This window comes from Argentina anserina, chromosome 1 (assembly GCF_933775445.1).
Source record: "Argentina anserina chromosome 1, drPotAnse1.1, whole genome shotgun sequence".
In the NCBI taxonomy this organism is placed as follows: Eukaryota; Viridiplantae; Streptophyta; class Magnoliopsida; order Rosales; family Rosaceae; genus Argentina; species Argentina anserina.
In genome coordinates this window covers 9,905,217-9,977,305 of record NC_065872.1, presented here as the reverse complement: position 1 = coordinate 9,977,305, position 72,089 = coordinate 9,905,217, and the positions used below count along the sequence as shown (strand labels likewise).

At 36.7% G+C, this 72,089-nt stretch overlaps 5 protein-coding genes across 5 annotated transcripts; all 5 read left to right on the top strand.

Annotated features, from left to right (window-relative positions):
- Positions 1-19,674: 19,674 nt before the first annotated feature.
- Positions 19,675-23,804, top strand: LOC126801525 (uncharacterized; the record flags this gene model as incomplete). Its single annotated transcript, XM_050528906.1, is given in 9 exon segments — positions 19,675-19,959; positions 20,045-20,231; positions 20,350-20,483; positions 20,562-20,668; positions 21,030-21,182; positions 21,329-21,455; positions 22,097-22,176; positions 22,259-22,308; positions 23,773-23,804. Coding segments are annotated over 9 exon segments (1,140 nt in total), but the record flags the coding sequence as incomplete, so codon positions are not given.
- Positions 23,805-37,261: 13,457 nt separating this feature from the next.
- LOC126787259 (protein CROWDED NUCLEI 4) lies at positions 37,262-43,320 on the top strand. Its single transcript, XM_050513176.1, has 9 exons — positions 37,262-37,678; positions 38,349-38,558; positions 38,643-38,896; positions 39,244-39,514; positions 39,605-39,688; positions 39,834-41,695; positions 41,797-42,100; positions 42,727-42,838; positions 43,023-43,320. The coding sequence occupies exons 1-8, from the start codon at positions 37,484-37,486 to the stop codon at positions 42,769-42,771; spliced, it is 3,225 nt and encodes a 1,074-aa protein (XP_050369133.1). The 5' UTR covers positions 37,262-37,483; the 3' UTR covers positions 42,772-42,838; positions 43,023-43,320.
- Positions 43,321-44,364: 1,044 nt separating this feature from the next.
- Positions 44,365-49,413, top strand: LOC126805370 (branched-chain amino acid aminotransferase 2, chloroplastic-like). Its single transcript, XM_050532268.1, has 10 exons — positions 44,365-44,596; positions 44,708-44,793; positions 45,049-45,226; positions 45,858-46,034; positions 46,116-46,247; positions 46,882-46,980; positions 47,472-47,588; positions 48,403-48,498; positions 48,694-48,806; positions 48,978-49,413. The coding sequence occupies exons 1-10, from the start codon at positions 44,462-44,464 to the stop codon at positions 49,108-49,110; spliced, it is 1,266 nt and encodes a 421-aa protein (XP_050388225.1). The 5' UTR covers positions 44,365-44,461; the 3' UTR covers positions 49,111-49,413.
- Positions 49,414-58,487: 9,074 nt separating this feature from the next.
- LOC126801509 (uncharacterized) lies at positions 58,488-60,023 on the top strand. Its single transcript, XM_050528885.1, has one exon. It carries the CDS (start codon positions 58,488-58,490, stop codon positions 60,021-60,023), a length of 1,536 nt encoding a protein of 511 aa, XP_050384842.1.
- An 8,151-nt stretch (positions 60,024-68,174) lies between these two features.
- LOC126788185 (transcription factor RAX3-like) lies at positions 68,175-69,748 on the top strand. The gene is made up of 3 exons (XM_050514161.1): positions 68,175-68,328; positions 68,427-68,556; positions 68,744-69,748. Exons 1-3 carry the CDS (start codon positions 68,193-68,195, stop codon positions 69,570-69,572), a joined length of 1,095 nt encoding a protein of 364 aa, XP_050370118.1. The 5' UTR covers positions 68,175-68,192; the 3' UTR covers positions 69,573-69,748.
- The last annotated feature ends 2,341 nt before the right edge of the window (positions 69,749-72,089 follow it).

Below are 72,089 nucleotides of genomic sequence, written 5' to 3'. Positions count from 1 at the left end.
ACTTGAAACATGGTGAACCGCTCGACACAATTGGTCACTGACCTCCGGTGAGTATTTTGTTAGATTTGGTGCTTTTCCGACTGGTTCCAGCAGTGAGGCCGATGAAATTGTATTTCTAACACCCATTTTTACTTGCTCCTAAAATTTCGTAGCATTTGGGGTTCGAAAAGACAGTGAACCATTCAAGAAAGTGTAAAACAGAGGTTCAGTATTGGTTGTTGATGTGAGCATGGGTCGACCGTGATATATTTTGGTTGGTCCCAGGGTTTCGACGATAAACCAATGTTTTTGAACCATAGGCTATAGTTTTTAGCATGTCTTGTACCACCATCATTGACATTATGCTTGTAACGGTGTGCATGTTAGTGCTTCAAATCTAACGATATGTATGGTTGTTAATAGATTGTTAACATATTATGTTAATAGTTTATCGTCCACATATTTTATGTGTCAAATTGTGTCTCCACAAGCGCATAATGATAAGTTATTTGATATTGAATGTTGTCTTTGACTAAGCATGAGCTTCCACCTATATTCGCTTATATAACGACTTTAACAGGCTATCTCGTTTAGTCACTTTTGATGAGTCAGTTTTTCCGTCGTTAGATGGAGAGAAGAACAAGTTTGTTCAAGTTAAACGACTTGGTTTTGTCGTGGTTTGTCCCACTGTACCTCATCATGTTCCTAATAAGTCTTATAAATTGAAGTGACGAGATCAAATATACATGATGCATTGAGCAGAATATGCTCAAGTATCAACTATGCCTATAAAAATTGATCTCCGATAAACAGACCATTTGTTAGTGACATGATGACTCCATAAATGTGGTAGATGGTGTCACTAGGACGTGGTTCTCAAGAAAGTGTAAAGAGACCATTTAGTTCGATAATACTTGCTGAATGCAAGTTATGACACAATTTGATCAACGATACTAATTCGTCTGTTTACTTGGATGATGGTTATCATTGGAGGATGCCTCAGTGTCAATACCAATCCAACGAGAGATCTTAAAGAATGATGATGTTGAATGAGTTTGATGTTGAACCATACATACTCTGTTGAAGCAAAATTCTAATATTGTAGATTGGCCTGCATGGAAAGTGTTATTGCAGTAGGATTAGACGGAGATGTCAGGCCGATAAATGACCGAATCGCCACTGTTGCTGCCTGGAAAAGCCATAGGATCTTGTTTAAACAAAGAGATAGGTTCTTGGTTAGGTAATGCCAACACCGCAAGTATAAATCCTATCGGTTATACTTTTGTTAAGCGTAGTGAGAAAGAGTTTATACTCACCTTATAGCGCAATATCTCTCATGACACGCCCTGGAATCAAAATATGAGACAACTTGCTCTTATAATGGATGTCGTTACACTCCCATACCTTATCAGTTTGGTGGTATCCAAAACAACTGAACTTGCAACTTATGGTCATAAATTATCTCTATTGGGACTAAGTTAAGAAATGTAGATAAATATCTATAATGGATTGTGATAAAGCGTTAATTAAAACGTCTATAATAAACCCTGTAAAATGTCATCATTAGTATAGAATAAGCAGGGATCGTTCAGTCCGGGGAATTGAAGGGAACTCTAAACTTTTAGTGTTAACAAATAAAATGGGGGGGGGTGTTTGAGATTGATTATTAACTACTAAAATAAAACTTAAATTACTATTTACATGATCGAATTCTTTTTAACAAACTCAAACCAAATTTACCATTACACCACATAATTACAAATTCGAACCTATCATGCATTCTAATTCGACCAATTACATACTTTTTAGACACCAATACAATTAGAACCTTATGAGATCATCTAATCATGTAAGATTTCAATTAACATTTAGATTGACTTTGGGCCTAATCTAAATTTGCATGCAATCAAATTCAATAACACTTAAAGTATAAATCAAATAAGATTATATTTAAGCACCAAATTTTTGTTGGAGACATGTTTTATGTATGACATCACCCACTATGGTTTCACATGCAAATTTCCATAATTTTTACCACTTTAATCAACACAAACCGAACCTACTTAGGGCATGATTGGATTTATGTCAATATGGTTGATGAATCTAGCACTCAAACACAATCTTAGGGACTGCATCCAAGCACTAAATTCATATGCACATATCTGAAAATTATCTAAAAGTATGAGAAAAATGATTAGAACACAACAATAGAAATACAAACTCAATAATTATAGGAAACCATCAATTCGGCAAAGAACCAAATATCCATTAAAACAATCTAAACAATTTGATTCTTAATACAAAACAATAATCTCACACAAACATCATACTACAATCTTCATAGACAAAGTATTTTAGAAAATAAAAAACTAACAAAGCCATGAAGATGAGTTGTGAGAATCACACATTGTAGGAACTTTGGAAGTGTGTCTTCAATGATGATTTCGGTGGCGATGAAATTGGTATATGGGGGAGAACGGCTTGCTGTTTTTGTGAATGATGTTTGAGGTAGTATTTTGGCAAAGGTTTTGGCTCTTGAATGTAAAGGAGAAGTGATATTATTTGAGAGGTGAAGCCATGTATATATAGAGGAAATAGGGAGGATAGGCTTGCATGGTTTGAACTTTGATGTTGTCTATTTTTTCCTATTATAATGTCATGCTTTAATCTCTTAAATCATGTCATGCTTTATTTTCTAAATCATGTCATGTTTTATTCCTTAAATCATGCTATGTTTTATTCCCTAAATCATGTCATGTTTATTCCTTTAATGATCATCTTCTAGCTTTTAGGTTGTATATGCATGGTTCAATCTCTCTTCTTTTCATTTAATTAATCTTCACATTTATTTCTTCTTTCTTTTTTTTTTCTTCCAACAACAATGACTTCATCTCTTAATTCTCTCCACTTTTTTTATCTCTTCTATTTAATTGTTGTTGATAGGACTCCACGTGCATGGCTTCTCCTTGTTTTCCTCTAGTATTATCTCTTAAATCCAATCTAAAAATAAGAAAATAAAATCATAAGTAATAGATAATTAGTTTTGAAACCTAACAAGAATTCCTAGTGCAAGAAGGACTCTCAAAATATCGCCAATGCGACTAAAACGTAGAAAGATGAAGACTCCTAATCCAACTAGGTTTCATACTCAAACTAGGACTCTATACCAATTATGCGTTTTTAACTCATGTAAGCACAAAAATGCATCTAATACCGCCCAAGACTCTTACTACAACTCAATGACTAAATAGTATAACAATAAGGGCTAAGCAAAGTACAAATGGAGGTAAAAACATGTTAAGAACGTCGCACAAAGTACTCCTATCATATTGGTTTTCACCCAATTCAAGTGTCTACAGACCACGGAGTGCGTTAACTTGATAATGGTAGAGATATTTAGATAAAATGTGATGAACTCTTGATGAACTAGAGATGTCACTAATACAAACTTAAGAATGAAAGGATCTTGGAATTACTAGGTCTCGAAAGTGATGACCGTTATTGATGATATTATTCATCAGTTGGCTAAAAGCAAAAAAGACGTTAAACTAATGTCTACAATTATTATATGAATCAGTCGAAGTCATGAGAAGACAAGTTTCGTCCGTATGAGAGATGATAAGTCTTAGAAGATAAAACCCTCCATATTTAAGTACGATATGCATATCCATGTACTTGTTATATTATACTTGACTCGACATCTCATTTGGTTTAAACTCATAAAACCAAGATGATGGTGAGTGCGCCCACATAATATCAGTGCTTGATCACAACACGTTTATGACGTTAAATCATATATCCCAACACAAAAGACAGATTAATGAAGCAGTGATAGATTTTGGATTCAAGTATAGGGTGGGCTTGAAGTTGGCCAAAGGTCAAAAACAATTTTGCTGGTAACAAATATATAATCATGCAAATATGTCAATGAGTCTTTAAAAGTAAAAATAAGTGCAAATGAATGTAGAAGAATATTCTAAAAATCAATGATAAATTAAAATACTCCAACTAATATTTTTTATCAAATTCATTAGATGTTAACCTAATAACAGTTACGTACAATTTCAGATTCAACATATAAAGTAGCAAAAATATTAGAAACGTTATAGTTAAGGATTTTTGATAATTTAAGAAGAATATTGTCATGTAGAAGAAATGCATACTAAAATTCCAATTATATATATATATATATATATTTGTTGTTAAAATTACCTCGGTCAAGCCTTGGGCTGGATCCACCACTGTAATGAAGTAATGTCAGAATCTGCCCAGATTCGTAAGTTAACTTCCATATAATCTATAGGGCAGCTCACTCATTGGAAAATAGTGAATTTAGAATCATTGGAAAGCTTTATGTATCTACTTTCTATGGACTCTAACAATTTGACCATATCTATTATATTGAGTGAGTTATAGCTGTTTTAGTAAAATATAACAGATCTGTCCGGAACCTACAACTGAGTCAATTCGACTGAGTTTTGTGATCAGGTCAGAATGAACTAGGTTGTGAACCATATATTACTGGAAAGCCACGGGTGTCTACTTTCTATAAATATTTACGGTTCATCCATACCTATTGTATCAAAGAATTTATAACTGTTGAAGTGCGTGAATGTCATACCACATGTGAATATATTTTTCATTGCAAACTCTTGTTTTGAGTTGTTATGTAATTTTATTTGTTTTGATCCATGTACGGATAAGTGTACATATCTATTTAAGAATGTTTGGCAATATTTGATACTCAAATCATTGACTCATTGCTACTTTTGAAGAATGTATAGAGTATTTCTATTCACTATCTATCTAAACTCTGAGATTGAGTTACCGATCATAGGGAGTTGTTTTGCAGACTTCAGAGGAATCTATACTACATGTTATCTTCAACTGTAGTTGGTGTGTTGTGCTCTTTTCTCATTCGACCAAGACTTTTATTTTACCCAATAGGTTTTTGTTTTGCTTGGAAATGTTTTTACCGAAGCAACAATATTGCACCATGACACATTATGATCGCTATATAAAGGGAGTGTTGTAGAAAAATTACTCCATGTAATCTTCTGGTGTATCTTGTCCTAATTAGTATATGTTAGTCTATATACAGAAAGATACATAATCCCTGATTTTATGGAATACTTAATGTAATGCCTATATTAAGGATTCATTATCAATGAATAAAGATGATGTTTCTCCTTATTCTGATGTGTATTACATTATTCTGTAACAAATTATACCTCATTTTCAATCACATTTTTTCATTTCAACCGTTTAGATATTATGTATATATGAGTATAATAGATATATAAATTTTCAACTAATTCAGTGATCATTAATGTATTAAAGTATGTCAAATTAATGAATGAACCAAAACTGTCAAACATGAACCGTTTAAATTCATAATGAGTAAATCACATTTATGAATATCTTAACGATTGTCAATTTTAATGAAATTTTGCAGAGATGATCTACTCATATATATCTACAAAGTAAACGGTAGAGATCTAAATATGAGATCGAAAACATGCTGAATTAAAATGGTCATCAACTAGTCTTTAATAAGATGATTTTTATTAAAAGAGTCCCTAAATGCTACTATTTTTACATGCATGGTCTATGCAGAATAGTGCAGGACCGTTTGAACCTACTGCCGACAAGTATATATCAGTTAAATTAAATTGCTTCGCATAAAGAACATTCTTGTGCAAAATTATCGAATTCTGTTCGGCGGGATCGATGTGATAATGCCTCTGCCTGTGTTTGTTTTCTCCTATTGGTGAAAGGATCAAAGGATATGCCCAATTCTTGTCTTTTCCTTGTAGTTGCATTGTATAGCAGAAAGGAATAGATTCCTTTTTGTTGGGGCAGAGAGGTACTAGAGTTGACACCTTGTATATACGTTGAAGTTATAAAAAGAAAATGAGTAATGCTGATCACCGTTTCTTAAACCACCTGATGTGGTAATAGAATTTCTGGTTTCTTTTTTTTTTAATTGTGAAAAATCTTTTTTATTCCACATTTTTACTTTTTTTTTTATCCCTAAACGCTATTTTTTATGTACGTCATTCAAACCCTCTGTTTTCCGCTCAAGCGAGTATTCTGACTATCCTCCCACCTCCTTATCGATTTCCAGTAATCATTCTCAATTCAATTTCGGCTTTCTCGATCAAACGCGGTTAGTTATCTTTCTTATGTCAGGAATTTAGGTTTGGATGTAGGACCGGAAGTGAATTATGTTTTCTTATATCTTGCAAAGTTTCTCAATATAAATGTAAAGATCTTCAATTCTTCTCATCCTATTAGATATTTTTCTTTTCATAGCTGCGTTTTTTTGTCCATATCTGAATGATTAGGGTTTCCATGTTTCTTCTTATTTACATGAAACATAGATGTGTTTCTTTTCATAGTTGTGCTTTTTGCATAATTGAATAATTAGGGTTTGTTTCTTCTTATTTACATGAAATATAGCTGCATTTAATCCCACCCTAGCCTTCCTGACATGCGTTGTTCTATCATTAACGTAGACTTTTTACCAAACACCAAAGACTACATATTGGCATTCAATAGCAAGCTTCGATCTCCTTGAAAAGAAAAATAGAATATTTAAACCCCAACGATTAGAGTTTAGTAAATAAGTAGATCAACATACATACAAGATTAACGTGTATATTATTTGTTAAGTTATTTTTGTGCATATTATTTGTATATAATACTATGAAATTGATTTGATGTAGGTAAACCAGGTGATCTTGTTCGATTACAACAGTGACCAAGAGCAGAGCTTATATATTCCAATTTATCTTGTATGTCTCTTTTTTTTTTTTTTACATTTTCATATGTAACTTATATTCCAGTTGAAATTTTTTTGAACACATTACTCAAAAGTACCAGACAACAATTTAGTTTACAAATAACTCACTACTTAATTTAATAGAGCAAATAAGGACTAAAATTTACAAATAAAGACCAAATGATGGTAATTTGTCACATGTCATAAAATATTTTACTTTTTTACCCCTCTTTGATCCACATTGTTTGCTATCATAAATGAAGATGTTATCTGTCACTGTCAATTATAAAAACTAACTGCTACTGTCGATTATAAAACTAACTGTTATTGTCGACTATAAAAACTAACTGCTAATGTCGAGTTAAAAACCAGCTGCTACTGTTGACTTGGAAGACGCCTGTTACTGTCGACTATAAATCTAACTGCTACTGTCGACTTAGAAACTAGCTGCTACTGTGGTTTTTGGTGAGTAAAATTCAAAATTTCAAAATTTCTCAAAACATATGCAATATGGTACTTAAATGAAAGCCCTGAGATAATGAACAACTTTATAAATTAGCTCACCTCCAAATTGTCGGTGGTTTGGCCGGAAAACTTAAATTTGCCGGAAAAAACTAAAAAAATGAGGAGAGAGAAATTTGTTAGATGTATAAGTGACATTTGGTAATTTTCACGACAATAAGGGTATTTTAGATATTTTTGCATTAATTAATTAATTAGTTTTGTTTTACTTATTCTTTGGGATTGGACTTATGTCATAATTTGTATAAGAAATATGAAAAATGAGTTTTTAGTTAATTAAAATGTGGTCTAGTACCAATAAGTAATTTCCTCAAATTTTTTTGTCTCACATCGTAGTAGATAACAATATGGTCTTTTTTTTTCACATAACAACTTTTGTCATTAGAAACATAAGGATTCTGTTTATAACATGAAACACTGAGTATTGAGTACGTATATACATTTTTGCATTGAATAAAATAAGTTTGCAACTATGAGTATGATAGAAAAGAATTTTCGCAATAAGAAAATAAAGATAAAATGAAATCAAAAATTCCATTTTGCTGAAGTGGGTAGGGGTGGGCACGGGACAGAATGAGACGGGACGGGGCTCATCCCACGTCCCATCCCACTTTTTTGAATCGGGACGGGATCGGGATGGGACGGGAAAAATCCCACATTCATATGAAGTTAAATAAAAACCTATATTTTTACTTTTTCATTAACAAAGTAACATTCAATAATGAAATTTTAACAAAAAAATGCATATTATGTTTAAAATATTATAATTTACCATTATTATTTGAGTTGATATAATTTTGGAGTTATTAAGAACATAAATTAATTTCATTCTGATACAAATATATAATAATTTTTCAGTTTTCATTAAAGGTGGGATGGGACGGGACGGGACGAAACGGAATAAAAATTATTCGTCCCACGTCCCATCCCACTATTATGAAACGGGACGGGATCAAGACGGGACGAACGTTTTTAGATATCCGTCACGTCCCGTCCTTATGAATTTCGGGACGTGATCATAATTTCCGTTTTTTATGCCCACCCTTAGAAGTGGGTATGCCACATCAACTGTCATATATATCAAGTGGTCTTTACGTGGTTCAAGAAATAATGGTCCATTTAGTGTAATTCAATTTAATAATTTGAGAAGTGTATTATTCACCAGTTTAGAGTGTCGATGACCAGGTTTAGAGTACCAACATTATTACATTGCATTACACTCTCTGACTCTCAAATCTCAATGAGGGAGAACTGGAGAAGTCGAGTTTAGGGAAATAGAGATAATAGCAAAACTCCAAAGCAGGAAAATGGTTGTAAGACTTTCGTTAATGAATATTGATGATGCTGTGGAGAAAATGAAAGATACCTATCACATAATATGAATCAACGTTCATGAGAACATTTTCGTCATTTATTTTATATTATAATAAGAAACAACAATAATTAAGTACCTTAATTTGATAAATGATTTGTCATGCATATTTATGTTAGTATTGAACTATTGATTATTGATTATCCAAAATTCAAATGAAATCCAGTTTTTTTGAACAGTTACTCAATTTTCTTTTCATATAAAACAGAAGATTGAGCAAGAATATATAGATCGATCAGTCGTCTCAGATGCTCACTAGCCTATACATTCTAAAATACGGGGGATAATCATTGGAAGAGCTAGCTCCCCGGCCCGACTTGCAGCTAAGTTGATCGCCAATTTTATTATTACATGCAGTTTTCCCATGATCTATTCATTTTAATTAAATTGATATGGAAGGAGCTAGCTAGACTTCCTTGTAAAGGAAGCAATGACTAACCAGAAGGCTGAAATTGACAATGATGAAAAAGAAACGTCAAACTTCTTTATTCCAAATTTTGCTTCAAAGTGGTTTAGGCATCTAAGCATCTATCTTCCAAACGTTTTAAACTGGCCAAAATAAGTTGACCGAAAATAGATGTAATCACAACGGAGATATGTGAAAAGGACTCACACTTCGAAAACGAAAACAATTTTCTTCATGCACCGTGCACACTCATTGTCTCAAAGGCTCAATTCTGGAGATGTAAAATGATGTATGCACATCTTATTATATTACATCTACTAAATTAATCTGCCTAGTAGCTAGGCTAGGGAAAATGTTCCTATGGTCCTACCTTTGTGTCAACGTACAAATGAGGCATATTTTAGGGTCAGACACCACAATATATCATGCGCGGATTCCCTTGATTTTCCGATAGAGATCGATTTAGAAGGGAACAGATACTTGCAAAATGCAATGATACCAAGAAGAAAGATGAGAGTATATGTCTTTGAAAATGAGTTGATTTTCCATGCATATTCGCTAGATATATATATATATATATATGGTGAAAAATATACTTTAATATTGAATAATATATTTACATATTGAATTATTTATGGTGAAAAAATTTGACAAAAAAGTGTGTCAAAATTGAAATTTCACTTTGGATAAAAACTATATATATATATATATATATATATATATATATATATAGAAAGTTTGCATATGCATAGTTGTTTTCTGTTAATCACCAAAAGCTACCCAGAATCCCGAAGGATAAACCCTAGAAGAGCTATTTTTTTCCTTGACTTGGTCAATGTTCTAAGCTAATCCAGTAGTTAGACCTGGCTTTAGTAAGTCCCGAGAGAGCTCCGCGAAAACTAGTGAGCTCTCTGGTTTAGGAAAATTTTCATTTTTTGTCCGACGACATGTTCTTTGATGTTGCCTTCGATTGAGAGTTGTGGTGGGTCCGTTGGGGGGCCTAGCTTGGGGGCTGGTGGTGGTGGATCTCTAGAGGGTGGCGATTCTGTTGCGGTCGGAGATGCTAATCTAGTTTTGGGTTGTAGTGATTGTTCGATGGCGATGGTAGACTAGCCAAGTCATATTTACTTGCACCTTTGTTTTTTTTTTACTAGCCAAATTTCATGGTGTTTTTATAACCACGAACGACTTATGTCATAACCAACACTACTAGAGATAACCCATTCAGTGACAAAATCATTTTGTCTCTAGAAGCTTAGCTTACGTCTCCCAAGAAAAGTTGAGACAAAATGGCTTTGTTGCTAAAGTTGTCTCCTAAAGCTCGTCCCACATTGTTTCAGGTGACTACCGGTTAATTTTGCTTCTTAATGTGTTTGGGGAAGAAATAAAGACCATCCCCGATTTAATGAACATACATCCTCCATACTTTTTGAATATTGAGAAAATATGGGAGAATTGAATCAAATTGGCGCCAGTTTGAGGAATGAGGGACGAAACTTAATTCGTCTACTTTTTTAAAAAAATTTGAATTCTTCTTTCAATTTTCAAATTTCAAAATTTTTTATTCAAAATTTAATGGCGCTAAACAGAAAAATTAGAGGCGAAACCATTATGTCTCATATGATAATATTCTTTGAAACCAAAAAATTCCAATGGTACTAATCATATAAATGGGGGATGAAAGTCATTTCGTCTCCTTTTGTTTGTGTGTATTAAATTTAATTTTTTTTAATTTATGGAATATATTATATTTGGTTACAAATTTAATGGTTGTCGCAAACTATACAAATAAATATTTTTTACCAAAGATCCATAATTATTATAGATTATATGTAGCAATACACAAAGCCCAAACATCACAATATGCCTAAGAAGTCTTTCAACTAGATAGAATGTTTGTAATAGAAAATGGACAACAAGATCGATGTTCTAAACTACATCACCATACGATTAAATATACATGACATTCTGTCCAAATAAATTTGTAGTTAGGTTAACTGATACAAGTTATACTATATTTGGACATTTTCACATGGAAGAAATACATATTAGGACCATGCTATAATATCCACCTCATGCACCTGAATGACCTATTACATATGTGCTCCTGTAATAACACAAGCAAATGACTCAATTAAAATGTATTCAACTGTCATTAATTACTAATTTGTTGTTAATCGAGGGGAAATATAAGACATTGTACGAACTCTTACATGCTCTTGAACATTAAAAATAACTCATAAAAGATGCTCTAAGCACTTGCAGTTTGGCATTAACATATTTATTTGATTCCTTAATCTCAACCAAGTGTATAAATTCATAAAATCATTAGAATATGTAAGCTTTTAAGATATTAATATATAGCACTTTTATGTATTGTTAACTCAATTACCGAATATCCTTATACCTGAGACTGTCAAATCTTCTAATCAAATAAAGTGTAGGTGTCAGCAAACTCACTAGTCGCGCTCCCACTCGTAAGATGACAAAACAAAGTCTCTCTGCATAAATAGCCAACATCACAATTAAATAATATTAAAAATGAAAACTAATAGACCAAATATATAGTCAATGTCCTTATCACTTTCTTTGGTGTTTCCTTCATCTCCTTATGGTATTTCATCATTTATAGGATCATCACCTCAGTAAAATTATTTTCGCTTATAAATCATTTTTTCCTATTCATTTTGAATCCCTGACACTTAGAAACAATGAATAGCTACCCTATAAATTCAAACACCAACACCATAGGTATAATAAATGATAGGAACAAGATACCAACATAATCCAATACAAAACTTGAAAACACTAATTAAATAAGCAATAAAATTTGACTTGTTGTATAGCTTCTGACCCGAACACAACAAAATCGAATACAAAACTTCAAACAACAAGTTAAATAAGCAGTAAATTTTGACTTACTTGTTGTATTGCTTCTGACAAAACACAATATCTGCTTTAGATCGCCAATAGGTGCGACTAGTTCTTAAAAAATGAACACAATTTTGGTCAAAAATATGAACCCCAGCTACATAGAAAAAATTACAATCGAAAAACAACTACATAGACTGAATTACTAAAACCCAACAATTTAATCGATAGTATAATCAATGGAAAGAGAAGCGGAAAGAGAGATGATGAGAACGAACCTAAAGGTGGAAACAGAAAAACGAAATGTAGGATTTTATGTGAAAAATAAAAACTGAATCTTAAGCAGAGATTAAGTTAACCAAATATTATTTGTGATCGGAGATTAATAGGTCTTCTTCAATGTGAGAGGGATAGAGATTGGTTTCTATTGGGAGATGAGAAAACCTAAGTAGATACGAAGGTCAATATTGCATCCTATTGAGAGTCTTGTAGATTAATATTCCCTTGGTACAAACCTGTAAAATAAAAAAAGATCGTCAGTTTCAAACTTTCAATCAAGATCGAGAAACCCAAAACAAAATATTGGTAAAAAACTTGGGTTCAACTACTTAGACTCAATTAATCAAGAAACTCAAAATTTAATTGAGGATATAATCAATGTCATGGATTCAATGGAAAGCGAAGCGGAGAAAGAGGCCGGGAAAGAACCTGAAGATGGAAACACCCACTCTGCTATTTGTCGTTTGCCCCACAGTTTCCCTGTAGAAGATACTTTTTCAAAATGATATATATGGTAGCAATTAACCCTACAAAAAATTCAGCCCTAATGCATTCCTCATAATGAATTATTGTAGTTATCCTTTGTGTATATGTTGTGCTTAATTCGGCTCCCTTACCTTCCATAATTAATCAAAGAGAGTCCACCGTCTGTCTTATTCTTCATCAATAAGAATAATTGTTATCAATTAAGAATCCTACATGCAAAAGGTAATAACTTAATCTCTAGTTGCAATCCCTTTTACTCAATCTTCGCCTTCAATAGTTTTGTATTCTATGGAACTTTAATTAAGGTAACTAAATCTCAATTTCTTTATTTTGGATTTAATGTTAATATCCCACTAAATATAAAATCTTACCATACTTATCTTTTTGTCAGGCGAATAAATTTGTTACGTAATAGAGGTGAATCATTTTGACCATGTTTCTTATCTTCTATATTTGCATAATCCTCCGCATAAATTTTGAGATAGAACAATAAATTTAAGAGACAAAAATAATATCATCCCCAATTAAATTTTGGGAAAAATATTGTTTGTCCCAATCGAAAGTGTTTCTGTCTCTAACATCAATAAGCATATACGTTTTTAACAATAAAACTTTAAGAGTCAAAATCAAAATTTTTGTCTCTAATAAAGGTGACGAAAATTTGTTCCGTCCCCCAAAAATCGTCTTTAAATGGGTTATCTCTAGTAGTCACTCATAACTAGACAGTTTAATAGATGTATCGTAGACCTCATAGTCATAATATTAAAATGAATGGTTCCAAATTGCTATAAGTAACGAGATTGTAGGTTCATCGCGACTCACCCTTGGTTCCCCAAGCTATCTTTTTTGAATCTCATCACTGCATAAAGGATCCTGCATTCATTCTAGTTCTACAGATTCAATGAGTAATCTGAACGTAGAAGACCTCCCCGACTCAAGTCAAGTAGAATTTATTTCTCCCGAGTGGAGGTGAGGATCCAGATATTTGCTCCTCATAATGATGTACCTCAACAAACTCTCTAGTCTCTAGTTTGAGTAATTTCTACTCCTCAAGATCAAACAAACTATTTGCAGGCTTTAAATAACAATTATATACCGCGGCCTCTCCCCTATTTATTCTGTCATCCTCTAGTGTTTTTCTAGGGTTTGTGAGTTTACTTAGGATTTCTAGACTGTGCGGCGAGATAATATGGCTATCCCCATAGCTTCTGCTGCATCAATGACTGCTCGATTGACTTCCAAATTGTCTCTGAACAAGGAAGATGAACCTGTGGATCTAGGGAACCTTCTTTGTCCGACAAAGGGTTTTATCGCACCTCGCTTTTACCTGGTGGGGAAATTAAACACGACGAAAGCGGCAGTGTTTGAATTGTTCCGAGCGGCCATCCGGAACATGTGGCGCACTACCGAACCAGTGGAGGTGGCTGCATGCAGTGATCGTTTCTTGTTCACGTTCACAAATGAACGAGATCTTGAAAGGGCGAAGAAGGGCGGCTCTTGGGGGCTTCAATGTGCTAAGATCTTGATCAATGACTACGATGGATTCTTCAACAGCATGCAAGTACCACTCGACTTTGTTTGGATTGAGTTGAGATATAAGGTCTCCCGGCTGCTCTCTTAACCCCTGCAACGACACAACTTGTCGGCGAAACAATTGGCAGAGTGCTTCAAGTAGATGAGGCCGCACTGAACCGAGGCATTGTTAGGGTTCGACTCACTTTGCCTCTCAATGATATAGTTAAATTGTAACGGTGGCTTAGGGTTTCACCCAATGATGTGATTTCAGTCCAATACAAGTATGCGAGGCTTTTAACGATGATACCTCCCTGGCGTCCAACTCCGAGGCCCGCCAGTTCCCTTAGCTCTTGTGTTTCGAGGCAACTCAGCTCCAGGTCTTATTGCTCCTACCTTGCCTTCTTTCACTATATTGTGTCCCGAACCCAAATTTCGAATAATAAAATTCAAAATTCAAAATTCACCATGGGTTGATGCACCGGGTTGTAAACAAAAAAACTCGGTAAGCTCTAAAAGTTCGTATGAGTAAACCAAAAACTGATACAACACTAAACATGCACAATAAGTTAAAAATGTCACCACTAAAATCAACTTAAACAATGAGTACGTAGAGTTCACAACAATGTAATGGAGAGCGTCAATGCTCTCCTCTTCATCTCCGTATCCATGGGTTCATCAACACTTAGTCTTCCCCCATGCAATACCACACCCCTAACACACTTGCATGTGTTCGCCAACATTAAGTCATCTTCTATACAATTCCACGCCTAACGCACTTGTATGAGTTCGTCAACATTAAGTCATCTCTCATACTAAGCCCAATTCGACATGTAAGCATAAGTTCGCCAACACCAAGTCATCCCTCATGACGCACCCGACACAATAAAGATCTACTAACCTTTCCTGTCAGCCCGATCAAACCTAATGACCATCTCAACACCACTAAGGCAAGGATCTACAACCCGACTCACACTTTACACAATACCATTTTTGCTCTCTTAAGATGAACATATCAATCCACAAATACTTAATCAATGATATTCAACTATTTCGATAACCATCTCCAAATTTCACATCAAGTTACGTAGACATAACACAAAATAGTATAGCAATGTATATATGTATATTGTTATTACCATTAAATACACACATATAAATAAGTTATATTATATCAATATCCCAAATGACCAACAAATAAATTCAATATCAATGACGCATGACATACTATAATATAATATAACAACTTATATACACATATTGTTATTACTGTTAATACACATATATAAGTAAACTATGTTATATCAATCATTTCAATAATTAACTTAAAATTTCCACAACAATGACATATGATCATTTCACAATATAAAAATATAGCCGTGCATATTTGTATATTTATCCTTACCATTAAATATACCTATGCAAATCAACCATACTATATCAATAACAACATGCATATTTCAATTTCATAGTTCATTATTAACCATATATATAGTCCCTAATCACCAAACCATTTTAAAAATCCTTTATTTTAAAATATCATTTTATTTACCCATGAACCATAAGCGATCAAATTCATGTAATTTAAAACAAAACATAATTGAATGAACAATTTTAAAAGTTAGGGAATTATGGCCTACAACAATAGCTCAAAATAAATTACAACAAGAGAAGTTTACTCACCTCTTACTTCCGCTACGCCAACAATATCACCAAGGCAAGTACAAAGTTTCCAATTCACACATCTAAGTAAAATAATTTTAACTTGATAAATAACTAAACAATTTGTCACTACTTACTGTGACACTCAACCCTTAAATTGCCAAGAGGCAATCTCTCTCCACGACCTTCTAAGGTCATCGACGAACCTTACTAACCTCTTTCGACCACTACACCAAGACATCAATCCAAAACTCCATAAGTTGACTCAATATAGTCATTCTTACAACAACATCAACCAACCCAATCAAAATTAATTCAAATATATGCAAATTATATATGTACATGCTCGTATCGACGAGCACATCGCTATAGAGTAAAACATTACCCTAAACAACGTGGGCCCCACCCGCCACTACCCAAAACTTCATCAAATCTTCATGATCTCAACATTAAACATGTAGATCATAGTGAAATAAACACTTTTCATACCTAGTGTGAGACCCAACTCGACCGGCAAGTGGCTGAAAATTGGTCGGAAAGTTCTACACAACTTCACTTTGACAAAATCGCTCAACTTTCCAATCCGAGCTTTAAGGCCGCCAAATCGTGCACAGAGAAGACCGATAGACTATAAAGAAGAAGACTTGAGCTTTAAAGCCACCGGTCTAAGCCATAGTGTCGTTGTCGACGGTGGCCGAGCCTTGCAGGCGTGCTCCCACGTTGTTCGGCGCAGCTTGGATCGTGGTTCAAAAGAGAGAGGATGGAGAGAGGAAGAGATTGAGACCGGTGGGCGTGTTTTGGTGGCCGGAAGAATGAGTTCCGCAGATGAGGCCGCACGGCTTCACGACGTCGCAACAACGGCTAGGCGGCAAGGGGTGTTGGCCGGATTGGTGGTCGGACGACGAAGGGAGAAGCCGGAGAATATTGACGTAGTCGAGAGAGAAATGGAGGAGAGAGAAAGGGAGGCGCGGCCTTTGTTTCAAAAATATGATTTTTAGCTTTAGGGTTCCATATTTTCTACTCCTTTCAAAAATACCCTTCATCGTTTTTGGTTCGTAACTTTTTCGCACGACGTCATTTTTACGCGTACCGCGTGTCTACGAACTCGTATCGACGAGCTTTACAACTTTCGTGAAGAAAGTTTTCAGAGAGAAGCGATGAGTCAAAAGTCAACTCTTGAGCCCTTGATGACTTGATCTTTCTTCAAGCTTTTGATTCTCAAAATTGATTTGACTTCAAACAACAACTAAATCGAAGGTGTAGAATGTGATTTTACTCACATCACTATTTTGTAATTTCAAGAAAATTACAAGAAATGCGAATTGAAAATTCGGGTTATTACACTCTGTTTCAAAAAAGAAAGATGCTTGGTAAAAATTCGGGAGATCTCTGAGTTCCCCTCACTAGCCAAGGTGATTGGTAATCGTCGAATTAGAGATGAGTCCACACCAAGTTTGGAAAGAGAATCAAACATGGTTTGGAGATCGTTCCATTAGCACTAGGGCCGAAAGATCTAATGTTTGTGGTTGGTTCTGATGACCAAAGAAGCATGGGCGTCCTCGTGGTAGCACCAACAAAGCAAAGAAGCAGTTGAAGGCGAAAAATGTCTGAACTTTGATTACATGGCTTCTACTTCATGCATGGATGGGCTGGAGGAAGTCACCAAACTAGAGGCAAATGTAGCAAATGGGGTAGAGGTCATTATTCCAACCCTTGAAGATGATGATGTTCCAAGACCTACTTAATTCGATGCTTATCGGAGCTCCAGATCCCTACATTTGCAAGTTAGGGTACAACTTGTTTCTTGGTCTGTAAGGTACATATTGAGTCGCATACCTGATGATCATAGTCTTGCTAATGTTGGTAATTACTTTTGTTTTTAGTTCGGACTTTCAATTTGTTGGTTTTTTTTGTAGTTATAACAATAAAGATTTTTTTTCTAGTATATTGTATTAGAGCTTGCTCCTACGTGACATATCAATACTTGGTCGTTATTGACTAAAGGCCTAATGAAGTTATTCTTTTTTTTTAAAAAAAGTTTGGCTTTAATTGATTTCAATTTTTGGCCCAAAAAGCCTAAAATTGATGATCGTCGTCCAACTCTCAGCTGACATGTCAACTGCAACGACTCCCAGAGCCAGTTTCACTTCCTCAAACTCAAACATGGCAAAACCCACTCTCTTTTGTCCATCTCATCCATCATCTTCATCATCACCACTTCATCTCTACTATCATTCTGATATGAGTACTTTGTGCGACGTTCTTAACATGTTTTTATCTCAATTTGTACTTTTCTTAGCCCTTATTGTTGTACTATTGAGTCGTAGTGAGAGTCTTGAGCGGTATTTGATGCATTTTTGTGCTTACATGAGTTAAAAACACATAATTGGTTTAGAGTCATAATTTGACTATGAATCCTTGTTAGGTTTTGAAACTAATTATCTCTTACTTATGATTTTATTTTCTTATTTTCATATTGGATTGAAGAGATAATTAAAGAAAAAAAAGATGGAGCCAAGTCATACAACAATTAAATAGAATATGATCATTAAGGGCATAAAACATGGCATGTTTTAGGAATTAAAGTATGACATGTTTTAGGGATTAAATTATGGCATGTTTTAGGGAATAAAACATGGCATGATTTAAGGGATTAAAGCATGACATTATAATATGAGAAAAGATGCAACTACCCTCATTCTTTCCTCTATATATACATGGCTTCATCTCTCAAATAAGATACTTCTCATTAGCATTCAAGAGCCAAAACTCTACTAAAACACCACCATAAACTTCCCCACAAATTAGCCAAGCCGTCCACTCTAAAACCATCATCATCTCCACCGAGTTTCACCATTGAAGACACACCTTCAAGGTTTCTACAACGTGTAATTCTCGCAACTCATCTCCATGGTTTCATCTATTTGTGTTAATCTACAATTCTTTGTCTATGAAGATTGTAAGTTGTTGTTTATGTGGAAATATTGGTTTTGTATTTATTTTAGAATTTTCATATTGTATTTGATATTTTTTTGAGACTATGCCGAATCTATGTTTTTATAATTAATGAGTTTGTATTTCTATTGTTGTGTTCTAATCATCTTTCTCATACTTTTAGATAATTTTCAGATATGTGCATATGAATTTAGTGTTTGGATGCAGTCCCTAAGATTGTGTTTGAGTTCTAGATTCATCAACCATATTGACACAAATCGAATCATGCCCTAAGTAGGTTCGGTTTGTGTTGATTAAAGTTGTAAAAATTCTGGAAATTTGCATGTGAAACCATGGTGGGTGACGTCACACATGAAACATGTCTCCAACAAAGATTTGGTGCTTAAATGTAATCTTGTTTGATTTCTACTCTAAGTGTTATTGAATTCGATTGCATGCAAATTTAGATTAGGCCCTAAGTCAATCTAAATGTTAAATGAAATCTTGCATGATTAGATGATCCCCTAAGGCTCTAATTGTATCAGTGTCTAGAAAAGTATGTAATTGGTCAAATTAGAATGCATGATAGATTCGAACTTGTAATTATATGGTGTAATAGTAAATTTAGTTTAAGTTTGTTAAAGAGAAGTCGATCATGTAAATAGTAATTTAGGTTTTATTTTAGTAGTTAATAATCAATTTCAAACCACCTATTATTTGTTAACACTAAAATTTTATACTTCTCTTCAATTCCCCAGAAAGAACGATCCCTGGTTATTCTATACTAACGATGATATTTTACTAAGTTTATTATAGATGTTTTAATCAACAATCTATTACACTCCAATCCAAACACCCCGACGCTTCCTAGGAAAATTCCCGCGTTCTTCACCGCACAATTCTCCGTTATCTGCAGAACGACGTCAGCATCAGCACAAAACACTCATCCAATACGAAACCCGATACTTCTCCGACACCCCGAATTTCCAGCAACGCTACCTCGTCAACTCCGAGCACTGGGCCGGCCCACAACGCCAGGGTCCCATCTTTCTCTACTGCGGCAATGAAGGCGACATCGTATGGTTCGCCGAGAACACCAGCTTCGTCTGGGAACTCGCGCCTCGTTTTGGCGCCATGGTTCTGTTCCCCGAAGTAAGTTTCTGTTTCTTTTTTTTTTTCAGTGGAGAAAATTAAGAAAAAAGAAAAAGAGTGAAACTTTGGGCTTTGTAAATGGCAGCATCGTTACTATGGAGAGTCAATGCCGTATGGGAGTGTAGAAGAGGCTTAGAGGAATGCTAGTACGTTGTCATTTCTTACGGCGGAGCAAGCGCTGGCCGACTTTGCTGTGTTGGTCACGGAGCTTAAACAGAATTGGTCAGCGGAAGGCTGCCCTGTGGTGCTGTTTGGTGGTTCTTACGGCGGAAGTATGTACATTTTTGATGCTCTAGTTTGTTGAAATTGCTATTTGTGTTTGATTGTTGTATTGCATTTGAGCGACTAATGGTTGATCACATGTTTTTGTAATTTCGATTTTGTAAACAGTGTTGGCAGCATGGATGAGGCTCAAGTATCCCCACATTGCGATCGGTGCGCTTGCCTCTTCGGCGCCGATTCTTCAGTTCGAAGATATTGTGCCGACAGAGACGTTTTATGACATTGTCTCTAATGATTTCAGGGTATGTTAACTGTGTTTTCCGTGCCTTGTGGGTTGGGAATTACGAGATGATATTGTCACCTGCATTTGGTATCTGCAGCGTGAGAGTAGCAGCTGCTTTAACACTATCAAAGAGTCTTGGGGTGTGTTAATGAGCATCGGTCAGAAACAAAATGACCTGCTCGAGTTGACAAAAACCTTCCATCTGTTAGGTAAGAAAGATATACCAGATGATGCATAAGCTTTTGATTTTCAATGTGGACATGGTCTTGTTTGTATTTCAATTATTCTTCATTAGCCACTGGCTGTCAGCTGATTAAAGTCATTTAACAGCGAATTGAAGAGGACAGAAGATCTTGCAGATTGGTTGGAGTCTGCCTATAGTTATTTGGGTTTAGCATGTGTTAACACATGCTAGACCAACAAACCTCTCGTATTGGTTGGAGTCTGCCTATAGTTATTTTGTCTTCTTTTCTGCGGTTGTGTTACGTTTTAGTCTAGTAGGAATTGCTGCTACAGTTTTGTACTTCTGTTGCAAATAAAAGTAATTACTTGGCTTGTTTTGTAGGTTTGCAGAAAGATTGATGGTTGCCCTGATGGGACTAGCACTTTGGAGCGCATATTTGAAGGCATTACTGTATACTACAATTATAGTCGTAAAGCGGACTGCTTTGAGCTGGAAGATACTTCCGATATTGGCACAGATGGTTGGAATTGGCAGGTCTATTTGCATTACTATAGTTATACCATCACAGAACAATTGAATGACTATCCTGATAACTGAATTTATCATCTGTAGAGGATCTTGATTCTCGAGACCAATGTAATGCATTTGCTTCTATCATTCAATTTTTTTTCTTTCTACAGGCTTGCACAGAAATGGTTATGCCAATGTCCAGTAGCCGGGACAGAAGCATGTTTCAAACATATGATTATAATTTCTCCTCATTTCAAGATTGGTGCTGGAAGGAACTCAATGCAAGAAAACGATGCAGTAATTGTTCCATCTTTTCTACTAAATAGGCATATTTCTTGTTGAGATTTCAATTATGAATACTCAGCATCTTTGCCATACCAGGATCAGTGCATGATGATCTTGTTTTTCTCTTCCTGAGTGCTTGTTACATGTCTTACATGCATTTCTCCTCATCCAGTTATCTTGGAACCTCATTTATTGAACTTGGATGTCCATGGTAAACATGGAGCCATAATGGCCGGCCAATTTCTATCCAAAATTATTTCGAGTGTTTCTTCTATGTCAGTGTCTTTCAAAATATTATAATCTTTAACAATATCATATGGAAACATTAAGAGGGGAAACGTTGATTTACAACCTGCTATTGTTTTAAACTAGTTTGTTTCCCATTAATAACAGTTCAAAATTAGTAACTATAGAAAGTCACAGTTAACTTACACTTGATAGTTGCTTCAAGTTCCTGGAATTTTACCTTCAAAGGTAGTTTTTAATCTTTTTAATCTTTTGCATAAGTTCTTATCTGCTGTCTGAAGAGTGTGGATAGTTTTTGTACGTGTGGCTATTTCCCCTGTTCTCTTGTGCTCAGATAATCATGGCATAGTTTTTCTTTCCCTTTTGGTTTGCTTATATGCTGATGTTTTTGGCTGTTAAACTTACAGGATATGAAGGCCACTTTGAAAAACTTTGGAAGTAACATCATCTTCTCGAATGGCTTATTGGATCCATGGAGTGGTGGCAGGTAACTGTTATAGCTATCAGGTTCAATCTGTAGTCAGTGTTCAGTATCTGGCTCCTAATGGCTTTGAATATATCAATTGCAGTGTTATCCAGAATATATCTGAATCTATCGTTGCTCTCGTCATTGAAGAAGGTATCTTCTACTATTGACAGTTCTCTTTACAAGTCCATGTCGAAAGAACTATATTTCTGTTAAACAGCGACAAACGTGGCCCGTGGACCAATTGTACTGATATTGTTCCAACTTAACCACCTCACAGGTGTTGGGTTTTAATCACAAAAGGCCTCGGTACAATTGGTTATTATCCACCCACTTATAAGCTTTATTTTCTTTGTCACTTCTTAGATGTGGGATCTCTCATCTCCAACACGCCCCCTCACGTGCAACCTAATTTTTAGGTCTGCACGTGACAGATTAACATCCCACATATTGGGATAAAAGAAACTAAGGTCCAGTAACCAACGACACTTAGTGGTCATCCAATCGGAAATCCTCCGATGGCATGACAAAGTGGCACCCAACTCGGGCCCACGAAAGATTGGAGGCGCGACTGGAGAGGGACCCGCTCTGATACCATGTTAAACAGCGACAAACGTGACCCGTGGACCAACTGTACCGATATTGTCCCAACTTAACCACCTCACATGTGTTGGGTTTTAATCACAAAAGACCTCGGTACAATTGGTTATTATCCACCCACTTATAAGCTTTATTTTCTTTGTCACTTCTTAGATATGAGATATCTCCTCTCCAACAATTTCTAGTTGCATTTGCTTTCTTAAGTGACACAAGTCACACATCTCATATACCTTGGCCAATATTTTTTTGCGCTGAAAGAGTGAAAGTTGTTCATTGCTTATTTTTGTTGTTTATCAAGTGCACATCACATAGACTTACGATTTTCAACTAAAGGCGATCCTGTATGGTTGGTACAACAAAGGGAAAGTGAAATAAGGCTGATACAAGGCTGGTTAGATGATTTCTACCAAGGAAAAAAGAGCATCTTTTGACACGTTGTATAAATGTGAATTCTCAGTCAGCTTGTTATCTGTTTTCTTGCAACAAATTAACCTCATTTCCTATGCACAAACATGAAGCTGGACAATTTAGACAATAAAGTTAGTCTTGTAAATTCAGATTAAACCTTCGTTGTCTTAACATTTATACTGTCAATTAGCAACAATGTGGTACATGTCTGTCAAAAATGCTAATCTATGCTGTTAGATTCCTTAATTTTCAAGATTAGTCATTCGCTACCCTAGATTTTGGAAATTAAACCTGATGCTAAGTTGACTTTTTGGTTGAGGACTAGTTATAACTTTTTATTTATAAGTTTGTGATCGACTGATCGCATAGTTCAGTTTTTTGGTATACAGTATATAAGTAAATTATTATGTAAATATTTAGCCAAATTCGTAGTCAGAAATATTGTGTAACCTTCATACTTAACATTTGTTATAGGAGCGCCGCCTTTGGTTGCTCGGAAACCTAGCCCATCTAGGTTGAATTTAGGCCGCCACCTTGTGGCGTTGTCCTTGATTGCTCCTTTTCAATTCTGTTGTGTCATCCCTCTTAGATAGAAGGTATTGTCTGCAGGGGAAAGGGTGCTCTAGGCATCTTGACGGAGCCATGCTATGTTGGCTAAGTTATTCTGGTGGCAGCGCAACTCTTTTAAAGGTGCGGTTCATGGCAGCACGCAGGGATTTGGAAAAACTACTATGTATAAAGGTGCCCAGAGGGGTTGACCTCGAATTGATCTAGGCTTGAGAATGTCGACTTTGCTTGCTTACATGAGGCGAGTATTTTTCTTGATCGTTCTCTCTGATTCGGCGATTAAGGGCTCTTGGAGGTGTTGTGCTCGTCAGATCCGTTGCCAAAGTAAGGTCGGGTCAGCGACGAATGAAGTTGGAGCCGTGCTGGAGCTTGACGGCGCTGCCTAGCAGAAGCGGGTCTGGGAGATGGCTGGGACTGGGCCTTTGGGCAAGAGTCTGGGTCTATACCTCCTGGCCCAATGAGGTTGGGCTTGGGCCTCTCCCAAGCTCTCTTTTTGGGTTTTTTTTGCTTTGTTTGTTTGAACTCTAGTTTCTTTTGTTTTGTTTCATTTTTTCTTTTGGCTTGTATTGGGTCTTTGGGCTTCTCATGTTGTTTATGGATGTGGAAGTTGTTGTGCTTCATTGTTATGATATGTGCTTACTGAATGTCCCCTTGGTTTTTCGAGTTCCATATATGTCTATTATGATAAGGTAGTGGCTCGAGCCATAAATACTTGTTTACCGTGATGTGGTAACGGCTGGATGTGTAGAGTATTTGGTCTGTTTAGCTCTTATTTGAATGAAACTATTTACATCCTAAAAAAATTCGTATAGTCAGAAAATATCTATTATGTGATATCAATATTGCATGTGACCTTGATATATTTGATCTAGCTACCGTCTAATTAAAATGGGCAGGGCTAGCCCAAAACCCGACCCAAACCCTGGAAAAAACGGGGCAACATGTATAGGTGGACAATGACGTGCTGAGTCCCGTTCGGGATTATTTGCACAATGGCCTTAGGATCAGCCCATTTAAAATCCAATGGTTGAGAAAAAAGAAGTACAAAATGAATAAAAACACATTATCTCATAATCTTTAATCATTTTTAATTAAAATGGGTTATAGGTTATAGATCTTTCTTCAACCCATGCCCTCTCTCTTCATCGAAAGAAAACCGAGACCCTCTCTCTTGTAATCAAAAGAAAACCCAGATCATTCAAATCTCTCACTCCCCAAACCCTCTCTTCCACCATATTTCACAACCTCTCCCTCTTATGAACCTGGAGATAATACTCAGCAAAGACGGATACCCGCCGCCGGAAGTCACCGATTAAGGTTCTCTATCCCCTCGTCTTCGTCTTCCCTTTTTCTACTTCGCATCTCCTTATGAAACAATATTTCGCTGCAAACGTAAGCCGTTGATCAAGGTTAGCAACAAGGTACCGGAAAAAATTGGGTTTTGAGATTGTTTGGCTCCTTCTGTACTACTAAGATGAATTGATGTCAAATATCTTTTTTTTTTAGCGTTTTGACTTTTTGATTGACCCTTTATCGATTAGTTTGGTTTATAACTGGAACTCGATGAGAATGAAAGGAGAGGATTTTGACTTGGTTATCTACTTGATTATGGGTGATTTTTCAGTAACAAAGAGGATGAGATGTTTATTAAGGCTACATTAGGCAAAAAGTATCTTGTTTGCAATTGTGCTAAGTAGGCATAAAGTTCCAAATGCAAAATATTTATGTTATGTGATGGAAATTTTGGAAACCATGCTACTGATTTATGTAAATGAATTGCATTTTTGAATGCATAGTTTCTAAAAGGTTATGATTTCATTTTGAAAGTACCTAGGAGCTTAGAAAAACCATTACAATTACAAAACCAAAGGATTAATTCACAGTGCAAAAACCTCAATGAGGGAAAAAGCACTATGATCTGTAAATGAATTGATTTGAAGATACACAAGGGATAACAAATATCCGGTTCTATCACACAACCAGATGAATACACCAAATAGCACTATAACACTGCTATAGTTCAAATTATCTTAATTTTATTCCACAATTAAGATGAATGAACCACCTACTCTAACACAGTAGGATCTGATGAGCAACTCTACAATATAGTTGCAACCTCTCTCAGAGAACAAGAGCTCCTTGTCACAGCCTTGATTCTCTTCACATGTATCCTCCTTTCCTTTGACAGATTTCTCAACGATCTATGCTATTTTGTTCTTCACAAAATCACTCAAGCAACACAGGATGCAAGATGAGTTTGTTCCAGACTTCTTAACGCTCTAGAATGTGCACAACTTTATCAATCCTGCATAGAATATCAAACACAGGTACATATATTTGAACAAAGACAAAGAACTAGCAGCTATTAACTATCAAGGAAGCCTATGTATCTGTTGCCAAGATTAAGGAAAAAGAACAAGAGACATGTTTCCAGAAAAGAAGAAAAAGTATATGTACAAGCAGAAGACCAGGGAACATGTTTCCAGAAAAAGAAAATTTAATTATCAAACTGAACCAAACTAGGATAGTGCCTCAGTTCCTTGAACCTCGAACTTCCCCACAATTATAGGCTCCCCCATAAACGATAACCACAAACAATTTTACCAAGAATAAACACAGTTAGATAAGAGAAAAAAAGATCTCACAGGGTTCGAGTTTTGCACAGTTCCTGAGTTGACTAGGAAAACCAATACCTTCATTCTCCCCCATTGTCATTCATATTCAACTCATTAAAGCATAACCTGCAAAACTCAAAAGACCACAAACCAACCAGATATGCACATAACCATGAAATAATGAAGTTTGAGAATATAGGGATCAATTTCCATCCTTTCCATTCTCTAAATAACAAAACGAAATTTAAATGATCAGACCAAGGTATTTGTGCTTATGCACTTACAAAATAACTGAACATTACTAATAAACAAAGATGTTCAAAATAAACCGAAATGTGTTTCTTTAAAAAATGAAACCAAACAGAAACAACAAAGAAACACTGGCATGCTTCAAATTCTCCCTCATTGAATATGACTGCCTTTGAGTTCCAGCCTGGCTAGCCTACGAATGGAGCATTAGGAGATTGAGCAGCAGCATCCCATGGATCAATAGCTGGAGCAGCAGGAGCAATAGTGGTTGTATGAACTGCAGGAGTAGAAGGATCCACTGCCCCATGGGGAAACACCAAATGAAGAAGAGCTTGAATAGTGAGCATTTGCTCCTGCAACTGCACCTGAACTTGAGTGAAGGTATCAAGACAATCCAAGATAGATGTGACAGAGGTGCACATGTTTTCCTCCAAAAGCATGAGATACGTGCCAAATGCTTCTCTGGTGTTCTGCTCAGGAGGGACTTGAGGACGCCAGGGTTCTCTCTCAAAGCGGCAAGGAGGGATCATACATGTGTATCCCTCCATGTTTGGTGGAGGAGGAACATGAGGCTCCACAGGGCGAATCCAGATGCCAGGAGGAAAGATGGGGAGAAGATATGTCCCATCAGGATGAGATGGAGGAGAGGAGGAACGGCGACGCTTTGAGCGGCTAGATGATCCATTGGAAGACATACGAGTATTTTTCAGCTTTCTCATTCTCTTGAGACCTGCACGAGCAAAACCAAAACCTAGAAAGAAATTAGGGTTAATGAATGAAAATGGAAGAGGTAGAGTCCTTTTTAAACTGAGCATGAGAGCAACTGAAGCGGCAAAGTGGGCTATGGTCCAAGAACCGGAACCGTCAGGAATGATCCACTGAATCGTCATCTCTTAACCAAGCACACAGACCAAATCGACAAGTGTAACAAGACTAGTTTGAAACCGTGTTTGAGTTAGGAGAACAAATTGCCAATCAAAACTAAACTTGAGGATAAGATTCTGACATTGAGAGTACCATTGGAATAACCACTAAGCCTTGAGAAACAACCATTATGCAATAATGTGTATGAACATAAATTCAATTATTAATAGGTTATAGGTCATAGGCAAAGCACATCAACAAGAGAAAGGAAAAGCAATTATTCACTACACCATGGCACCTTTCAACTAAGCTTGTGATATGGAATCTATCAACTGAAACAATAGAGTAACACTATGATTTCAACTGCATCAGACGAAAGAGCATAGATTTGACAATATGGAGACTGAATCAAAGCTGAGTAGTTTTGGCAATTGAACAAACAACACTCTCCCTTATAACATTCTGTAACACTCTTCTATAGTCTGATTCAACAACTTATGTAGCAAGCGGCAGGGAACATTCCCAAGTCAGATGACTTTAGGGTGCTAGGTGTAACAAGGACACCATAAACCCCGAGACTCAAGTTGGAAATCTCTACCTACCAACCTCCAATGGACCAAACCATTCCCGTTTCTATCCCACCACCCTAATTAGGTCTTAACCAAAGCAGTGGTTACTTTAGGAATAGCCTTGTCGGACTTCAGTATCAAGATACTTTTGTAAAAAAAAAATTTGTGTGTTCAAATCCCCCCTTGTAGCTCCTGGAGGGTATAATTTTTTTTTCAGCTAGATTTCCACTACAAAAGTCATACGTCAGTTCATCTAACTGATACACAAGATACATGAGTGTTAATCAATTGCACAATCCAGAATCAGGAAAAACAAGCAAACTCTTAGAGAAAAAATAGTAGAGTAAAAAAGAGCACAATCCAACAACATGTCAAGCTAAGCTCCAGTAAGTCTACATCACATATGATTATTAGTTGGAGCTTTATTTGAGTATGTGATGCAATGACTGGTTCAAGGCTCAGTGCGAATGCCAAGAGCATTCCGTAAGTATTCAAAATGAGCTGTATCAAGAGGTTTAGTTAAAATATCAGCAAGTTGTTTTTCTGTTTCAATAAAGCACAACTCAAGGATGTCTTTTTCAACTAAGTCGCGAATATAATGATACATGAGATCAATGGGCTTGGTCCGAGAGTGCTGGACATGATTTTTGGCAATGCTTATAGCACTGGTGTTATCACAGAATATTGTGAGCTTTCCTTGTAGCAGGCCATAGTCTTTGAGCATTTGTTTCATATATCCATATCATTTGTGTACAACAGCTTCTAGCGGCAACATACTCAGACTCAGCTGTAGAGAGTGAAATACAAATTGGTTTTTTACTATGCCAAGCCACTAAATTTGTTCCTAAGAAAAAACATCATCCAGAAGTGCTTTTTCCATCTTTCATACTTCCTCCTCAATCTGCATCAGAGTAGACTGCAATTTCTGCATTAGATTCATTAGTGTAAAAGATACCACAATGTGTTGTACCGGACACGTATCTAATAACTCTTTTTACAGCTTCTAAGTGTGATTCTTTGGGATTGGCTTGGAACCTAGCGCATACTCCAACACTGAAGGAGATGTCTGGTCTACTGGCAGTGAGATAGAGTAAGCTTCTTATCATACTGCGATAGAGAGTCGGATCCACTGATTTGTCTTCCTTGTCCTCATGTAGTTTCATAGTTGTACTCATTGGATTGTTCACCACTTTCTTGCTTGACAAACCAAACTTCTTCACTAAATTTTTTGCATACTTTGTTTATGAAAGAAACATCCCAGAGTTCATCTGTTTGACTTGCAAACTAAGAAAAAATGTCAATTCACCTAGATTGCTCACCTCAAATTCACTAGTCATGACAGAAGCAAAGTCTGTAACTAGTTTATCTGAGGTAGAGCCAAAAACAATATCGTCTACATAAACATGTGCCACAATAAAATCATCTTTTAAATTTTTAACAAACAAAGTTATGTCAATGGATCCTCTAACATAACCTTGATTAATTAGATGACTAGAGAGACGGTCATATCATGCCCTTGGAGCCTGTTTAAGACCATAAAGGGCTTTCTGTAACTTGTAGACATAATCAGGATGATGAGGATCAATAAATCCTTTCGGTTGTTCTACAAATACCTCCTTATCTATAACGCCATTCAGAAATGTTGTTTTGACATCCATTTGATAGAACTTAAACTTCAGGTGACAAGAAATAGCTATTAACAATCTTACTGATTCCATTCTGGCAACAGGTGCAAATGTTTTTTCATAATCCAATCCTTCATTCTGAGAGTAACCATGTGCCACCAGTCTGGCTTTGTTTCTCACAACAGTACCATGTTCATCTGACTTGTTTCTGAATATCCATTTAGTTCCAACAACATTTGAGTCTTCAGGCCTTGGAACAAGTTCCCACACTTGATTTTTTGTGAACTGATTTAGCTCATCTTGCATGGCTAGAGTCCAGTCCACGTCTGTCAAAGCCTCTTTCACTGTTTTGGGTTCCACCAGAGAAACAAATCCACAACAACCTATGATATTTGATTCTTTGTCATGAGTTTCAACAAAGCAGGTCAAGGCTTTTTCTAGCTGATCACCTTGAGAAGTCTTATTTCTGGTTTGAATTCCATCATTCAACTTTCTGATCACATCACTTGGATCATGGTGTTTCTGAACTTTCTTAAACCCAATTCTTTTTTGTGACACATGTATGAGATTTTCATCTTCATCATTAGTTGATCCATTCCTATCATTGTCTTTCTTCTCCATCAAGTAAGCTGTGCTTTCATAAACCTGACTACTAGGCATATCATTAACCGACACATTAACAGTAACAATAACTCTTTTTGTTATTTTATTGTATATCCTATAAGCTGAACTGTTCACATCATAACCAATAAAGATACCTGGATCAGTTCTGGAGACAAACTTATTGAGACTTTCACCTTCCCTGAGAATGTGACAAGGACTTCCAAACACATGAAAGTGACCAACATTTGACCTTTTCCCTTTCCAGATTTCATATGCAGTTTGATCAATGTCACTCCTGAGAAAAACTCTATTTGACACATAGCATGCAGTGTTCAAAGCTTCAGCCCAGAATTTTTCACTGAGTCTAGCTGAGTGCAACATTACTCTTCCCATGCCAAGCAAAAATCTGTTCTTCCTTTTAACTATGGCATTTTTTTGAGGGGTTCTTGGAGCTGAAAACTCATGAAAAATACCATTCTCATGACAGAATTTAGCAAAAGGTACATTTTTAAATTCAGTACCATTATCTGATCTTATCCTTGCCAGTTTAATATTTGAATGTTGCTTTTGCCTGGTTAGTTGCTTACTCAAACCAAGAAAGGACTCAAAGGCTTCATCTTTTGTTATAAGAAAATCTACCCAAGTAAACCTAAAGAAAATCATCAACTACTACCAGAATATAAAACTTACCTGACATGCTTTGAGTTTGAGCTGGTCCCATTAGGTCCATATGCAAAAGTTCCAAACAATGAGTGGTAGCAGTTGAGTTAACCACTTTATGCGATGACTTGGTTTGTTTATCAGATTTACAATGACCACACATCTTGTATGTTCTCCCACTCAATTTGGGCATCCCTCTCAGACATTGCTGATTTGACAATTTGAAGATCCTGATAATTCACATGACCTAATCTTCGGTGCCAAAGCTCAAAAGTTTCATCAGTGGTAATGGTCTTAAGACATTTGTTAGAAAATAAGACATATGAATCTGTTGAAGCATGATAACAATTGTCAATAGATCTTTTACCACCCAAGACAACATTACCTTGATCATCAAGAACAATACATTTGTTAGAAAACTCGTCAGTCAATTGGCTTACACTTACCAAATTTTTGGCCAACCCCTCCACAAATAACACATCCTCAAGTCTTCCAAGATTTTGTGATTCCACTGTTCCTTTTCCAAGAATAGTGGCTTTTCTTGCATCTCCAAAATTTACAGTTCCTGAAACTATATCTTCATTAAGAGCAGTGAAATGCTTTCTGTTCAACACATGTACCTTGAGCAACCACTGTCAATATACCAAACATCATTTCTTCTGGTATTTACAGCTGTAAGAGCAACAAGACAGGTGGCTTCGATCTGGTTCTCATCATATGTCACACTAGCAAACACGCACTGTTCATTGAAAGTTTCCTTCTTTTTCCAGACTCTATGATTACCTGCAATATGTCTCCCAATTCTAGCATATTTCTCAACAAATTCATCAGATTCAGGGATAGCAGTGCACTTATTTTCAAGAATTTCTAGTCTGGCGTAGACTTTTACAAACATAAATTTTTCTCTTTGAGTCTGCCTATCATGTTCAGCATGCAAATCAGAGAATTTCCTAAATTTGCTACTAGTTGCTTCAATAAAATTTAAGAGTTCAGATTTAAGGACAGTCAACTCAGTTTCTATATTTTTTTAATTTTTCACAATAAGCATGTTCATTTTGCTGAGAAGGGAGAAGGTTTACCGGCCTCAACTTACTTTCTAAGATATCATACTCATCGTCTCTCCTTGACTTGACAAGTTCAATTCCTATGTATCTAGAATCAACTGCTGAACCTGTAGAACTTTCACCAGAGTAGCCAAGTCCAAAGTTGTTCTTGAAGTGTCGACCAATCCCAAACATTTTGACAGCTACTTGTGAGCTATGATGAAATTGCTTGAGCTTGTCATTTGTACGAGTGATTTGTTCCCGCAAAGAATCCTTCTCATGGGGTGAGATTTGAAATGATATTATGTTGAGTTTTTACCTGTTCAGACAATTTTTCCAATTTGATGAAAAATGTCTTCCGAGTAGTTATCTATTCTTCTTCTATGACAACACATGACAGTTCTTCTATTCTTTTCTCAAGAGTTATTCTTTGATCATCCCAAAAGGCTTGTTTGTCACAAATTGATTGTTCCTTCTCTAAGGATTTTTTTAGTGTTGAAACTTGAATATCTAACTAAACATTCCTGTTGTCAAGTGATTTTGCAATATCACATAATTTTGCATATTTTTCATCTATGTTAGAACTTTCACAATCACTATCTACCTCACCCATTTCTTCAGTCTCTGAGTCATAGCCAAACCCTACTGCATCAAAATTTAGTGAAGCAATAAATGCCAGGTTCTTCCTTGATGATCTAGATGAATAATCTTCAGTCACTTTCATCATCACTCCAAGATGCTCCTGTACTATTCTTCCTGTTACCACAATCAATTGAGATATGGCCAAGGCCACCACATTCATAGCATTTAGGTTTAAAATTAGGATTTCTCCTAAAGTTAGACTTATTTTCTTTGACTCATTTTTATTTTCAATATATTTTGACTTTCTATTTTCAAAGTTTCCTTTTGAAGAACCAGAACTAGAATTATTGTTACTGTATTTAAGGATTTTTTTGAATTCTTTAGTAAGTAAACCCAACTCAGAAAGTTCATTACTTACCTCTTTTTTCTTTGTTACCTTTAAAGCAAGATTCTTAGACTTCATTTCCTCTGGTTTGTCCTCCTCATTTAGTTCAGCCTCATATGTCTTCAAGCTTCCAATAAGTTTAGCCAAAGAATATGTTTCAAGATCATTCGCTTCAAAAATGGCAGCCTTCTTCATTGCAAACTTCTTGGGAAGTGACCTCAAACTTTTAATGGCAATATCATCTTGAGATATCATTTTCTTTACATTGATACTCCTGATTCCACTGGTGATTGAGATGACCCTATTGTAGAACTGATCAATGGTTTCTTCTAACTTCATCTGCAGGTTTTCAATTTCATGCAACAATAACTGTAATTTGTGAAGTTTGACCTTTTTGTTACCTTCATATATGAGTTCGAGAGTCTCCTAGATCTCCTTTGAATTTGAACAATGCTTGATTAATGCCCTATCATCTTCGGTCAAAGCAATGAATAGAGCATTTTTGGCTTTGTTTTCTGCTTCACTGTAAGAGAGTTATGAAGGAGTCCACTTGTCGAAATTTTTTAATTTGGCCTCTTATGATCCTTTTGAAGCTTTATCATCTGTAGGAGGAGACCATCCATGCAAAATGCATTGACAAGCTTTAGAGTCTTGCGCAGAAATGAAAGCTTTGCATCACACCTTTCCAATCATCAAAATTATCTCCCTTTAGGAGTTGAGGCATGTTTATTGATGTTCATTCCATTGTTCCCTGGATCTCACTAAGTATATCTAGTGGACCAGCTCTGATACCAATTGAAAGTACCTAGGAGCTTAGAACAACAATCACAGTTACAAAACCAAAGGATTAATTCACAGTACAAAAACCTCAATGAAGGAAAAAAACACTGTGATATGTAAATGAATTGATTTGAAGATACACAAGGGATAACAAATATCTGGTTCTATCACACAACCAGGTGAATACACCAAATAGAACTATAACATTGCTATAGTTCAAATTATCTTAATCATATTCCATAATTAAGATGAATGAACCACCTACTCTAACACAGTAGGATCTGATGAGCAACTCTACAATGCAATTGCAACCTCTCTCATAGAACAAGAGCTTTTTGTCACATCCTTGATTCTCTTCACATGTATCCTCCTTTCCTCTGACAGATTTCTCAACGATCTATGCTATTTTGTTCTTCACAAAATCACTCAAGCAACACAGGATGCGAGATGAGTTTGTTCCAGACTTCTTAACACTCTAGAATGTACACAGTTTTATCAATCTTGCACAGAATATCAAACACAAATATATATATATATATATATATATATATATATATATATATATATATACTTGAACAAAGACAAAGAACTAGTAGCTATTAACTATCAAGGAAGCCTATGTATCTGTTGCCAAGATTAAGGCAGAAGAACATGAGACATGTTTCCAGAAAAGAAGAAAAAGTATTTGTACAAGCAGAAGAGCAGGGAACATGTTTCCAGAAAAACAAAATTCCATTATCAAACTGAACCAAACTAGGATAGTGCCTCAGATCTTTGAACCTCGAACTCCTCCACAATTGTAAGCTCCACCATAAACGATAACCACAAACAATTTTACCAAGAATGGACACAGTTAGATAAGAGACAGAAAGATCTCACATTTGCACATTTCCTGAGTTGACTAGGAAAGCCAATACCTTCACATTTTCATCCATATATTTTATGCATGGGTTCCCTAGCAAACATTTATGACCGAGTAAGTTGTTTGATTAATGGACTGGCACATACATGTGATTTCTTGGTTGCTAAATGTGCAAGTTTAGGTGATGGTAGTGTTCAAAAATCAGAATAATGTTCATATATTTTATGCATGTCCCAAGTTGGCTTAGTACTAAAAGTGAATCTCCTGTTACCAAATGGACTCCAAGAAGGCTCATGTTTGTAATTGAGTCTTCTGCACTATTATTTTGGATTCCAAATGTGTCTAAACTGACAGCTTGTGTTGGTGGAAGCTAGTTGAAGTTTTTGCCGTTTAAGGATACCATTCTATATGTCCATAGAAGTTTTCACCGACTCATCTTTGATTTATGTTTTTACATGCTTCCATTTTTTGGATTGCATTAATAGATCATGATTGTGAGTTGTCTTTCATCTCAATTTAGATATGAAGAGGTGGTGGCCACTGATCACTGTTGTACTCAGTTCAGATATGAGTGTTGTAGTCAGGGGTATCAAGTGCAAATTTGTAGTTGGATAAAAATCTAGCCTCTGTTTATGTAATATGTAATAGCAATCATATATGAAAATTATTTGATAATTCTAGAAGGAGTTTCTCTTTGATGGGGTTTATGTTTGTTCTCATCTATTTATTTTCGGTCATCATGCATGAAAATTATTAATGGTGTATATGGGCGCTACATATATTTCAATAATAATCTCCATAAAAGCTGCAATATCAATAACAATAATTTGTACATATGCAGAATTTGTGTCGTTCCTTAATTAGCTACAACCACAGCACCAAAACAAAATTCTATAGCAAAAAATTGAGCCAACCTAAAGCAAAAACTAAAGCAGCGAAAGAGGAATTTGTAAGCCAACATATGCTTCAAAATTTTCCTTACTGATTCATAGTCTAGACTACATCAAGAAATTCCATATAACCATAGTCACCGTCAAGTTACTAAGTGCAAATTTTCAAAAACTAAAATCAATTAATGAATTTAATTTTCCATAGGAAGTAATAACTACATTGGGATTCAAGTGGAATAACTTACAAGTTATTCAGCCACATCCTATTGTTCATCCTTTTGGAAAATAGTCACAATACAACCACATTTTGTTGATCTTTTACGAAATAATCTAAAAGCCCCCAATTTTTTCCTTCTTTAATTAAACCATATTTCCAATACCTCTGGATCAACCTTTTTCATTTTAACAAACTACTCAAAAGTACCAGACAACAATTTAGTTTACACATAACTCATTACTTAATTTGATAAAGCAAATAAGGACCAAACTTTATAAATAAGGACCAAATGATGGTAAGTTGTCACATGCCATAAAATATTCTACTTTTTACCCCTTTTTGACCCATAGTGTTTGCTTCTATCAATGGAGAGGTTATCTGCTACTGTTGATTATAAAAATTAACCGCTACTGTCGACTATAAAAAATAATTTCTACTGTCGAGTTAAAAACTAACTGCTACTATCGACTTGGAAGACACCTGCTACTGTCGACTTGAAAGGTACATGCTACTGTCGACTATGAATCTAACTGTTATTGTCGACTTGGAAAGTACTTGCTACTGTCGACTATAAATCTAGCTGCTACTGTCAAATGAGAAACTAACTGCTACTGTGATTTTTGGTGAGTAAAATTTGAAATTTGAAATTTTCTCAAAACATATGCAATATGGTATTTAAATGAAAGCCCATGACATAAAAACAACTTTATATATTGGCTCACCTCCAAATTTCCGGTGGTTTGACCGGAAAACTTAAATTTGCCGAAAAAAAAACTAAAAAATGAGGAGAGAAATTTGTTAGATCTAGCAGTGGTACTTGGTAATTTTCACGAAAATAAGGGTATTTTGGATATTTTTACATTAATTAATTAATCAATTTTGTTTTACTTATTCTTTTGGCTTAAGTTTATGTCCTAATTTGTATAAGAAATTCATAAAGTGAGTTTTTAGTTAATTCAAATGTGGTCTAGTACCACTAAGTAATTTTCTATTTTCATTTTAACTCAATACAAGCACACATTGGTTTTTCCTATTAGGACATGGTGCATGAATGGAGAGCTAACCTTGGTCGGCGACGCCGGCGAATCCTCTATAGGTTTGCAACAAATTTAATAAATTTCTTGAGAAGAGGAGAAGGAAAAGGGGAGAAAACAGAGACAATGAGATATAGAAGTTTAATCGGCAATTTCTAGTGTTAGGTCTTCGTCGGATATCTTTTATGAATTTAGTAAAATTGATGGATTTTAAAAGAGAAAAAGAGCACGAGAAAAAGAGAAGACGAGATTCTGGGTAGAAGAGTGTCCGGAGAGAAAGGGAGAGAAAAAACTATTTTTGCAGGTAAAATGTTTATTGATAATGGGTTTTAGTTCTGTTTTTGTCCTCAAGATTTCCCAACCGTTGGATTAAAAGTATGCCTACCGGAAGGGAGTTGATGTTCTCGATGACGTGCTAGGAGGAGTGGGATCCGCTCGAATCTCAGCAAGCCGCTGATTAAAAGGCGGCCTAATTTTACTTTTTAAACCAAATTACCCAAACTCCACTAAAACGACGTCGTTTACTCCATCCCTTTCCACCAAACTCGCCCAACCGAATCCAACCAGAGACTAGAGCCAGAGACGACTCAAGCAGCCGAAAGCAAACACTGAGCGAGCCGAAAGGCCAGAACAACCAAATAGAGAGCAGCAAAAGAAAAAGCTACAGACTATTCTAGATCACTAGTACTGCGGATTTGGTGAAGGCGAAGAAGAAGAAGAAGAAGAAGAAGTGAGGATTCTAGGGTTTTGCGGGGCCCGATCCGGCGTCGTAGTGATGGCGAGTCCGCGGTCGATAACGCCGGGCTCCGGTAGAGGCTTGTCGATAACGCCGGGGCCGAGAGTGTTGCAGAGTCCGGTGAGCGACGAAGCGATCTGGAAGCGGCTCAAGGAGGCTGGGTTTGATGAGGAGTCGATTAAGCGCAGAGACAAGGCTGCGCTCATTGCTTATATTGCTAAGCTTGAAGCTGAGGTACACACTTCTTCTTCTCTCTCTGTAAAATTTCAATTTTACTTTATTCTTTGTGTTTATTAATCGTGGTTTTAGGTAATTTTGACAGTTTTTGGAGGTAGTAATTTGAATAACTCGAGGAAAAGAGCATGTAATTAGCAATGTAATTTGGATTTTTGGTTAAAATATGTTGTGAATTTCGTGTTGTGTTTGGTTATTTGATAGGCAGGGGTTTTAGTTTGGGGTTTAAAGAAAGAGGAAGGAGTAGAAAAGAAATCTTTTTGTACTAAATGAGGTTTGACTGTGCCGAATTGAGAAAGGGTGTAAGTGCGGGGGTTCGATATTCAGTTAAGTTACTTGTGTGTGTGTATATAATGAGTTTTGTTTGATACTGAATAAGAACTGTGTTTTGTTTTGTCTTGAATAAAGAAACAGCATAACAGCATAGAAACTATCGTTAAAGGTTTCCATCTGTTTTCGTCATGTTTTGTAAGCCATCATAGGGAGAGGAAGATTTTTCAGTTTCTTTGTAATCAACTGATAATATACAATCGACCAAACTGCAGCCATTTGTATATTCTCTTATCTTGTCATCTGTTTTCTTTTTTTCTTTATGTAATTTAATACACAAGATTGATGATATTGTATGAGGTTGTTCTATTATTTTGCTAACCAGTTTAGATTGATTCAGATTTTCGACCACCAGCACCACATGGGTCTTCTCATATTGGAAAAGAAGCGGTTGAATTCTGAGTATGAGCAACTTAAAGCCTCCTCTGAGACAGCTGAACTTAGGAATAACCGTGAGCAAGCTGCACATGCATCTGCTTTGGCTGAAGCAAGGAAACGGGAAGATAGACTAAAGAAGGCAGTAGGAGTCAAGGAAGAGTGTATAGCAAGTGTAAGATGATCAATTAAAACTTTTTTTGTTGTCATCCATATCCTTGTATGTCAATATCTCAATGTTTGTTTTATGTTTGTGCAGATTGAGAAGTCGATGCATGAGTTGCGTGCAGAATCTGCTGAAACAAAGGTTGCTGCTGAGAGTAAGTTAGTTGAAGCATGTAATATGTTGGAGGATGCTCAGAAGAAATTCTCTGAAGCTGAGGGAAAGCTGCTCCTTGCAGAATCTTTGCAAGCAGAAGCTTCTCGTTATCACCGTGTTGCTGAAAGAAAGATGGCAGAAGTTGAAGCTCGTGAAGATGATCTTAGGAGGAACATTCTATCTTTCAAGACTGAGTACGCATTCTAGTTACTTTTTATCAATTATCATTTCCTTTCCATTTGGACCTATAACCTCAGCTCACCTAAGCTGTTGGTAAGAGGGGAATGAAATTCCCATTGAATTATTTCCCCCCTTGAGCACTTCTTGCATGGCGGATCTTGAGTTGTTATACATTATAAGCCATGGCAGTGGTACAAGGGCTCTTCTTGCATATATTCCTACAACTTATGTGCCCTTTGATATTTTCCAATGTTGGCCCCAATACTGTGTTTCAGACATCAAATAGTGATTCATTGGTTGTATACTGCTAAACGTGATGCAAAATTTGCTGATTTTCTTACTTTTCTTCTTTATATTGTAGTTGTGATGAGAAAGAGAAGGAGATGAGCCTTGAGAGGAAATCTTTAAGTGAAAGGCTGAAATCCCTCCAGCAAGAACAGGATAGATTACTCGATGCGCAAGCTCTGCTGAATCAAAGGGAAGATGTAATATTCGGTCGATCTCAGGAACTGGATCGACTTGAAAAAGTGTTGGAAGACCTAAAACTGAATATTGAGGAGGAGCGCAAAGCCCTAAATGATCACAAATTTAATTTGGAGCTGACTGAGACTTCCCTTGCTAACAGAGAGGAGGTTCATATTTAATACCATTTTAGTATCAGAATACTTCTAATATGACTTGTTGAAGGCTTTACTAATGTGTTTTGGTGGTTGTGTTTGCAGGCTTTAACTAGAAGAGAGGGTTTATTGAACCAAAAAGAACAAGAGCTTCTCGTCTTTCAGGAAAAACTGGCCAGCAAGGAATCGGTGAGTATATCTAATTTCATTATCATTAAACATTAGCTTTATCCGTAGTCTGATATATTTTTCATCTGCTTCTGCTCGGTGGCAACGAGTATTTGTTCAGTTTCTCATCCTTATTTATTTATTTATTTATTGGGGAATAATCCAGGATGAGATTAAGAAATCCGTTGCCTATCATGAAGCTGGTTTGAGAAAGAAGAAGTCTGAATTTGATGCAGAGTTGGAGGTTAAGCGCAAACTGGCAGAAGCTGAAATTGCAACCAAGAGACGAGCTTGGGAGTTAAGGGAGGTGGATCTCAATCAACGAGAGGATCTATTGAAGGAAAAGGAATATGACTTGGAAGTTCAGGTGAGGTCATTGGTGGAGAGGGAAAAAGAACTGTCAGAGAGGTTTAATCTTGTTGATGAGAAAGAAAAGAGTTTGGGAGCTGCTGAGAAGGAGCTTGAGCAGAATAATCTTCTTTTGCAAAAAGAAAAAGAAGAAAATGTCAAATTGAAGCTAGAGCTGCAAAACTCCTTAGATTCACTTGAAGAGAAAAAGAAACAACTTGAATGTTCCAGGCGGGAGTTTGAGATTTTGAAATCTGAAACAAGTGAGCTTTCAGATCTAGAGATGAAACTAAAGGAAGAGGTAGATTTGGTCAGGGCTCAAAGGCTAGAGCTGATGGCTGAGGCAGAAAAGTTGGCTGTAGAGAAGGCCAAGTTTGAATCTGAGTGGGAATCACTTGATGACAAGAGGGAAATGCTGTGTAAGGAAGCAGAGTCCTTAGAAGAGGAAAGGTTGGCATTCTCCAAGTTTATCAAAGAAGAGCATGATAACTTAAAACAGGAAAAGGATGAAATGTGGGATCAGTACAAGTGTGATGCCGAATTACTTGTCGTTGAGCGGCAAGACTTCATGAATAAGATGGCATGTGAGCGGTCTGAGTTATTCAGCAAGATACAACAAGAACGTGCTGATTTCTTGCTGGAGATTGATACAAGGAGGAGGGATTTGGAGAACTGTATTGATAAAAAACATGAGGAATTAGAATGTTCTTTGAAGGAAAAGGAGATGATGTTCGAGCAAGAAAAGAAAAATCAACTCAAATATATCACTTCTCTCAACGAAAAAGCTGCACAAGAGATGGAAGAGGTTGTTTCAGAAAGGAAAAAACTTGAAACTGAGAGAGTGGAAATAAATGTGGATCGTGAGAGAAGGAATCAAGAATGGGCTGAGCTAAATAATTCGATTGAGGAACTAAGGGTTCAGAGGGAGAAGCTGAAGAAGCAGCGGGAATTGTTGCATGCGGATAGTGAAGAGATTCATCGTCAAATTGAACACTTGAAGGAATTGGAGAGTTTGAAAGCTGCTCTAGATGCTGACATGCAACAATCTGATTCCATGCCCAGCAACCCAGAAACTTCTACAAGATATTTGAAGCAGGCAACGTCAGCTAAGGATGATCCTAATTCACATGATAAAGTAAATGGTGCCAACTCTGGCAGCCCATCTATGCTAAAGGCAGTCTTTTCTCCTCCCAGTTCGGCCCGTTTCACTTGGTTAAAACGCTGCACTGAATTGGTTTTCAAACAGCCTTCTGAGAAGCAACAATTGAAATATGAAGACAGTCCTGTGATTTCTAAAAAAGAATCAGACTTGAAGGTAACTGAGCAGATGAAGAGATCAAGTAAATATAATGGGCATAGGTACGTGGGAAATGGTCATTCATCTAGAAGTTTCAGCAAGACGCAGAATGCTTTTGGTGAGCCAAAGGTGATAGTTGAAGTGCCCGTTGGTGATAATGTAAAAGCAACAAATGATTCTGAACATGAATCAACACATGATTCTGAATCTGCCGGTGAAAGGTGTGCCTTAAATTCTGATCAGGTAGTTAGGGGAGGAAGAAAAAGAAGAGTTGAAAAGTCTTCCAATGACTGTTATAATCCACTAGATACTAAACAGAATATCAAGAAAAGGAGGCAAGAAGTCAACACTGTGGAGCCATCGGAACATGCCATTACCCACCGGTAAGGACTTTTGCTGGTATTTGACATCTTAGTGATAGTTAGTTGCATTCACTCAAGTTATTTGACTGATTTTTAACTGTGCAATTATGTATTTTTTTCAGTATCGAGTCAACCCAGACGAAAGTTGTAGAGGAGCAGATTGTATCATTGCCATCTGATCAAATTTGTGAAGGTGCTTTAGAAGACAGTGTTTTAGTAGTAGATGAAGTCATAAAAGTTTCCAAAGTGATATGCGATAGAACTGAGACACAAAGTTTTGCTAACGAGGACAATTTAGACACCCAGAATTCTGTTGGGGAACCACAACATGAACTAAATGGTGTTTTAAGCTCTGACCCCAAGGCTCAGGAAAAGATGCGAGAGTTTGACTTGGGGAATGTTGGACTTGTTAGTGATGATTGTCAGGTAATCTGCACCTGCCTAAATGTTTTTCATGTGGCTATGAAGCATTATATCCTGCTTAACTATAGAACTTCTCCCAGGATGCTTGCTGGTCTAAGAGTACATTGCTTTTGGCTTCATATTCTAGCAGTTATTGCTGTTAATATAGGTTCCCTTGCTTTTCATTGCAAAAGCGATTTTATGTCACAGTTGGAGGGTTTTATTTATCAGACATGGGTTTTCATTCTGTTTGAATATTCTCATGGCTGGAATTTTTTCCCTTATCTGTGTGCCATTAGTAGTATGTTTGAATCTGCACTACCTTTATCGATGATTATATGCCCCAGTCATAAACGGTGATCAGAGCCCTCTGCACTAGTCCACTAAAGTCAAATTCCTGATATTCTTTTCAATATATTGGACATCTGCTACACCTATAGTTTTTTTGGCGGTATTCATATCAAATTGATTTCATGTCCTATTTGAGTAGATATCCTTTATTTATGCGTAACTTCCTTCTACTGATGTCTACATCCTTTTTAAAACTTGTTTCATTGCATGCCTTTTCCAAATTTAAATGCTGCTTCATTACTGCTTTTTTCCTTGTTTTCTCTAGTATGGCCGAGTCTAAACCAAGGATTTTTATGCAGCTCCAAGAGAAAGATATATCTGAAAAGCACTCGCAGGCTGTGTGAGATGATATTCAAAATATGTACAGAAGCTTTAATGAAAAGATCAGTTGGCCTGCAGGCATTGTCAGACGTGAGTATGGTAGAACACTTGTAGTTTTAATATAAACTATTCTTCATTTCACTATGTGGAGTACATGGTGTTTGTTTGCTTGATGCTTATATAGATTTCCAGGTTATTATCACTTTTATCTTTGTCCAAGGTACATTCATCTGGATTTCCAGGTTAAGCTCACTAACCCGATCTTTTTCTTCAGGTGCATCACTCAACCGACAGTTCTCAACATTGAAAGAAGTTCTGTTTTGCATGGTTTGTATGCTGGATTGGCTAGTTATGTAATTGACTTAGCTTAAAGTAGTGAGTTAGGAGGAGTTTGTGTTTGTTTGGTTCATCTAGTATGATCTTTAAACGGCTTCTGTAGAGTGGTGTGTTGGCATCTTTTGTAATATGATTTATCTCGTCTCTGCGTAGGATCATGGGTTGTCTGCTTATTGAGATCTACATCTTTATTCTTGCGGACGAGGGCAGTTCCAGTTTATTCAATTACTTGTGTTTGTCTTGTGTTAGGGCGTATATCTTCGTTATAAATCGTACAAGAACCACAGCTGATGGGTCATAGAATGAAACCTGTGACAAGGATTTCAGTCATTTCATTGTAGCTGGCTACTTTCGTGGCGCTGCCCGATTGACACAGTTATATGCAGCTTCTCTGAAAAGATTAAGATATGCAAAAATGTCGAGACCTCTTCAGATCACATTTTAGCAAATATGTCATACAATGTTTTCTCCTTTGAATCGAGAGGTCTTTTTAAAAATGGTTTTGTGTGTGACAAAAGTGACATTAACTCGTGAAGATTAACGGCTCAATAATATTTTAATATTATTTTTTATATAAAAATTAAGTTTTATATATTATAAAAGTTAATAAATCAAGTTTAAGTAATAAATGAGCTGAACTTTTAACAAATTCGAGTTAGCACACGAGCTAAACTCGTCTAACGAGCCGAATACTTACGGTTGAAGTTCGGCTTATTTTCAAGATCGGATTTAATATTAAATTCAAACTCGGCTCATTTAACTTTATGAGCTCGAGCCGAATTGACTAAAAATAAACCGAGTACGAGTCAACACACGAGCGGCTTTAAGTTTAGCCACATATATATCTCTATGTCAACTCCTCGTAGAACCTGTAATTTTTATTTATTTTATTTAAAAATAAAATCGTCCATATAAAAAAGAAAAAAAAAAGCTCATTGTATATATTATTTATAGATATTTTCAGAAGAGTAATACAAAAGGATTTGGAGAACCTATTGTAGTAGATAAACAAGTATGAGTCTAAGATCAAATTAAACAAGGATTTGGACAACATACAACACAAGTATGACATCTCCATAAACGGATTAGAGATTTTAAAAAATTTAGATGTATACATACTTGTCTCCTTTCAATCACCTCATTCGTGACATATTCATGTTTTCTTCACCTAATTATCTCTATTTTCTAGTTTGACTAACCAGCTCTGACTCAGCCCAACTCTCTCTCTCTCTCTCTCTCTCTCTCTCTCTCTCTTTCCCCTATAACAGCCACCACAGCAGTGAGGGACAAAAGGGTCTTAGTTCAAGTACTTGGCAACAGTACGAAGTCTTCTACTTGAGTTTGAGTTTTGAGTTTTGAGTTCTTAGATTTTGAGATATGGAGAGCACCAGCGCCGTCCTTGCAGGCCTTCAGTCAAATTACCTTCTTACCCCTTCCCGCAATCCTTCTTCCTCCTCCTCTCTCCTCCGCCCCTTCTCCGCCCACCATTCCTCTCTTTCTCCATCTATCAAGGTATATACATAATTTCTCTCTCTCTACCCATCAAAAAAGATTGGATTTTTAATCGAATATTATTCTCTGAGTGTTGATGTTGGCCTTTTGGTACCATTATTGTTGTTGCAGTTCCAAAAGCAGCTCCCTTTGGCTTGTTATGGACCGGTTCCTCCTTCCCCTATTCGCCGATGTGCCACATTGTCTGATACTCTCCGGTAAAAGCCTTGTTATCTTTTTTTTATGGAATTCTTTCCATTTTTGGATCATGATTTTTTTCTTTTGTGTTTGGATCAAACTTTATACAAGTTAGTTATTATGGTTATTGAAGTCACTTTCCGTACAGTTGACTAATTTCTCTTACTGTGTTGTTTGGTTTTCTGTATGTTTGCATTTGATTCGATTGGTGTTCGAGTTTTTTAGCTTTTAGTGTGATTCGTTTTTGTGTATTCACATGGCTTTGTTGGACACAGCCCTGAAACAAGCGAAGTAGCGGACATAGAATGGGACAATCTCGGCTTTGGGTTTCTTCCTACTGATTATATGTATGTCATGAAATGCGCTCAAGGCGGAAGCTTTTCTGATGGTGAATTGCAGCGTTTTGGGAACATTGAAATCCATCCTTCGGCTGGAGTCTTGAATTATGGCCAGGTTGGTTGTTGAAAACTTTATAGTTGTTTTGTTGTCTGTGAAAGTTATGATATCTTTTTTATTCTGTTTTTGGAATATCAGAGATGCTAACTTTATGTGGAGGGGTAGAGGTTATATTCTCATGGAATATGTAGTTCGTGCACGTATCTCATGTTATCGAAGTTCTATTTTCCCTGCCAGTAAAGTTTCGGGGTGTGTTTGTTGGATTGAGGAAGCATGTATGACTAATATGATTATAGAGTATATTCTGTGTTTGTTTTTTCTTTGATTCCCATATGGAAGAAACCTCAGTGGGATTCAATCTTTTCTGGGCTACTTTTCTCTGTCTGTTTAAATTTATCCTCTTCATGCTAGACTACTAGATGATTTTGAATGATGAGTTTTTTGGAAATTTCATCCAGCCTGTTGTAGAGTAGTGTCTCACAATTCTGCACCAGTTCTAGTATTCATTTACAGATCGGTGGAGATACCTTTTTTGTTGTTCATAAAAATAGATACCAAACAATGAGAATTGGAATTAAACTGAAACAAAAAGTTTGGAAACTAGTCAGCAGCATATTAAAACTAAGTTATCTCACTTCTAAACAATGAAGAGACTAATCCCACTTCACTCTCTTGTTTTACCTTGTAGGGCTTGTTTGAAGGTATGAAAGCCTACATGAAAGAAGATGGTAAAATACTCTTGTTTCGTCCAGAGGAAAATGCGTCGCGGATGAGGTTGGGTGCTGAGCGGATGTGCATGCCCTCGCCCACTGTTGAACAATTTGTGGAAGCTGTGAAGGCCACCGTGTTAGCAAATAAACGCTGGGTATGACGTACAATCCTGATGTTGTTGTGAGAATAATTCTTTGTGAATTCTTGTATTAAAGTTATCGATATCTTGTTTCAGGTTCCCCCTCCAGGCAAAGGTTCTCTATATATCAGGCCATTGCTAATGGGAAGTGGTGCTGTTCTTGGTCTTGCGCCCGCCCCTGAGTACACATTTCTGATCTATGTTTCACCAGTTGGAAACTATTTTAAGGTTTGTTATCACATTTGCATATTGCTAATTTGCTACAGAATTCCTTAGTTTGAGTTTCTTTTTCAGATCAATGTCACTGTCCTTTGTTTGGGAATTCTCTTGTGATTGTTCCTTCATTTTCTTATCACAGGCTAAACCCCAAACCCTAATTTTTATGCTTTCTCAATCCGTTTCTATGGTTTTCTAACATAAGTTGTTACTAGATTTCAACTTCGGAATTAACTTAACGTATATGATTTTTTGTGGCAATTCACTCCATTTTATATTGGAGTCATGCTGGATCAATCAGTTCAATTTCAATTGATATTGCTCATTTTAACTGTGCGATGAAATTTTGTTCTTTGTCAATGTTAGGATCTTTGTTAATGAGTCATACTTATGAATACAAAATGGAAATTTTATTATATATTTTGGTGCCTGAATGTGTTGCACCACATCAGATGTTTTAAACGGGGTTTTATGTCATTTTTATTTTAAATGTTCTTATCAACTCCCATGTGTTTATCAAATAATGGTCTCTTCGATTTGGTGTACCCTATTCTTGTCCTATTTTATTTCTGAATTATATAGATTGTGTAGGTGTCATTCCTTCCCCTGATCATTAAGTGTCTTATATCTGTACATCTGATTGCAGGAGGGTGTTGCACCTATAAACTTGATTGTTGAGCATGAATTGCATCGTGCAATTCCTGGTGGTACTGGAGGTGTTAAAACTATAGGGAATTATGCCGCGGTAAGCTATTGCTTTTGTCCTTTCTTTGACTTAATCTTTTGCCAGATTCGTTATTGCAAATTGTTTGTCTGCTACCCAGTATCATGGTCTGGGTAGAATTTCATTTTTATTTTTTTTAATAAAGGGCATATGTAGAATTTCTTGATTTTAGGTTGTGGAACTTTAATTCTGTTTCTTTAATATTCCTGCTACATCTGGTTGTTATCTGTACCAACCACTAGAAGGCAGAATTCTTTTATTTTGTTCTATTAGATATAACCTTAAACATGATCTGGTGTTGTCTCATCAAATAGGTGGCTCTCTCCATTGGTGGGCTTCGTGTAATTAGTTATTTATTTAGTATAAATTGATATAACTCATTCCAGCTAGTTTTCTGTGTTATTTTCTTACATGAATTCATCTTTCTGTGAGCAAATAAAAACTTCATTAAACTCTGTTTATTGTATAATGCTGCTGATAAGTTGATCATTTTCGGTTGAATCAATTTGTAGGTTCTAAAGGCACAATCTGCTGCGAAAGCAAAAGGCTACTCTGATGTTCTATACCTTGACTGTGTTCACAAAAAATATCTAGAGGAAGTTTCCTCATGCAACATATTTGTTGTGAAGGTAATGTGATTGCATTTTAGTGTGTCTGATAATTACTGTTATTGTTGTTGTTCAATACACCAACTCATTGGTGTTGGGGTGGGGTGGGGTGGAAATCTTGATAATTACTACTTGTCAACAAAATTGTATGATCACATTCTCAATTTTTTCTCCATATTGTCATTACGTATTCTCTGGATTGTCGAGATAATCTCTGAAAATCCACTCATGGTGCTGTAATCTTGGGGTCATAGAATGACATGCTTTATAAATCATCCACTCAATCATGCCTTGTTGTACAATGCAGTGTACACAAACAGTTGTTTTAAGCTCCTTACCACTAGCAGTGTTACATGACCTACAACACCCTTTTTCCTACATCTGTTAGTGAGTAACTGGTCAATGTTAGGCTACTAACATAAAGTCCTAGGTGCTGCTGGAAGAACATTTATTAATTTTTACTTGCTTACCAAATCACGTAACCTTGATCACTGAATTCCACTTCAAAATAGTTACCTTCATTGACATGTCCCTTTAAATTGAAGTGTCTTTGCACTCCAATATTTGAACAGCAGTCTGGAAACCACACTCTTACTTCAATTAATATGCCGCCTAGTGTTTTCAAAGTCATTATTTGATTATATGATTTTCTCTGACTTGTGGGCTGCCGTCTTTTATGAGCTGATATCTGATACATTCCTGTTAAAAGATTTCATGTATTTTACACCAATATTCTACCTAGGTATGTCTTGGGCACTTTAGCGTGTTTTATTGCACTGTGCCATCATTTAAGGTGATCATGTAATAATTTATGTCCGTGCTTATGTGTTCACAGGGTAATGTTATCTCTACCCCAGCAGTAAAAGGAACAATCTTACCTGGCATTACTCGAAAGAGTATTATTGATGTTGCTCGTAGCCAAGGATTCCAGGTACTTGTCTTAAATTTTTGGGTAGTAGGATGGGAGGGTTGTATTTACTTAATATTTTTTTTGTAGTCATTTGATTTCCTGAAACGTTGTTGCATTAGTCCTTTTTATGCAACGTACATGACCACTTTTTCTGCAAGCACCTAAATTTGTGTTTGAGAAACAAGGTTTATTGAATGCCAATTCAATGATATGCAGGTTGAGGAGCGCGCTGTGGATGTAAATGAATTACTTGAAGCTGATGAAGTCTTTTGCACAGGAACAGCTGTGGTTGTGTCACCTGTGGGCAGCATTACTTATCTGGATAAAAGGTAAAATTTTATGTCTAGTAGTGAATCAAAATTTTACTCATCTGGGAAACAAAATTATTAGTGAAGGATTAAATGTAGTGGAGTGTGGAGCTAAAGCAAGCAAAAGCATACTGAAGTGAAAAGCCAGCATTACTCATCTTATTTGCCTCTTTTTCTTGGTCTTATACTCAGGGTGTCGTATGGTGAGAGTGGCTTTGGTGCTGTGTCAGAGAAGCTCTATTCTGTGCTTACCAGATTACAGATGGGTCTTATAGAGGACAAGATGGATTGGACTGTCGAGCTAAACCCAGCGAAAGCGTACTGAAATGATACTTCTAGTTTGAACGAGTTGCAAACGACTATCCATTTAACTTCATGGTAGTTGCAAGTTGTTTACCTACTTTGTATTCGTATTTTGTGGTTGTAGATAGTTATTGAATTGGTGCAACTTTTCGTTAAAGTTAATCAGGTACATCTAAAGTTCCTCGTTATTTTTCATAGGTTTAGATTCCAGATAAATGCATACAGCCAAGAGCAGTAAAGGGTGGGCTTCTCGCGCAAAAATAAATAAAGCGTTAGATTATTGTTGGGTGGTTGTATAAAGTGAGTCGATCAAAAATAATTTAAAAGAAGTTTGTTGAGTCTACAAGCATCAAAATCATCTATAGAAAGTTTGAGTCAAGAACATCCGACACTCCTTGTGTATGCATTGATGCTTGATTTTACATCTATTTATTTACATCTTCCATTTTCATCTAATACTACGGTTTTCAGTAGATTAGAGGTATTTCCATCCTAGTTGAATTTACTACATCCCTGAAGGCATGAATCAGTCTTCTACTCGTACCTCATTCACCATATTAGTTATTGCCTTATTGGTATGTCTTCGAAACAACAATTTCTACTTAGTTTTCACCAATTTCTTAAATAAACTTTGCTAAGAACACTAGACTGCATGCCTGGCCCGTCGGCTGTGCCAAGTGTGTAGTGGTATAGGGTCATAATCTCCTTATCCTTGGTTTGAAACCTCTTACCCTTTTTTTTAAGTCATAAACTCATAATCTACCCTCAATTCCTCATTCAAGTTAATGACTTTCTCTGCATCAGACTGAGAAAGAAGCGATTAGGGAAGCATCAGTGGAGGTTTCCAATGAATTCAAAACCTTAGTTGATGCCCAGGATTTGGATTCCCTCAAACAACTTCAACACCTCATGTATTTTTCTTCTCTTCTCTCATTGAGCTTAAAGTTTTGATCTTTATTTATTTTATTTTCTGATAATATTGGTATTTTAATCCTCTTATTTAATACTATGATTCTCTGTTGATATATTACCCAACTGGGTGTTTGTAAATTCCTGCAGAAAAAGGAAGAGACTTGATTGATGTTTTGTTTTCAAGTACTGTTTTTGACTGTGAATTTGTGATATGAAGAAAGAATTTGGATTGGTTTTTTTAAATTGATTGTAAAGCAGTGTGTTATATAGGAGAGAAAGTAGAGATTGGAATTAAACATTGAGCAAAGGGATTGAGAATACAACATTCTAAGTTGTTTGAGCATGTTTGCAGAATATAAAAGGATAGGAACTGGATACCATAGTTTGCTTGCTTTGTTATGATTATAATCTGGTTCTTTGATTCAGCATTTAACCAATGCAAAATATGGATTTTAGCATCTGCGATTGAGGATATCTGTTAAAAGTTTGCAAAGCGCAGTTTAAAAGTTTAGCTACCTAATAGGTGTATGTACAACCAAACTGCATGGTAGGAAGCTTAGATGGAAGTATTGTCATCCATGATATCTTCTTCATATTGATAATCATGTGAGAAGATTACCTTGATGCATTTTTTACTAGAAGAATATAATTTTCAAAATGCGGCATGTGGGGGTTATGATGTCAGCTTATACTGAAGTTTGTTGTGCTTGCTACATTACATGATTTATGGTCGATCTCTTGTTGGTTGCTAAGTTTTCTTGCATTTTGGATAATTTAATTTAATTTCACAGCATTTCGTTCGCCCCCTTTAATTGCAGATTAGGGAGGTTGCAAGATGACAATGCAGTCCTGTCACACTTTCATGAAGTTTCTCAGAACTGTTTTGCTGAAGTTTCTGGAGATTTTGCTAGAAACACACGCCTTTTACGGTCTATAAAGTTTGATCTTGATACATATTCCAGAAGTTAAGGTCTGCTTATATAGATGTCTATTTGTGATACTATGCTTCTAGTTTTGGTGTATTGTTTCTCTTTTTTCAGGAGCACATGAGGGGCTACATTTGATATTTCGCACAAGACTTCTAAATATGACGGACCGGACTTGCTAGACTGCTAACTTATGTCCAATCTTTTACCTCTCTCATCACTAGCTAGTTTCACAAACTCTACACCTGGTGGACTACATAGAAGATTCATGAGACATGACACATTGGCACCTCGATCGGAAACTTATGCATGCACGACTTAAATCTGGCTCTCACAGCATGTATGTAAATCTTTCGCATAAACACAACATTATAATCTAACTCTCACGACATGCTCGTTAATCTTGTCCATGAGAACATAAGGAGTGAAAACAATCGATTTCATAAGCATGAGATTGAGATAATTATAACTTTACAGCACAAGCATGCATAACAGAAATTATTTTCTGCTCGACGAGATATGTTTGCATCACTGCATCGGCTTTTTACTTTGTCGTTTCTGCAGGACTCTGAGTTGCATTCTTTTTGGGCAACAGCTCAAAACTTAGTTTTCATGCACTGGAAGATTGTGCTCCCCGAAACATAATCACCAGAAAATCCAGGCAAATCTAATATGAAAGCGGCGCCATTAACACTAATCTTGAAAAGCATACGTTATAATATGAATTTCTGCTCCAATTTTATATCTCTATCCTTGTCTTATCTGTGTTTCAAAGGCCCTCTGCATCCTCCTTTTAGTCATTTCCTTGTTTTTCAATCCAGTGGAGCTTTCTGAACTTGAAAAAAACATCATGAACAAAGAGAAACGCGTTGCTGACTTACTTTTGTTTAATGGAAAGCAAATAAGCGAATGGCTAGAGAGAAAATTGAGGTATCATATAGAGGAGAAGATTCAATTGCTTTTCTTCTTGATTAGAAAGATTATGTTGCAGTGTATTTTGGCTATGCCTTCCAGCACCTTTGGTCACATTGACATATATATATATATACACGAAGCTTTTCAGGTGCGGAGGTCCGTATCTTAAGCTAAGGTACGGATTTTCATTTTTATCAACGTTTCGATCACTTTTTCACATCTCCACCGTCCAATATCTATTTTATAATGTATAGATCATCTCCACAAAATTTCAGCCGATTTCATGATCTTTAAGGTATCAAACTAATCAAAACCAATGGACGTATTGAATTTGCCAAACCTGAACCGTTCATATTTTGAGTAGAAAATCGAATTTATGAGTACCTTAAAGGTGATGGAATCGGGTGAAATTTTGTGGAGATGATCTATACGTTATAGCCTAGATATTGGACGGTGGAGATGTGAAAAATCGATCGAAAAGTTGGTCAAAAATAAAAATCCGTACTTTAAGCTAAGATAAAGACCTCCTTACCTGAAAAGCTATATATATATATATATATATATAAATGTCGACGGCTGTCTCACTCAGACTTAGTCAGTGATGTAATATATAGTTGCTCAAGCGGAATTCCTTTTCTAAAAGAAAGATTTATTTTAAGTTAGCTTTAAAGAAGAGCCCTCTCAAGCTTTATGAACCGATCGAGCATTGTAAGTTAGCTTCAGATTGGCTATATTTTCATTTTGACTTACTGGTCGAGGAAGAATGATCTGAAATAAACTTATGATGTAATTGTAGATGCTACATATAAGAGATGAACTTCGCTAGAAATTTAACGATCATTTTCGCTTTAAAATTTATCGTATCAAACTATATAAGAGATCGAACCCCAAGCATTATTTTGAAAGGGTGAAGAAATTGAAAAGCGTGTGTATGTGTGTTTAATTTCTAAACTTTGCTAGCTTGTTGAAAAAATATAAATGCGCGCGTGCCTTCCATTTTCTGGGTTAATTAATCAGAATGTGAGTTCAATCTAGATGATTGATCATATTCATACAACTCTGTTTCTAGATGTTCATATATAGATCTCAAGTCTCAAGTCTCAACATCATTATCAGGTTTTTCCGAAGACGCTTGTCGTCTTCATCTTAACCAAATTTTAGGATATATGGATTCATCAGATATAAACAAATCAAAGTCTTTGAAATCGGGCATATGCATGGCGTCTGGTCTGGACCTGGACTGCAATGAAATTTCAGTTGACTAAACAAGGTACAACAACACAAGGAAGAATATATCTAGAAGCAAAGTAAACAAGGGTAGATACTCAAAATAGGTTAGAACCTTGTGCAAGTAGTCTTGTTCTTACTGCAATTCTCAGGTGAGGGAAACTTCCAATCACTTTCGAAGGAAGCAAATTCTACTTGAGAGAACTCTTCCCGACAAAAATTTCAAAGCAATAATAGATACGTCAATCTCATTTATGTTCTATAATTTCTTGAAGCTAGTCTGTCAAATAAGATGTCTTCAAGCCTTCCCTGCCGGCATGCCTACGTATGTAGCGCCATGTTACGCCTATGCAATATTGGGTAACTGCATATGGTTCCACATATAAGGTATGCCAAATTGATCAGTATCGATGGCTTAATTGATGGAAAATGATATATATTAAAACAATATACTAATTAGGGTTTAAGACATATCGTGGCAATCCTTCCGTTGTCTTCTGTAAAAAGGTTTATAATACTTGACCGTGATTTGCAGAATTACTAATAAGCTTACAATAAATTATATGATAGGTAATTGGCTTACATGAAGAACAGTTGCGTTTTCCCACTAGTGTCAACGTAATACAAAGGATATGAGTTAGAAAATGCCTGGAGAAGAAAGTGGCTTTTGAGCTGTAAGGGGCCCTGAATATTGCAGTCTTGGGAAAATCTTTCAAACTACTACCCACACAATTAGAAGAGAAGTTAATTTCAAAAACCATACTAACTGGCCTATCAATTAGGAAGAAGACCATTTCCTTCTCTAGCTAGAATAGATAGTGGTATACTTCCTTCAAAGTTCACACAACCTATTTACAATATTTTTCGTAGAAACTTGAAGATCATTTTTTATCTATCAAAAAAACTCTATGGAATCGGTGAGAGTGTGAGCCTGTGAGGCCATTAAAATATGTATGCGACAAGATAACAGGTTTAAAAAAAAAAAAAAGACGTCAAAACTTTGTAAAATTCAACACACATTTTGTGGAAGCACACCATTGACTTCTTACCCATTCGGCCATTCATACCTAGTCAAGTCAGATGGTAGTATTTATCTTTATCGATGTCCATTTTACTGTTGTTCTTATTCTTAATGTAGATTCATCTTCAGAAACTAAATTCGGGCATATAATTGCCTTTCAATTATATATAGAGAAAATTAGAGTTAAACCCAATAATGCAGTACTTATATATATATATATATGAATACATTTAACAAGGTTTTTTTAATCAAGTATAAATGGTAACATTTTACACCTTGAGAACATCGGTCTTCGGATATGTTAATTAGTTATATAAAGACGGTTAGTTATCACTAATTTGTAAAAATTAAATGATTGAGATTAGTTCTAACATGGTTCGGTAAGTATTACAACTTTGGGACGTAATAATTATATGGATATATATCTTTTTTTTTTTGTGAAATAAAGGGCCGATGCGGCTACCCTCAAACCTTTATTGATAAAACCGTCGAATATAAGGGGGACGTGAAGGCTAAATCCCTAATTAAAAAGATCTGAAATGATATCAGAGATCCTTACAAACAAATACTCAACAAAGCATCAACTAGCAATGAGTACTACTCTAATGGCTACTTTATTAGTTTTGTCACAGCGGTGACATAATGGAAAGATTACTAGATATGCAACACGAGCACATATCCTAATGTCTAATAAACCAGCGTTCCTACTATGTTGTTGTAGGAAAATAAATCTCACGACACTTAGTTTCATCTTGCCGATAGGAGATTGCAACCATTTGACTAAGCAAAGAATGCGACACCTACCTAGGACAACTAAGGCACACAAGGTGCATATTCCGACCCAAATCCCTTTACCCTATACCAAAAAGTGACATAGCATTATTGATGGCATAAAGCCACATAAAACAAAAACTAAAAAGCAATAATAAATATAAATTTGGGCCATAGTCAAAATCCAAGCCCAATTATTACCAAGTCCAAATCTAAGAAACAGCTGGTAGAGAAACCGATGTCATCCTGCCTGAACCATCTTACCCCTGATAGCCACAATCACGCCACATTCCCCCGCACCCATCTCGCCGGTAGCCATCTATGCCCTTCCTTGAAGCATATCGGGAGCACTCAGACACTATCGGAACCAACCGGTTCGATTTGATCTGAGAAGAACCAAACGATGCCACCAGAATTCCATCACCATCAAGCGACTTCTGATCTAGCAACACCAGCTTCGTTCTAGCATTGAAAAGCACCAGATTCACCTGCCAAATGAGCATGGGTTGTGCCCCTTCCCGGCCGCCCATCGTAGCCTCACCCCGACATAACCACCAGACAATAGGAACAACTCCGTCTCCCCATAAGACTACCTTCGACCGAACCTGTCATCTATGGCCACTAGGACCATTTTCTATCATCGACGGCGCTGCCAAGAAGGTGGATCGTCGGACTGGACATTGCACTCTCACGTGCAGCGGCTCAAGCTCTCTCTACGATTGTGCTTGGATAGATATATATCTATATATATACATATTAGTTATTTATTAAATTAATGAAGTTGACATTTTATTTTTAGGTTCGAAGTCATGCAAGAATAAATGTTGCAACCATATCCCCTAAGTACCGTGATCGATTCCTTAAAAGAAAAACCGAAAAATTCCACCTCCCTTAGAAAAGGAAGGAGGAAGGAATAGTATCCAGAATAGCCAAAACATCTTGTCGGCCCAGTAAATCCTTGCAACTCGAAAAGAAGCCCATTTTCAAAGTGCCCAACAACCCTTAGTAAAACCGGCCCAAAACCAGCTTACAATCATAGGCCCAGAAAGGAAGGAAGCCCACCAAGACCAAACCCTAGTTTCAGTCGTCGGAAGCCGAGTTTGACCATCTCTAACCAACACCTGCCGAATGGGCTTGTTAACTATGGTAGTCCTGAAGCTACCACCATCATCATCACCACTGACAAACCACAAAAGAGTCTCATTGTACACCCACGGATTATGATCAAATACCATCGTCACCATCCAAACCAAAAAAGAATCAAAAAACCCAATCGACCTTGAGCCCCAGATCAGACCAGGTCGCCAAAATGCCGAATTAGGACACCACACAAGATCCCCTCGTCTAAGAAAATGAGGTTTCACCAACCCAAAGCTTGGATCGAGAATAACACCACCACGGTCATCAAACACGCGGCTGCCCCTAAGGAAAAGCTAAAGCTTGTCCGAGCCCAAACCCGGCCAAACATCTTCGCCGCCACCAACCTCCCATGTAGCATCATAAAAACCAGAAAAGGGATCTAGTCAAATCGAATTGCACCGCCACCCTTCACTAGCGGTCGCCACCACCCACAAAAGGATAGCGAGGCCAAACAGCCCCAAGGCATGAAGAAGGCACCATCAACACCTTTAAACACAACAAAGACATAAGAAGGACTAGATATAGTCACCAGGCTCGTGGTTTCACCGTCACAGGTCGATTTTGGGAATATTTTCGGAAGATTACGCTGCCAACTAAACCCTAATATAGTTAGGAGGAAGAGAAACATTTTTTTGGGAATAACAAAAGATAATAATTATTAAGTCGACATTGTTTTAGGATGAAATAATTGTGTATTATTGAATGATATGGGAGCCTATATATAGGCATTACAAAATCACAATCCCGTAAGATTCGGAGTCCTAATCTATTACGGAGATGCTAATCTATCTCCTAACAGGAAACCTATTAGGCTAAGACACACATAAGGGTATAATAGTAATTCTCCCGCAACACTCCCCCTTGTGTTGCATGCCTAGGTTGCATGGTGCACACATCGTTGCCTCGGTAAAAATCTTGTCAAGCAAAATAAAAACCTCTTGGGTAAAAACAAAAGCTTGATCGAAGGGAAAAAGAGCACAACGCACCGTCTACATTTGATAGCATCATGAGAGGTAGACTCCCCCTGAAGTCTACGAAACAACTCCTCCTGATTAGTGTCATAATCATGGAGTACAAAAAACAACGTATACAACGTTTATTACATGCTTCTCAAATGTACTCTTTGGCCAATGATTAATCATTAATCTAGCCACACATCCTTAGATCATACATGCTATACTTAGCCAAACTTAGATCTTAGGAAACAAGATTGCATAACAACTCAAAACAAGAGTTTGCAATGAGCGACGACATCTGACGACATTGGACAACGTCCGTCGCCCAAAACACTTTAAGCGATAGATAACTGAGTTCGTCACTTAAGGAAGATAGTCTGTCGCACAAAACGATCTGGAGCGACGGACAGTGAACACTGCCGTCGCTTAAACTCTCTTGAGACGAACATTGATTTATTCCGTCGCTTTAAAGTTTTTAAATCTATTTAGGCAGTTGGCCTTAAAGACAAACATAAACTGGATCTGAAATTGAAAAATGATGCTGTAGCTGCGATTTTGAAGAGATTTGGGAGAAAATTTGAAGTAAGTGGTGTAAACCTTCTTCTAGCTCTCTTCTCATTGATTTGTGAGGTTAGCATGAACTCTATATCATTTCTTCATCTTTTTTTACCATATTTTGTGTTTATTTGAGCATGAATTTAGTGTTTTATAGTTTAGTTTTAATGTACTCATGCAATTGGAGGTTTATTGTAGAGTTTAGTGTTAGGATATTACCCAATTTTAGACCTTGAATTAGGATTTTAGAGCTTGAATTTGGTTCATTTTAGAGCTTCAATTTAGTGTTTAAGAGTTTAGTATTAATTTACTCAATTTATGATAAAATCAGTATTTTATTCATCACTGAATATATGTATGTAGTGTTGATTTTGGTTTTGTCCAAGTTATATGTATAGATTAATTTAGTGCATAATAGTTTTTGCATATAGAATTAGTGAATGTGAAAATCAAATATATGCTTTATTCATGAATTTTTTTATTTTAATTTATTTACTAAGTATGTGTTTATTATCCGGTTGAATGTGTGTAAGAGTGAACTCTTGCAATAATTCACCGGTTGCTTTTAACTTAGAATTCCCGTTCGAGAATCACTTGTACGGCATTTGATTCTTGAATTGTCTCATTTTTGGACAGTTTGGGAGAACATGACTTTGTTGAGCGACCTTGCACTTCATGTGATTTCATTTTTAGTTTTGGATATTGATTTCGACAGGATCTCCCTATATTGTTCCTCAAGTGCAAACTAGGTTTAGATATTTGTGCACTTGGGGAACTGTAGGGAGATGCTGCCGAAATTTTTTCAAAACCAAAATTGAAACTCATGAAAGCAAGAATCTTAACAAAGGAAGTGTTCTCCTAAATGGGATAGGACCCTAACCGAAGGCATAAGGCGAAGAAGAGCAATAAGAATAAGTATATTACGTGCATGTATTGTATATTTTTACTAACTTAATGAACATTTACTATTTCAGTTATGACAGATATTCCAGACAAGAGTTGGATGCAATACCATAGAAGTGATAACAGATACCTTGATGGGATATATCTTTTTGTGAACTGGGCTCGTAAGAACAATAATGGGAATGTCTACTATCGTTGCCCGTGCGTAGATTGTTGTAACCACAAAATGGTGACAGAACACAACTTGTATGCACACTTGTCTTGTAGGGGTATAATGAGCACTTATACAGTATGGGACCATCACGGTGAAGTTTCAAATGAAGCAAGCATGAGTGAGCTTCGAAGGCGATACATTCAGCAAAGGGCATCTTCTAGTGGTGATGTCGGTCCTTCCATGAACCCAATCACAGAGCTTATTCATGATTCTTTCCCGTATTACCCCGGATATGATCCTCATGCAGTAGATGACCCGACTACTGATGGTGAGCCTACGTTCAGTGATGTTGTAGATGATGATTATGAAAAGTATGATAGGCTTTTACAGGAAGCCCAGACCCCATTGTATGATGGCAGCACTAAGACAGTTTTGAGTGCCGTCTTAAAAGCAATGCAATTGAAAGTAGATAATGGATTGTCTGACAAAAGTATTAACGACATATGTACTTATATCAAAGACTTGCTTCCTCCTGGACACATTTTTCCCCTTAATATGCAAAGGATTAAAAAGATCTTGAAAGATATCGGTTTGGGTTATGAAACAATTGATGCATGTGAGTATAATTGTGTGTTGTTTTACAAAGATAACAAAAGTCTTCATTATTGTCCTAAATGCCTAAATCCAAGATGGATGCCACATGAAGAAGGTAGGAAGAACACTAAAATTGCCCGGAAAGTGATCCGTTACTTCCCTCTGACCAAAAGGTTGAAGCGTTTGTACATGTCGCCGCACACTGCAAAGGCAATGAGGTGGCATGGAGAGAGGCGTGTAGATGATGATGACTCTCTCAAACACCCGGCAGATGGAGAGGCATGGCAACATTTTGATAGATCATTTCCTGGTTTTGCCCACGACACTCGAAATGTGCGTCTTGGACTTGCAACAGACGGTTTCAATCCTTTTGGAACAATGGGAACCTTGCATAGCACGTGGCCTGTTGTTGTGATACCGTATAATTTGCCTCCATCAATGTGTATGAAGAAGAAATTTAATATGCTGGCTTTGTTGATTCCAGGTCCTAAGTCTCCAGGAAAATGTCTTAGTGTGTTTATGGAGCCATTGATCGACGAGCTCATAACATTATTCACGCATGGAGTCCATACTTTTGATCGGTATGACGGATCCACTTTTATGATGAAAGCAGCAGTTTTGTGGACAATCAGTGACTTTCCAGGTTTAGGAATGTTGGCAGGCTCATGTACCCATGGGTATAAGGCGTGTCCTATTTATTTGGATGATGTTTGCTCAGAACACATATGTGGGAGGATGGTATATGAGGGTCACCGCAGATGGCTACCCCAAGACCACCATTGGCGATCTGCTGGCCACACATTTAATGGGTTCAGTGAATTTAGGCCAAGACCCTCTACTCTGTCTGGTGAGGAAATTTAGGCAAAAATAAACGCTCATGATTACTTTGTGCTTAGCTTACACGAGGACTTCAAGGTCCCTTATAATCGAAGAAACATAATATGTTGGACACACATTTGCGAGTTTTGGAGGTTGCCTTATTGGAGATTTATTATTGTGAGATACTGCCTAGATGTCATGCACATTGAGAAAAACGTTTGGGACACCATCATTGCAACCATTCTAGGTATTGAAGAAAAGTCGAAGGACGGTCCAAAAGCTCGAGCTGCTTTGAAAAAAAGAGGGGTGCGAAGAAGTCAGTGGGAAAGAAACAGTGGAGAACTTCCTCCTGCATCATTCACTGTCAGGCCGGAACACAGAGTTGAGATATTTGAATGGTTTCGTGATGTTAAGTATCCTCATAGTTATGCGGGAAGTTTAAGGAATAAGGTTAATCTCCATGAGAAGAAGTTTCATGGTTTAAAGACCCATGATTGCCATGTAATGCTCCAACGTCTTCTTCCAGTGGTTATACAACCGTTCTTACCTTAGCACGTTGTCAGGCCTTTAGTAGCACTGTCAAGATGGTTTCAAAAATTATGTGCTAGAGAGTTAAAAAAGGAGGTAGTCCGACAAATGAAAGATGAGATAGTCATTATTCTATGTCAGTTTGAAATGATTTTTCCTCCTCATCTGTTTACCATCATGGTTCATCTCATGGTTCACCTTCCTGAACAAGTGTTGCTAACCGGTCCAGTACATTTTAACTGGATGTTCCCCATGGAAAGGTACAAAATTAATTTTTCATTAACAACATATATATAAAGCATTATATATACCTTTGAAATAACCTATGTATATTTCCTTTTACAGACAACTAGGGGACTATAAAAAATCAGTGAACAATATGCGTTATCCAGAGGGTTGTATTTCTGAGCGATACATTGCACAAGAGTGTGTGACCTACTGCAATTTATACATTCGTAATGTGGGATCTCTAGAAGATGCAGGCATCCCGAAGGCAGCACAATACAATCTTTCTGTTGTTTTTGAACTTGTGCGGCCGGATAAGCTCATACGTCATAAAAGAATGGGGGAACAAGATATTGATGTGGCTCACTGGACTGTTTTAGAAGAATGTGAAGAAGTATCTTACTATGTCGAAGAGCATAAACGTATGTATAAGGCACGTAATAAAAACAACAGTGATGCCGATCGTAAGAAGCATTTTCAGCCGTATTTCGTTAGATGGGTATGCATAAAAGCTTCTTCCTCTTAATATAACTTAAGTTGTACAATTTAATTGCACTAACGTTTTCAATCTTACAGATTGATCGTCTTAGAAAAAATAAAGATGATGCCTACGATCCGGAGGTGCTCAAATTGGCTCAAAGACCCCAAGCACACCATATTTATGCAACATGTTATGTGAACGGCGTCAAGTTCGTATCTTGGCGAAAAGATCAATACTTGCAAACTCAGAACAGTGGGGTCATGTATGAGACAATTAATGGGAAGTTCTATGGGATTCTTGAATACGTTGTCGAACTACTGTATACAAACGGCATGTCGGTTGTCTTGTTCAAGTGTAAATGGTTTGACACTGACCCTAATGATGATGGGAGCACTAAGCTGGATCACGGCTTGTTATCGGTGGATACATCCACCAGTTGGTATGATGATGACCCTTTTATTCTAGCGACACAAGCAAAACAAGTTTTCTACCTAGAAGATATGAAGGCCGGTGAGACTTGGAAGGTCGTCAATGAGATGTCACACAGAAATGTCTATAATGCAAGTACACTTGCAATATATGAGGAGATGAGACCTCTAATAGGAAATAATATTGAAGAACCCTATCAAGAACCTACAATAGAAGCATTCACGGGACACAGTCTGATTGCTGGTTTTACCATTGATTTGGGTTTTCTTGTTCAAGATGAAGAAGTGGGGGATGACGATGATGTCGGCATGGGCGAAGAAGAGGAAGAAAGTGAAGAAGAAGATGAAGAAAGTGAAGAAGAGAGTGAAGAAGAAGAAGAAGAAGAAGAAGAAAGTGAAGAAGAGAGTGAAGAAGAAGAAGAAGAAGAAGAAAGTGAAGAAGAGAGTGAAGAAGAAGAAGAAAGTGATGATGATAATGATGAAGAATAATAATAATGATGATAATAATGATGAAGAAAGTGATGATGATAATGATGATAATGATAAAACGAAATCATCAAAGTCGTGGAGGTGAACTCTCCAACGGTATCCAATCAAATAGATTTGAAAGGATGGGAAGGGTGGTGAGCCTTAGTATGATGATCATAGCTAAAAACTTAGCAAATGCAGCCTTCCTTGTGGAAAGCAAAGCGACGTGTGACCAACGCGTCGATGCTCTTAACCTATACCATACAAATACCGAAAAATGTCCACATTCGGTTGGATAGGGTCCACTAATGTCACCTTAAATACTTAGCAAATAAGTAAGAATGTAATGTTCTCAGTTGGAGCCTTAGCAAATAAGGATTTCCTTGAAATCTAGCAAAAGAACAAGCTTTGCAAAATGAGCGATGAGCATCAGAGATTTTCATGGAGGCATTAGAAAACACAGGAGGCATCACAAGCTCCTGTGAAGGAGGGGATGCCGCCACCGACGGTCTGAATGCCATGGAGCCGCCGAGATGGGTAGGCTCGGCCTCACCGTGCATGGCATTGATAGGCACGGCCTCACCGTGTGGAGCACGGGTGAGGCGATCCTCCAATCACTTCGTGAACATGAAAAATAGATGATCATGTGAATTTCAAAGAACTCGAATCATCATATCTCGTTCAAAATGACCAAAATGATCATGTCAAAACCGAGGAGACAGCAAAACTGAACCCATGATTCAAAGAATCTTGAGTTACATAAAGCTACTGCTGCATGCAAGCAAAGATATGTCCACAGCCTAACAAAGCTATTGTCTAAGGTTGAAAAAGCTACTATCAATGAAATCTGACAGATTTATTCCTCTCTATTCTTAACACAAATATCAAGATGAAAATTCATCACTGGCATGTAAGGCCTTTGAAACTTAGCAAGGCACAAAGATATAAAACATCTTCGCACGAGATCCGTAAAATAACTACCTGCGCCGTAGGACATTGTGGGTGGTTAAGCAATTAGCAAGACACTCGATTTTCATGGCGGGACATGCTCAAAATAAAATTAAGAGAGTGAATGATGCGGTGAACTTCTCTAGATAATACGTCGTATGATATTGTAAGAGGGGGGATTGAAATAAATGTGCAATCCCATCGAGTGTATCACATGGCAATAGAACTACATTCTTCAACTTAAGAGTTGGAAAAACATGATATTGGAGCAGTTGAATATCAAACAATTTGGGTGGAAAACCATCCATTTGGTGCGGGTGGTCACCAATAATAATAAAATCATTTGAGCTATGAAACGACTTGGAGAAAACCGAAAAATTAACCGGAAAACCATGTCAAAATAACTTAAAACCGGGTGAAATTTGGACTAGGAAAACGTGGTAGCAAAGACTGCTGAAAATATGACGAGAAACGACGAAAAAATCGTCGAAAAAACTTGCCGGAAAATGGCGGCACCAATCGCCGGAAAGCCAGCGGCGGCGGCCAGAGGTGGCCGGTATGGACGCCAGAACTTCAGGTCCAATAGGGGACGCCGGCAGGAACCGGATGGTGGTGCCGAAAACGCCGGAAAATGGCCGGAAGGCGGCGAATATGCCGGCAAAACGCCGGAAAACATTCCAGAAACGCCGAAATAGTAACAGGGGAAACATTCCGAGGTCCGTTTTCCAAATTTTAAGATCTAAAAACACAATGTAGTACTATTGGGGTCCCATGTAACCTAAAAGCGGCCAATTTAAAAACCACGTGAGTTACAAACGTTGACCATGCATGCTAAGTCAAGACAAATAAAATTCTCACGAGTCCATCTTGTAAACAAGAAAGATGAGGAATTTTATTGAATATGCCAATATTTAATACAACACAACCAAACTTTCAATTCCAATAGACGACTTAAGCTAAAGTCGAGCAAGAAACATGGCAATGCCAACGTCATACTTGAAAAATAGTAAGCAGAAAACATAGTCAAAATAGATTGACTAATCAAAAGTCCGTAGCAACAAACTCTTACATATCGGATCTGGCGGAGCCTTAGCCTGATGCTCAAAATGTTTGCTTACTTGAGAATGGAAGAATGTTACTTCTTCATCTCCAAAATTCCCTCATGAAATAGATACAGGTGCCAAAAATGACATGCGTTTCTTGGATGTGGAGTAAGCATCAAGGTTAACTCTGATAATACAACGTCATAGACGTTCATTAAATTACTTTAAGTGTGTCCCATAGAATTCGTTATTTTTGGGATCTTTTGTCAGCAAATAGTATTGCTTCAGAGTAATGAATTTCAACTCAAATAAATGAGTACGTAGACCTTGGGATTATCGTTTATAGGCATGAGTTTAAGAAAACTCAAACATTCAAATAACAGTCGCGATGGCGACGCATCCATGAGAAACGAGGGTTGTATTGGTTTTGAATAATTGAAATATTCAAGTATGTAACCGAAATTAGAAGGGTTGTGATGTATATGGTCACAAAATAATCGATGCATATCGGCGATTCTCATGATCACACCTAAAACAGCGGTGTGCTCAGACAACCACACGAAATCGATTTCTTCCCTTTAAATAATAACGTGACTCCTCCAGGACCGTCACACGAAAAACGTCGACCAAGAGGGGAATCATATCCCTCTTTGGTCTTATCGGCGTTATAAGAAGGCCGGAAAAGAGACATGAAGAAAGCTAATAGCGCCCGATAAGTTATATATATATATGTTCAAAAGCGGGAACGTTTATGAAAAATTTATCTTTGAAGGTTTGTAGAAGACGGGAGTAGCTTCTCTTGAGCGAAGATTTTGCTTGTGAAGTTCCCGTGTCTTGCGTTAATATGCGGGGGGGGGGATCAATTATGAATACTTTGATGCGGGGACTTGCGGGGCAAAAAGATATTTTTGCGGAGCGAATGCGGAGGAGACCCTGCGGGGCTGCAGGGGCTGCGTGGGTTGCGTGCAGGGGCTGCGTGGGCTTCGTGCAGGGGCTGCATGGGTCAGCAGAGGCTGCAGGGGTATGCAGCGGCGGCGAGCAGGAGACTAAGGCGGCGAGCGGTGGAGAGAAAAAAAATTCTAGGGCTCTAAAAGTTCAGGGTTTTAGGGAAAAGTGTGTGATAACGTGTTTTAGGATGAAATAATTGTGTATTGTTGAATGATATGGGGGCCTATATATAGGCATTACAAAACCACAATCCTGTAAGATTCGGAGTCCTAATCTATTACGGAGATGCTAATCTATCTCCTAACAGGAAACATATTAGGCTAAGACACACATAATGGTAGAATAGTAATTCTCTCAGAACAGACATAATATAATGATCTCAGAACAGACATAATATAATGATATAATAAATGTGGCATAAGTCTCTCCTTAATTTTAACTTTTTCCTCTTTCAAAATTAATTTAAGAAAATTAGTTTAACAACGTGATCCATTACTCCATCATTTTATAAGGGGAAAATTTTGATAATAGTACACGAAATATAACCCACTATTAATTACAGTGCTTCATGTTCCAAATCATTTACATGACTTTCAATAATCTAGTTAAAATCTATACATGTCGTTACTAACACTGTCAATCACATGTTATTCTCCATTGTTGTAGGGACATTTTGGTATTTACCCTTCTCAGCCCATTGCATTCAACTTATGGGGTGAACTACAACTTTGGCGAAGGCAAAAAAAAATTCAGGTTTACAAAATGGAGTATATGAAGTTCATATAATTAAAGGTCAATTAAACTTAAATATTACTACAATTCCATAATTTCCTATAATCTTTAGTTCTTAACAAACAAACTCAAATAGTCAAATACTCAATATCTCATTCGGTTATTTTCTAACATACTACCAAAAGAACTTAGAGGAGAATTGGAGAAGAGCTAAACTTGTGGGTTTTACAGTATAATGATAGAAGTGTAGATGAGAGCAAAGAGAACTTCGGGCCTTCGGCGGCAGGGAGTGGCGGCGATAGGCTTGAACGATTTAGAAGAAGAGTAGTTGAGTGGAGAGAAGAACTGAAGAATAGAAGAAAGACGTCTGAGAAATACTAAGAGAGACTCGTGCAATCGATTTATTTAATTCATTTTTTTTAATAGAATGTTGAGTTTTTTTTCTGGGCTGAATTATCGGGCTGGATCCGCCTCTTAAAAAACTGTTTTGTCCTTTCAGTTTTGGTTAAAACTATTCTGACCAGCGACGTCTATCCCCACATGTATAGGTTTTTATCTAGTTTTCGAAATTCATGTATCAAAGTTAATAATTTGAAACATAAATTCCCAATAGTAATAGTGAGCTAAACTTTTTGTACTGTTTATAAAAATTTGCCTTTTATAAGTGGAAAGCTATGTAATAATGTCGGAGACCTAGAAAGGACAACCAAGACGGTCTAATTTGTGACGTGACAGTGGGATATATCCTCTTCTTTACTGGCTGGCTGCTAATCTAAACAATTCAGAACGTACACCATTAGCTTAAATCTTCAAGACTTCAATACAATTTGGCTCCAAAAATGGATCTGTCTTGGTACCATTAGCTGCAGCCACCATTTTCATTCAAAAGTTGTCCAGTCCAGTATGAACTATTAATTCCACCCAAAAAAAAAGTATGAACTATTAATTAATTTAATCTCTTGCTTTAGCTATCTAAACTTCTCGATACTTAGTCTCATCGATCTTAAGCTACGGTAATTTCATGGTGATTTCTTCTTAATGGTGGTTTGGTCACCTACCATTACGAAAATTAAACCTCGCGATCGGGTATAGTCCACTTATACTTGACAGCTCCTCAATTAATTTCTACTTCTATAACTTACTTTTAATGAAATTTATAACAATATTGATCGAGTAATACTCTTACGTACCATGCTAGGTTAATTGGTTTAATTATATATGAAACTTTAATTAGTTACATGTTAGATTAGGTCAATAGTGATGAGGATGCCGGGGAGATGGAGGAGTAATTAAATTAGGGTTCAGATAGATCAAAACTAAGACAACTAACACGCATCTTTTCTGATGTAATAATACTTATAGATCATGAAAAGATCCATGACATCTGATCTATCTTGTGATTTTCTTATATATGTCAGAAATTATTTAATTAGACTAACTGCATGGCAGGAGCCTATATTATTTGGTATAACAAGTATGGGATTAACACTCCATTTGAGATTTTAAGTTTGTTTTTGTTTTTTTGTTTGCTTTTGTTCTTTCTAATTGTGCATGCATTTGTGACACGCATGCCATACCACTACGGGGATATGTTACGAACGCGACCCCATCTATGTCGAGCAAATAACGTGTTGGTGAGATAATAGTATTATTAGTATATGTTGCTCATGCAGTTTTCCTGAAATTGTAGTGGACAAGTTGTTCTGAGTTGAACTTGTCGAACATAGTACGTACTGTTCTGTGATAGCATTAGAAAAAAGGAAGCGAGATTAATAATTTCCTGACTAGGCCCTGGTGTTATGATGCGGTCTCTATGACGACGATGACTGAAGGATGAATGGTTCTTACTCGTATTATTGAAGCCAGTTAAAAACTGGGGATCATTATTATGAGGAAACTTCATAGACACATAATCTCGATCAGGAACCATTCAACTACAGATGATGTACCTTCTAGTACTTGCGTCACATATGTCTTCATCATCATCATCATCCACTAACACGCAGAAAGAGAGGAGAGAGAGTCAAGGTGGGATGGCTTATGTGGTTTACAGATTCCAGACTAAGAAGGACAATGAGATAAAACCCTGGTCTCTTGTTCTGGCATTTCCATTTTGGCTCTTATATTATTCTCCTGTATACGCAAATATTTTGGTAATCGTTTTTCCACTTCAACTTTTGAAATTCTGTGACCTTTTCCACTGTTTTCATGTCCCCATTCCTCTCTCTCTCTCTCTCTCTCTCTCTCTCTCTCTCTCTCTCTCATTATAGTTTATATGTATTATTAACAATATTATCGTTATCATTATCATAAAGTGGATCGTATACATATATATATATAGAGGCAGCTGAGCTTACTTGAACCTCCTCATTAGACATTACTAACGTAGCAACCCAGAGAAGAAAAAACCATGGGGAGAGCTCCTTGCTGTGACAAAACCAAGGTGAAGAAAGGCCCGTGGTCACCTGAAGAAGATGCCAAACTCAAGTCTTACATTGACAAGCATGGCACTGGTGGCAACTGGATTGCCTTGCCGCAGAAGATAGGTCAGTACCAATCTATGATCAAATATCTAATCTGCTAAATAATTAACAAATTTAATCTATTATTTCAGCTTCTCATCATCATTACTTCTGATCGTTAGGTCTTAAAAGATGTGGGAAGAGCTGTCGGCTGAGATGGTTGAATTATCTCCGGCCCAATATCAAGCACGGTGGGTTCTCTGAGGAAGAAGATAACATCATCTGCAGCCTCTATATCAATATCGGAAGCAGGTAATACTAAATTTTCAATGATATACCCTGTTAACGCTTTATCCAAATAGGGCGCCTTGATTTTGATGATGTGAGGGCTGCAGATCCTTAGCTAGTTGTTGTTGTTTCACTATCCTAATCCAAATTATGTTGCTTTAAAGATCAAAACTCAAGTAATTCTAAGTTATGTACGTACGTATGTGTGTAGGTGGTCTATCATTGCAGCCCAATTACCAGGGCGAACTGATAATGATATTAAGAATTACTGGAATACAAGACTGAAGAAAAAGCTTTTGGGCAAGCAGCGGAAAGAACAACAGGCACAGAATCGTAGAGCCGCCGCCAGCCTAAAGCAAGAGATCAAGAGATCAAGTATTACTACAGACTTTCATCTTCCTGCTGCTGGCTTTGTGAACCAAGTAAACCCTTACTGGGCACCCGAGCTTCCTGTACTGCCAGTTATGAGTTATCAAATCCACGACGCTCAAGCACTTGAGGACCACCAGGCATCCATTAAGAACACGCTGATCAAACTTGGAGGAAGATTTTCTGACACCACAGATCCTAGATATCCGCCGATTGATCACATCTCCTCTACCTCATCAGATCAGTTCTATCAGAACTGTGGTATTGAAAATATGCTTACGTTTTCACCAGTAGCCAACACCAACTATGCTCAATTGGGTCCAAGTCCAAGTCCAAGTCCAAGTCCGACCATGTTTCACGGGGTTGCTGATCATCAGAGTGATCTAGAGGCAGAGCTAAGCGAATTGGTTTACGGCAGCAGCCAACCTCGTCAACAATATGATGGTTTGGCTGGCTTTTATCAAATGAAGACTTTGAATAATGGTAGCACTGGAGGGACTACCAGTACTTCTGCAGAGAGTGAAATTAGTTGGGGAGACATAAACTCCCTGGTTTATAGTACAACAACTCCGATGGTTTCTGACTACGAAAATAGTTGTCAACAAGGCGTGCGGCCATCAGATTCTGCATTTGCCGAGTCCACCTATTTTGCCATGAAATATCAACATTAACGTACATGGTTTGGGTGTAGTCGATATGTATATTTAGACCATGAGGGTTTAGGTACCTGAATTTCAGAAAGCCATCATGGATTGAGGATATCAGTAGAATGTGTTTACTTAATTTGCAGTCTCTACTCTAGACATTCAATTCAACAATCTTTTAACAGCTTTAGTTTCTCTCAGTTTGCATGTTTGCCTTACTATTGAAGTCCCAAAAAGTGTTTTCGTGTCGGACATTCTAGCATGTTGTATACAATGATCAGTCAGCCTGTCAATCTAAATTTCTGAATTATTCTTTCAAGTGAATTTTTGTTTTAATTCATATGTAGTTTACGTTACAATAGAAAAATGTAATCATATAAACTTTGGTAGCTAAGTGAATATGCATATCCTACAGCATAATTGTTTTTCATGTCTAGAGCACATATATTAGCAATGAATGATTTTGGATGCGTTAAATGTGCATATACAACTGTCCTCGATCAGTTTAATTTCCGGAAATTTATGAAATAGTTATAGATCAAGCTATCTGGATTTAGGGTTTGTTAAGGGCAGGGGTCAAATTATTCAAACGAATTCTTATATATGCACGCCTCAACGGAGCCGTTAGCCTCTCAGTCTTAATTTTTTCCCAAAGAACAAGGATGGATCTGGTCACTTAGGAACTAAACAGCTTATACATATAAATGTGCTCTTCTGCAGTTGCATAAGTACAAGTCTGGGTGCAGTCATATATATTGGTATTCGTGGTATATACCACATTCTATTCACTAGTCTGATGGTGTAGTACTTTCAGGAATTGTTTTGTAATGTTGTATACTTGTATATATCTCTCACAGTTACAGCTACGAGGTAAAAAGGTACTTTTAAATGGGCTGAATTTCATGTGATTAAACAGAGTACCTGTGGATGAACCCTCCATGATATAATAAAGTGGTACAAAGTGCTTTGACATTTTGGCCATAACTTCTTCGGATTTAGCATATAAGGAATCATAGTGTGGCTGCATTCCTTTATAGTTTTCCTTCTGTCTGCTGTGACAACAGGAGCTCGATCTGAAAACATATTTTCTACTCTGATTTGTAATTCCAACTTTCAAGATCAAACTGGAGTTTAAATTGACTGGAATCACTGGATAGAGGCTCCCGGCGAGGCTACTTTTAATTAGATGGATTTAACCAGTTTACTAATAATTAAACTCTGATTAAACTAAGCAAAATTGTCACTCATTCCTATAAATATATATATATATATATATATATAGCTTAAGCTTGTAATTACTTACTAATTAATGTACCCTAATTAATATGATTGACCTTTTGCCGAGTAGTATTAGTCTAGGGATCTTGCTAGCTAGGAACCAAATAACCAGTTTCACAGTTCTTCTATTGATGAAATGAAATGTTGCATGTATGTTACAGGACTAATTAAACTAATTAATTTGAGCTTCATGTCTCAGCTAATTATATTAGTATATATGCTCATCTAAATGGTGCCTTTCATTCTTTACCGTACGTGATCACAGAGATGCTTAAGTATTGACGGATCGCGACCCCTCGGTCATGAGGCTTTGTGGTTCATCTTGCGTTTGTGTGGCTTCCTTTGGGAAGCATTTGACGGGTCGGAGTTGAAATCCTTATATTGGCACTATGAGTTTATGCTCATAAACTTATTATAGCATCTTAAATAATTGAAAATATATGAAACTGGCAGAAATTATGGATTATTGAAAAGAAAAGAAAGATAGAGCTGGAGGCTACATTGTGCTATTCTTCATTAACGGATAATATTGTTACAATAATTACATGATATATAGGACTGAAAATATGGTTTGACATAAACACTTCCGATACAATATGTCTTTCATATATCACTTCCTGGATAACGTACATATATCAAAGTCTCAAAAGAGAGAAGAAACCAAGTGTTAAGAATCTCAAAGTTGATAATTCATTTAGCAAAGAGAAAGAGAGCTAGAGCTCTTTTCTTGCCTATGCTTCACAAGTCAAAAGGCGATCGTGAAAAAGAGCGCACCAAGTTAAACCATATTGACCAAGCTATGAAAAGCTAAGCCTAATCAATCTCCAGAGTCAAGTTCAAAAGTATAAAATCCAGTCAATCACTATAAAATTGTTGTGAACATTGTCGGACATATATTAACTTGGAGATAATGAACTAGACAACTAGTTATTGTCGCCTAATATATGTTAATAACCTTTTTGATTAAAAATAGATAATGTTAGTCATTTCGCAAGAGCTGGCTAATGAACTGTTCGAGAAGCATTACATACATATGTATGTACGTAGTAAAACTTGTGTCCCAGAAACAAGTCGATATTCGGCAAAAAAAAAGAAGGAAGAAGAAATTAAGAAACACGTACAACGTAAGTAATGCAACTCAAGATTCACCTGATCTATGACCGAAGAAACAAAAAACAGAAACAACAGCAAATAGACCAACATCGATCCAGACATTGAAATTAAGGTTAAAAGAATACAACCAGATCGAATCTAGGGGTTTCTCGC

Coding starts and splice junctions, on each gene's coding strand:
- LOC126787259 (XM_050513176.1), top strand. CDS start 37,484: ATGGCGAGTCCGCGGTCGATAACGCCGGGCTCCGGTAGAGGCTTGTCG. Junction 39,689..39,833: donor AACTGGCCAGCAAGGAATCG/GTGAGTATATCT, acceptor GGAATAATCCAG/GATGAGATTAAGAAATCCGT. Junction 41,696..41,796: donor GAACATGCCATTACCCACCG/GTAAGGACTTTT, acceptor TATTTTTTTCAG/TATCGAGTCAACCCAGACGA.
- LOC126805370 (XM_050532268.1), top strand. CDS start 44,462: ATGGAGAGCACCAGCGCCGTCCTTGCAGGCCTTCAGTCAAATTACCTT. Junction 46,248..46,881: donor CAGTTGGAAACTATTTTAAG/GTTTGTTATCAC, acceptor ATCTGATTGCAG/GAGGGTGTTGCACCTATAAA. Junction 48,499..48,693: donor CTCGTAGCCAAGGATTCCAG/GTACTTGTCTTA, acceptor AATGATATGCAG/GTTGAGGAGCGCGCTGTGGA.
- LOC126801509 (XM_050528885.1), top strand. CDS start 58,488: ATGACAGATATTCCAGACAAGAGTTGGATGCAATACCATAGAAGTGAT.
- LOC126788185 (XM_050514161.1), top strand. CDS start 68,193: ATGGGGAGAGCTCCTTGCTGTGACAAAACCAAGGTGAAGAAAGGCCCG. Junction 68,329..68,426: donor TGCCTTGCCGCAGAAGATAG/GTCAGTACCAAT, acceptor TCTGATCGTTAG/GTCTTAAAAGATGTGGGAAG. Junction 68,557..68,743: donor TATATCAATATCGGAAGCAG/GTAATACTAAAT, acceptor GTATGTGTGTAG/GTGGTCTATCATTGCAGCCC.